We start from the raw sequence: 60,378 nt of genomic DNA, 5'->3' as shown, positions 1-60,378 counted from the left end.
AAAAGGCTATAAATTTAGCAGCTAGCAACCCAGCTATTGTATCAAAACATGGGTGTAAAGGAATATTATACTACTGCCCAATAAAAGAGAACACATACCTTATGTTAAAAGAAAATTCTTATTTTGTTCCAAGAAAATTTATAATTTAAATCATTTTTGTGGCAACTTGTAAATATTATTTATAAATACATAAAAATAACTGAATTTCTTATTAATCTGAGATGGCCTCTGTATGACAGTCTTTTACCTTCTTCACAAACAATAACAGGGCTCACAGAAGAATCGTTTCCATGAAGCTTATGTGGCCTCTCCTCATTGTATTTGGCTACATGGTGAATGGATTCCAAGCAGTGAACCATTTTAGTCACAATGGAGGAGTTCTATAATTAGTGAACATGTATCACAGGAAATCAGGTTGACTTCTTCCACTTCATCCTTGGAAACACTGTATTTTCCACCACATCGGCAACTCAGAGAAAAAGAACAATCATCTGCAAAGAAAACAAAGCTTCAAATGCTTATAAAAAAAAAACTACTTTGCTGATATCTTTAAAAAGTGCCATTTAATCTGTAGAAACTGCGAAAGGAAAGAAGCTCAGAAAAGATAAAATATATTTAAAGGAGAACTGGAAAAACTTTCTTACACGGGGAAGGCAGTATTTCTAGAAAATTATTCACTAAAGAAACTTATTTGTAGAGGAGATGGATTGAAGCTAGGGTAGAAGGGATATTCAGAAGGAACCTATGAAATTTATTTCAAGATTCCTATTAAAATTATAAAAATTCTATTAAAATTCACATAAATTGTATATTCTCAACAATATATTTTTGAAAAATATTACAGTGAAAGGAAAAGAAAAACAGCTCTGTCTGTCTGTCTGTGTCTCTCTCTCTTAGTTTTTTTTTTTTTTTTGAAGTACTGGGGATGGAACCCAGGGGGCATTCTACCACCAAGCTACACCCCCCAGCCCTATTTTTTATTCTTTCTTTTGAAACAGGATCTGAGTTGCAAAGGGCCTCACTAAGTAGTTGAGGCTGTCGGTTGAACCGCGATCCTCCTGTCTCAGCCTCCTGAATGCTGGTATTACAAGTGTGCACCACCACGCCCGGCTTCTTGTCTCACTTTTTATAGAGCATGATATTTTGTTTGTAATCTATCTTTTTAGAGAAAAATGATAATTACTTTATCAGCTAAACATCAGGATGCTTCCTTTCTGTTATCAAATGATTTAAAAAATCCTGACTCCAATATATAATCACAACGTCATAGCATCAGTTTGGGTTTTTTGCTGCTGCCTGCTCCCTAGGGTATGTATTGTATTTGTATCTGTTTGCTTGGTGTCTACAAATGATGTAAAAACCAACAGGAAAATCACCGAGGTGAGACACCCAAAGGAGTCTAATTGTGAAATTTTGTCTGTCATCATCCTAGGAAGTTTAAAATCTGGAGTCCTTTGACATAACAATATCTGATCTCTCTGGTCTTTCCTTTTACTATTTCTGGAAAGTAACTGTCAAAGAAAAGTAACTTATTGATTATAATAGCTGTTTTACCACTATCACAGGTTTTATTTATTAGTGATAACAAAGTAAACCTCAAAGGACTCATAATTTCCCTGCAATCAAATATCTTCACTTCTAAAACTTGATGATCTCATCATATACAGTATAAGAGATTTTTTTATCAATAAGAAAAACATAAATCCATTCACTCAATCCTGGTTTTTAATTTTTCACAATGTTTTTTCTCCATAAGTAATAACTTATTATTGAATTCAGAAACAAATCTTCCCTAAGTCAACATATGTACTCTAGAGCATGTTTTCAAAGTGAATTATTGTTACTAAACTGTCTGAAAATATACACTTTTAACTTGATTTTAAGCGAAATCTCCCTCTCTTGTTTGTGTTTTTTTTTTAACCACCTCACTGAGCACAAAGAGACAATTTGATATGACATGTGGTTGGTAAATGATACAGAAGACACCAGGGGCTACTGTGGTGTTTTGGCATAGATAATTCCAAGTGTTAATGCTTACTAAAAATTCACATTTTATTGAACTTTCTTATTATCAGGTTCTTAAGGTGCTTTTTTAAACAAAGTATCACTTTAAATATAATGAATGAAGATCAACAATATGAACAGGTTTTGTAACAGGTTAACTGGAAGAGGTTTTGTCTCATCTTTCAGTCCTGGATATGCCCTTGAAAGGTAGTGAAATGCACCCTTAGATCCCGCCCCTGGTCAAACAGCTGACATGCTGGTAACATCTTTTATGTACAGTTTCTTCAACTTTCCTCCTTTCTCGGATCTTCACTTGGCAAGGCCATTGAAAATGACCCTGAAGGAGTCTAAACTATTTTATTACCACCCAGTTAATCACACTTTATTTAGCCTTAATGCTGACTACTCTTCCCAGCTGGAAATTTAGTTCTAAACTTACGGTTAAGTTTTTAAATAATCCTTGCAAGAGTAATGACTTCATGTAACTTGCTCAGTATTTTCTCTCAGGAGGATAAGGATCATGTTCATCTTTACAATTGAAAAAAAAAAAAAACCCTAATTTAATTAGTAATAAAAGATGTTCTATACTTTTAAGATTAAGTATCTGTTTATTACTGATTCAGTGACTGTAGATGGTATTCTTCCATATCTTATTTATGAGGTGTACTTTAGAGAGGCTTATGGACAGTAACACATTTCTTATAACCCTTGATTTCATGCGTTGGTGTTTTCACTTATATCAGAAAGTTGACTAAAATATGCTTGAACCACTAATATGTAGTTTTAATTTTAAATATTAGTTAAAACTACAAAGGTAAAGGGAAATTTACCAAATTTTCACTTTTTACATTATTAGAGATAATTAATAAGTCAAGTGTATTAGCCTTATCTACAGTAAGAGTTACTAAGAGTTTAGCTTATGAACTTAATAAGAGTTTAAACATGCAAACACCCATACATATATACTGATTGCTAAGGAAGCAAACTTTATTTTTAAGAATATATTTAATTAGGTCTCTGTAATAAATGACATGTTAATTTGTCCCTCCACAACTACAGATGATAAGCCTGTTACTGTTGTACGGTTGTCTCAATAGTATGTCTTCCTGTTTATTCTGAAGAGATGATCTCCAACACTGGGAGCCCTAGTTACAAAAACCTAAAGCTTTCCAATTATTCACTAAGAATAAGCATTTCGACTCTAGGATTTCATTAGAGTGGTTGAGGGCAGATTAGTCAGTCAAATAGGCAAAAACATGGTTCCCCTTCTAAGTCAATATGGCTTTTGACCCACTTCTTTGAAGTACTAACTTAAGAGTTTGCTATTTTAAAAGTAAATTTGGTTTCAAGAAGAATGACTTCATCTTCTACCATCCATGCTCACTAAAAATATTATAAGCCTTTAGGGAATTTGTACCCCAAACTGGAATTAGGGGCTAAGTGTATACAAAAGTTCTGCGAAATAGTAAGATTTTCTTTATTTGTCCAGAGAAACATGGAAGTATGATACTAATTACTTCCATTTAGAAAGAAATATTTTCCTAATTTAATGGTGTCTAACCAGAGCAATTCAAGGAACTTTAGAAAAATGTGTATATTAAATTGGATTAAATAAAGATTTTAAATTTTAGCCAGGAATGTTGGTGCACGCTTGTAATCCCCACGCTTGGAAGGCAGAGACAGGAGGATCGCTGTGCTGGCTTAAGAGACCCTGTTTCCAAATAAAAATATAAAATAGGTCTGGGGCTGGGCGTGGAGGCGCACGCTTGTAATCCCAGCATTCAGGAGGCTGAGACCTGGAGGATTGCAGTTCGCGGACAGCCTCAGCTACTTAGTGAGGCCCTCTGCAACTCCATGAGACCCGGTTTCAAAATAAAGAATAAAAAGTAGGGCAGGGGTTGGAGCTCAGAGGTCAAATGCCCCTGGGTTCCATCTCCAGACCCCCAAAAAAAAAAAAAAATAGGTCTGGGAGTATAGCCCGGAGGTAGAAGGGCTTCCAGGAACTCCAGTACCACCACCACCACCACCACCACCACCACCACCACCACCACCACCACCAAAAAAAAAAAAAAAGATTTTAAATTTTTTTAGTAGAAGAAAAAAGGAAATGACTTCATGGTAGGTCAAATGAAGTGATTTTTCTTTTCCTTCTAAGTAAAAGAGCATAACATTACAGCCCTGTCCTGACAGTTTATGATTCCCATATATAAAGTAAAAATTCAAATAGGAATTCATCTTAATTGTCAACATAAAAAGGAATAGAAAAAAATTAAATTTACCATTTTACAGAAAGCAATACAAAAACCAAAGTAGTAAAAATGGATAAAAAAGAAACCCTTATGGACCCATTATCCCTGCTTTGTTGCATATACCTTTAATTCCATTATTTGGGAGGCTAAAACAGGAGGATCACAAGTTTGAGGTCAGCATCAGCAACTTAGTGAGATCCTGTTTCCAAATAAAATAAAATATGCCTGGGGTGTAGCTTGGAGGTAGAATGACTCTGGATTCAATCCTCAGTGTATCACACACACACACACACACACACACACACACACACACACACACACGGTCAAGCAAAAGCACATGTATGGAAAACAAATTCATTATTTCTTTTTAAGATTTCCAAATACTTTATGAGGTTTTGCTCCCTGCAAAAATTAATATTTTTACTCACTTTAGATGAAATTGAAAGAAAAAAATTCTAACCTTCATTCCAAGACATTTCTTCAAGATATACTCGAGCATCTACTGGTCCCATATTTCTCAACTCATCTTCTGTAAAATATAAAATAAGACACTTATTCTGATACTTTAACTAGGAAGGATGATGAAAGGCAACTAGCATGACCACTATAATTTTAAATTTTAACCTACTACTTTTGATAAAATGTTAAGGCTGACTTCCCTAAAAATATCCAGAGCATAGCATTTCCTATAAATTTCAGTAGTAAAAATCTATCCTTTTTTTCACAAATATGCAACATGCAAAAGCATGAAATCTATTTGATGATTCTTTGTAATCAACTAGTATGCTCTATTTTGTGAGAGACTATGTAAGATAAATTGGCTAAGAGGGAACTATGAGTTGGGTAAAAATAACTCTGTGAACCTTTGTTGTAGTATTTTACTAACTTTTTCACCTTAGGTGTAAACAGTTTTGTTTTATCCCTAAGACAAGTATCTCTTCCTTGTTTATTTACTTCAGTAGGATTGCTACTGGACTTAATTGTGTCTCCCACTCCAAATTCATGTGCTGAAGCCCTTACCCTAGTGTGACTGTAGTTGGATATACAGTTTTGGTGGGGTTTTTTGGGGGGAGGTTTGTGTGTGTGTATGTAAGTAAATGAGGCTAAAGAAAGCCCTAGGGTGGGGTCCTAATCCAATAGGATTAGTAGCTTTATAAGAAGAGGAAGAGAGTTGGGCGTGGTGGCGCAGGCTTGTAATCCCAGCATTCAGGGGGCAGAGACCTGAGGATCACAGTTCATGGACAGCCTCAGCCACTCAGTGAGGCCTGTTGCAACTTAAGTGAGAGCCAGTTTCAAAAATCAAAAAGACTAAAAAATAGGGCTGGGGCACAATGCCCCTAGTCCCCAGTCCTCAAAAAATAAAAATAAAAAGAAGAAGAGTAAGAGAGAGTTGTCTCTCTGCATATGCCCTCATATGGAGGAAGAGCCATATGAGGACACAGCAAGCAGCTTTTGGCAAGACAGGAAGAGGGCCTTCATCAGAAACCAAACTGGCCAACATTTTGAATTTGAATTCCCAGCTTCCAAAACTGAGAAATAAATTTTGTTTAAATTACCCAGTCCGTGGTTTTCTGTTATGAGAGCTCATGCTGACTAATGGGTGTTCTAATAATCGAATAAGATCAGGCTAAAAATGCTTTAAAAAAATAGAGCTCTACCCAAATGTAATGGTAGTCCTCTCAGTCCAACAAAATAAAAAACTTACAGAGACAATTATTTTAATATTTCTATAACCCCATAGCACAACTGTTTTTTTGTTGATGTTCTACTGCTGTTTCTGAGAAATATTCCTGTACAGATGAAAGGTCGAAGGGAGCCTAGAATCCACCTAAATATAGTAAGAGTACGATCTTTGCTTTTAAAGGCATGTTATATTTCCAGTATGCTTGTACTCTTCTTCTAGAAGTCAATGTTTTTTTTTTTAACTACTAACATCCACCCCCCACGCCAATGAAATTTTCTTTAGCTGTCTCACTAGTCTCCTGTTCAGTTGCTGAGAATGCTTCCCATTGTTCTGTTGTGTGAATGCCTGCAACTTAATTATATTTAATAACTGCCTGTTCAAAATTTATTGGTGAGTTACACAATTTTAAAATAGATGAGAAGATTATACAATATTTTGAACTCACCATAGTTTTCTATTAAGGTATGTCAAATATTATACCACTTCATATTTACTGGGTACCAAGAGTCTATTAAACTGTCCCTAAATCCAAACGCACAGACTTTGTCTACTGGTACAGAGAGTTCCTCTGTATCTCTATGCCTTCTGAGGACCATATGCAGAATACATCAGCATGATGAGTAATTTCTGAACAAAACAAAACAATTTAATTTCTACATTCTACATGTGTTATTCTATTTTTTCTACTTAAAAATTTTTCAGTCTAGGGTGATTTTGTTTGAAATACCCCCCCATGCCACTCCTGAATGGCATGGGGCCATAACGGTCTTCTTTTTAATAAACTTCTTTAAACCCTCAAAAAATTTCAATCTAAAAGCCTAAATTATGGGGAAAATGTCCATTTTTAAAAATTTTCAACCCAAAAAAGTCTCATTAATGGGGAAAAAAATCTTATGTTTTAATTTCTTACTCAAAAGGACCAAAGTAAGTTGCTAGAATTAGGAAAATTAGATGCTCTTTAAAATTTGAGGAATAGCAGTAATTGAAGCTTAAAAGATCCCATTAGGGGAAAAATAGGTGTCATTAATTTATAACCACACTGCCTATATTCCGGAGCATCTTATAGATATCTAAAGCATCTGAGGTGGAGAGGTGCTTGAGAATAAATTCAGAGGCATTCTACCTCTTAGCTACACCTAGTCCTTTTGTATTTTTATTATGAAACAGGATTTTACTAAATTTCGAGGCTGACCTCAAACCTGTGGTCTTCCTGTCTCAACCTCCCAAGTACTAGGATTATAGACATGTGACACCATACCCACCAAGGACACTCTTTTTTTCTTTCCCCAACCCTCCCTCTTAAGCAAATTTGAAGTCAACTAAAGCAAAGACAAGACAGGGATAATGACAAGATGAATCAGCTTTCTCAATCTAACAATTCTTGGACATCTGTAATATAACAAAAGGGAAATAATTTGCAAATATAACTGCTAAGCGAGTCACTTTCCTATAGGTTTTCTACTAGGAAGCAAGTGTTATTCTCACCTAGTTACTATTTCATGTGCAATCCTTTCTATTATTCCACCACCTAAAATAGTGACTTTTACATTCTATTGCCTTTTCTTCTATGTAAAGGAATTTTAGCTACAGATTTCTTGGTTTAAAGATGAGCACAGACCATATCTTAGGAAAAACAAAAAAAAAATCTTTAGTACCTTACCAAAGGTCAGAGTTCAAGGAAACATTAGAATATTCTCATTCTGTGGCTGTCTAAACTAGATATTGACCTGGTTATTCAATACCAGGTGCACATAGTCCCAAGTTTCTATGGAGATTCTAGTTTTAGAAATAATTACTTGACATAAGCCGGGCGTGGTGGTGCACACTTGTAACCCCAACATTCGGGAGGCCGAGACCGGAGGATTGCGGTTCGCGGACAGCCTCAGCTACTTAGTGAGGCCCTCTGCAACTCAGTGAGACCCGGTTTCAAAGTAAAGAATTAAAAATAGGGCAGGGGCTGTAGCTTGGAGGTAGAATGCCCCTGGGTTCCATCCCCCGACCTGCCCCCCCCAAAAAAAAAAGAAAGAAATACTTGACATAAAAGAGAACATTTCCTATGTTTCTTCCTAATGTGAACTATGACAGGCAAAACTTCCCTATGGTATTAGGGACAAGAGAGTAAGTCACAAGGGGCCTTCTAGTTAAATGGGTGTGCTTGCTGTGAAAGTCTATCAAGCTATATCCACTTAGATTTCTGTACTCCTTTGTGTGTATGTTACACTTCAACAAAAAGTTTTAAAGGTAGTATGTTGAAACTCTAGTGGTTATATTTTTTTAAAAGAAATAAGAAAAGTTAAAGAAGAGTCTTATAAGAAATAGTATATTCTTTGAAAGGAGGGTAATCTAACAACTTCTAAAAAAGGCTGGGGATGATTAACTCAAGGGAAAACTGAATCCTGGGAGCACTGTATAATGAGCACACATACAAGTAAAAGGTGAATCTAAATGTGGGCGGTGGGGGGTGACCAAGATCCTTTGTTGAGAGGCAGGTGTCTGAGGATGGGGCAACAGCAAATCCTGCCCCCCCTTCAACCCCCATTACAATTAAAAGGAAGGAGCACAAACAAATCAGTGTGGCTTTTTTTTTTCCTTTTTAAACAATGATCACTGCTTGTCCACCATTGTAGTTATAATTAAAAAAACTTAATTCTTCTCTATCCACTAAAGTAAATCACAAGAAGCCTGTAATTAGCTTTGATAATTGTTTACTAATCAGGCACCAGCACCTTCAAAACAGATAAGTTAGTTTTCTTTTGTAGTATTTTATATTACAAATGTTTTGCTCATTGCGGTGAAATATTTTAATAGCTATCTATAAAGGCAAATCCTATCTCAAAATTCTCCCATTAATATGATAGTATTTAAATGTTGAGAAAATAAACTGATTTAGTGATTAACTAAAGAACCAGATGCAAGATTTTGAGACTGGACTTTTTGCTACAGAATGGTAATAACTATTAAGAAAGAGGGAGGGCACAACCCTTTAGAAAGAAATAGCATTGCTTGGCATTTGGTGTAGTCTCTCTTGAAGTCCAATGACACTATACATAATTTGATTCTTTAGAAATAGATGGGTTTAACTTTTCCTGAGCTAGTCTGTTCATCCCCTGTGCTGTGTTCACAAGCTCAGCCAAATAAGGAGACAAGAAAGACTTCCAAATTTACTTTCTATGTAGAAAGCGGTGCGTCATAGAGAGAGGTTCCTAAGGAATATAATGATAAAATCAAATAATTTATGTGGTTACTTGAAAAAGAATCTCAGCCTTTAGAAGCATGGGCCCTCCTGACCTTGTGTTCTATTGGATTTGTCTGACAACAAGAGGTGAAAGAATTCGGTGGCTCCATTGTCTCAACAGTGGGATCTAAGAAAACACTGGCAGGACTCATCAGAGAGGTTTATGAGCCTACAATTCAAAGAGATTAAAAGAAAAATCTAGGGAGATTCTTTCACACTGAAGAATAACATTAAATAACTATTAGCAGCTTGGTTCAGTAAAGCTTACTAGAGCTCTCGCTGGGTCATTCACAACTTTCTAAAAGAGGAAAGGGTTTTTTCAGCTCCATTTGGGAATCAAATATTTCTTACTTCTTACAAGACAATGGAATTCAAGTCTTTTAAAACTTCCTCCTAATGATAGTAAGATTTTAAAACAATTCTTTGTTTAATGTTAAATAATTATATTTCCAATCTCAGGATACTTTCCAACTGTAGCTACAATTAAAAAATAATCAAAAATTATTAACAGAAGCAAAAAGTTATAGGGGAGAGCAGCTTCAATTTGCTTATTCTGGCTGAGTTATTTAAAAGTGTCATTCAATCCATACTGGCTAAAAGACCAAGTTCATCTGCAGCTCTCTACACATTATTCAGATGTGGCAATGTCATCTAATTCTGGTGGTTATGTCTCCAAAATGCACTGATTTAACAATGAGTCCACTGTTTTTAGTTTTATGCCATTTCAAATGCTTAAAAGTTTATTCCAAAATTAAAGATGTGTGTAAGTTAAATGAAAACAGTAGTGTCTTCTTTTAGGTCTAACTCAGTCTCTTGCTGTCTCAAAACCAAGTAATTTAAACTCAAACAGTAACTTAATTCTTAAAAATAATTTCACTAAACACAAGCAAATTTTTCATTTAGGAAGTAACGTAAAAGTCCACTTCCTTGTCTTTATCATGTGTCTGCTATTTGAAAAATCTCTGGTAAGAGACAGAGAATCAGGCAACATTTAACTTGAGAATTATTTATTAAATCATAAAGCCCTATATGCCTTTTCCCAGATGAAATTAAAGTCACAATTTAAAGCTTTCCACACTGAAGAAAAATGACAAACTGGAGATTGTGAACCTCAAGATGTAGAACTTTTGTAAGCTAGATGAAAATCCAGTGCTCAACAAAGGTCCTAAATGAGACCCAAGAGCTGAGTTCTTTCTGTTTCACTACAGAACAGCTGGAACAGCAGCAGGTATAGACTTAGCCTCTTGTTCTAATCCTCAAAAAATGTGTCAGCCCCAACTATTTAGAACTAAAATAGTAGACTGTGTACATGACCCATACAAAACTTGGAAGCCTAGTACACTGATTAGAAGTCAGAGAAAATGGTTTTGAATAAATTACTAGCTCTGTGACCTTAGTCAAATTACTTAATCTCTCTGAGCTTTTAACTCTTTCTCTGGGAAATAGATATTAATACCTTCCTCACAAAGATACTTAAACAATGTTTAAAAGATAATTACCAAACTACTAGTGCTCAATAAATACTTAAAATAACAGCTATTTGAAGTATTGTTATCTCATAATTTTTGCATTGAACTGCCTATATAGACCATAAGAAATGCTAAAAGCCAAACCATTACTAGCCACAGGGAGAAAAGCTTCAGGTTTCACAGTACTGGAAGGCACCAACTCTTGACCTTGTCTGGATCTGTAACAGTGTTATGAGGGTTGATGTCCTTCGTTATTCTCAGCTGCCTTAAAACTGACCCCTTGTTATCAAAGCCATAGTCTATATAACTTTTTAGTACCTACAAAGTATCAAACACAGATCCAAAAGCCAGGAACCTGGGGAAATATTTTTCAAAATCATTTTGTGGGTTAAATTCAGGGAGTAGAAATCATGATGGATTAGAATATCAGGAAAAGCTCTGGAGGGAGGAAGGGGTAGGGTGGTGATGGGAAGGCTTAAGGTGTACCTTGAAGAAAACATAATGTGAAAAATAAGAATAGAAAGGTATCCAAGTGATGAAAATAGTATAAGCAGACCTTGGAGTTCCTGAATGGACCAGATATGATTCACCTTAGTTTTGCAACGGATGATGGAGTTGGGGAAAATAACAGGGACACACTTAAAGGTCCAGGTAAAGGGGCAAATGTGTTGCAAAGGAGGAGAGTTTTAAGGTTGTTCAATAGAGCAGTGAGACAAAAGAAAGTGAGCTCAACCAAACCATGAAGGTCTGGGAGAAGGCGGCAGCAGAGAATGAAAGGGCATCAGCAGCTGAGAAAGTCATCAGGGCACGTGTTAGGATCTGCGGATGGACTACTGTGGCAGCTGTGAGAGTAAATGGTTAAGGAAAAGCAGTAATGCCACTGACTTCTCCGATTCATTGGTTGTAAACAAAGCAAATCAGAGGTAACCAGATTGTGGTAGAACCCAAGGTTTCAAGTCGGTGGGAAAAACAAAGAGAAAGATGACCTAGTATTGGTTTTTGATCCACTGATTTCAAATGGGTCAATTAGTCAAGCCAAAATCGGGAGAGAAGTTAAAGTTGGAAGCAAAGACTTCCTTGAAATTCTGTATTTCTTAACTATTAAGCCAGATCCCCAAACTGTGTTCAGGTACACATTTTCAATTATAATCTTGCCTAGAGATTTCTACGGCAGTATTTGGAACTAGCCAAATTTTTATTCAAAATTGATAAAAATGATCGTAAGCTATACTTTTGTTGCAAAAACAGTTATTTGCATTCAAGTAAAAGTAAAATAATGTGAGTAGTCACCTTCCTTTGACAAATAAGATGAGGCAGGGGATCCATACAGAAAGTTTTATCTATACTCTCTTCTCCTACTCAAGATAATGCTAGTCCCCAACTGTCTAGATGAATTTTCTGCATCATTTCACATACTTACTTTTCCTAGAAACACTCACCAAAAAGCACACCCCCTGATGCTTATCTTCAAGTTTTTACCTGGAGCAAATTTTTACAGCCAATTTTAAAATTCCTAAAATCAAATGGAATACTAATATGACCATAAATGGAAACCCTATTCTGACTAATTCAAGTATTTTGTGAGGGTCAGCTTTAGGACATAATTTACATGATTATTTACTGGCCTTAAGACATTATTCCTAACAGTTAACCCAAATCCATTTTATCTACATTTAAAAGTATGTTATTTCTTCTATGCAGTTTATCTAACAGTAACATCCTTTCCAAGAGGAATTCTAATTTCGAGCTTAAGAAATTTAAGTGTTGATTTAGTTATAAATGTTAGTGGAGTTTTAATATATATTCCTAATTTGATCCAAAATTTCCTAATCTTCCATTTTAAACTTTTATCCTAATGAGGGGATGAGGTAAACTGTTAATATAACAACAGAAATGACCTACCTTATCTAGCTAAGGAGAGGGACTGATAATATTTGAGCAAAGGCACACTCACTTTAAAATAGCTAAATCCCTCTGAATCAGAGTGTTTTTTGGGTATCTAAGTAATTGGCCAATTGGTAGAGTGCAGGTAACACGTTGACAAAATAATTCTCTAATAGAGCGCGAGATCAGCCAATGATCCCCAAAACAATCCATTTATTTTTAAGCATTATTTAAGCTAATTAACTGCACTTACAGATTTTTCATGCTATACAGCCACTGAGACATCAGAGGTCTGTATGACTATCATTACAAAGCTATTGAATCATGATCCATATTATTTTCCCAGGACATACTTCTGGTTTTTTAATATGCTTAAAATATGAGAAAACTCCCCATAAGATTTATAAAGGCACCAAAATCTATTCCACAGATATTATTCATGTGAACATTTTATAAATCCTGAAAGGGTTTTCCAAATTATCTGGTTGAAATGCAAAATCCCATCTTGAATAACTACATGCTTTTCAGAGGAATGCTGGAAGCATCTTTAGAAACAATAACGTAAATATGCCAACTGGAACTAATTGATTAAATTCACTAGTTAAAATTGCTTTCAAAATGTATAATCTCTGGGAACTAAATGTTACTCATCTTTCCTTAGATTTGATTTTCTTTGGCTTGGCAAACACTGCCCTAAAATGTCAACTAAGAATATAGAAGAAGTGAGGGAGGAAAAAAACAACAACATATATTTCATCTGCCCTAGACTATTACTTTTTCGTCACTAGAAATAATCCATTTGTAATTTCTTTTGAGAAGCATAGAAACATAGATGTCCAGAATGCCTTTAAAGTATCTTTAGGTAATCATGATAATGAGCAATATTGATAAAGCTTGCCTTAGAACAGAGCACCAACTCAGAGCTGTGAAATATGAAAAAGCATTCAACATCAGCCAATAAAGCATCTCCTCTCTCCTTTCTATTACAGAGCTTGAATGTATTTTATATTACAAGTTAATGGCAGGCAGGAAACAAACATATTTAAAGCATACCCTATGAAAAGAAAGTTTTACAATGAACTATAACCACATGTCAAAGGAGTTCTGTATAACAAAGCTTTTTCCATGTCCCCAGGGGGTGACCCAGAAAAAAGAGTGCTTTGACCTGGTTATAACAATTCTCTCTCTCAGTAACCTATCCTGGTCTTTAACAAATTATCACTCTCAAAGGTTTCCCTTCTATCAAATTAAAATCCAAACTCATAGACTTTTCAAGTTCATTTCCTTTTTTTTTTTTTTTTTGAGGAGCTGTTTATTGAAGATGGGTCATAGTAAGAGTTTTTTTTTTTCTTTCTTAGAAGCCCTAGTATGAAAGGCTTAAAAGTGGCACATTATATATTTTTTTATATTTACTTTTATTTATTTTATTTTATTTTATTTTTTGCAGTACTGGGGATTGATTCCAGGGCATTTTTCCTTCAAGCTCCACCCCCAGCCCTAATTTTTTATTCTTTATTTTTTTGAAATAGGGTCTTGCAAACGGCCTCACTAAGTACCTGATGCTGGCAGCGAACCTGGATCCTCCTAGCTCAGCCTCCCAGGTACTGGGATAACAGGTGTGAGCACCACGCTCGACTACAAGTTATATATGTTTAAATATGAGACACCTGTCATAACAGTAAACCAATCTTCATTTAAAATTGAAATGAAGCAATCAATATTTAAAGCCTCTAGTAAAGGATATATTTAATACTTATATCTGAGGTATTAAAATTCACAAAAAGTTGTATTTCTACTGTCCTTCTAGAATAGTTCAATTAAACAATCATCTACCTGAAAAACTTGCAAAGCAAAGTGGTATTATATAAATTCCAGAATATTTGTCTGAATTGTAAATCAGGCTCACCTCTTACTTTCAGTGGTTTGTCTAAACGTCACTGTGATCTCACCAATGACCTCCAAGAGTGCTCTGTGATACAGTAGGACATGGGTGCTTCCATTAAAATTTTAACTCAAAACTGAAAAGAAATCCACAATACTAAGACCACTTTGAATGTGTTATTTGTACTCTAACACCTCTGAAACTTTCCTTTATGCAATTCTAATTCGCTAATTCTTTCCACTGCAAGTCCCCACTCTATACCCCAGCAAGAAAGGCTATTTCATGATTCCTGATCTCTCTCTCTCTACCCTTTCTCCTTGGACAGCAGACTCCTGGTCAAATTCACTGATAGGTTCTTTGTAGTACACAGGCTGTGAAGCAGCAAAAAAAGTAGAGTGGCATTGAAAATACATACTCTAAACTCTTCAGGCCACAGTTTTGTATGAATTATCATGATCCTAAGTAAATTGGCACAACACATTGTAAAGACTAGTAAAGATGTACAAAGACACCGTGAGGGAACCATCATCTCCAGTGAGCTCAGTGGCTCTCCAAAATAGATCACTCCTCAGATACAGCACACACATGTGTATTAGATTCAATACTTTCATGGAATTTATATCACCTGAACTCAGATTAAAAGGATATATCTAAACTGGGTGCTGAAACAGAAGGATTGCAGGTTCGACACCGGCCTCAGCAACTTCACGGGGTCCTTAGCAATTAGTTCAAAGTAAAAAAAAAAAAAAAAAGAAAAAAGAACTGGGGTATAAATGAAAGGCCAAACACCCCTGGGTTCAATCACCAATACAAAAACAAACAAACAAACAAAAAACAAAAAATAACTATGGACAGAACACATTCTCAAATGAAGCCAATCTACATTCTTTTGCAAAAAGTACAAACATATTCACTAAAGAGATATATAAACCAAACAGAAGATCCATTATTCAAGCCATAATTGAAAATCAATGCCAATTCTTTAAAAGGTACAATCATCCTGTTTTTAATTTTTTTTAAAAAGTCTCCAAGTCTTTCAAAAAGTAGAAGAACCTTAGTGCTATGAATAAATCATTATTAAAACAAATACTCTTTTTTTTTCAGTGTATGTTTTTTACCCTTTTGTCAAAAATCAATTGGCCATAAGTGTACAGATTAGTTTCTGGGTCTTCTATTCTGCTTCACTGGCCTATGTGTCTGTTTTTGTGCCAATACCATGCTGTTTTTATTACTACGGCTTTGTAGTATAGTTTGAAGTCAGGTATTGTAATGGCTCCTGCATGATTCTTGTTGCTGAGAACTACTTTGGCTATTCTGTTTTTTTTGTTGTTCCAAATGAATTTAAGGACTGATTTTTCTACGTCTGTGAGGAATGACCTTGGTAATTTAATAAGTATTGCACTAAATCTATAGATCACTTTTGGAAGAATAGCCATTCTGATGATATTTAGTCTGCCATTCCAAGAGCATGGAAGATCAACAAATGATGTTGGGAAAATTGGTTAACCATATGCAGAAAAATGAAAATAAACCCCACTTTCTCACCCTGCATAAGAGTCAATTCACAATGGATCAAAGACTTGGAAATCTGACCACAGACCTTACAGCTCCTTGAAGAGGGCATAGGCCTATAAAACATAGGCACTGGTAAAAACTTTCTCAACAAGACCCCAAGGGCACAAGAAATTAAATGGAGGATCAATACATGGGATTGCATTTAAACTGAAGCACTCTGTACAGCAAAGGAAACTATCAAGAACTTCAACAGAGAGCCAACAGAATGGGAGATTTCTGCCAACTCCTCCTCCAATAGAGGACTAATATCTAGAATATACAGAAAACTCAAGAAACTCAAAACTATGAAAACAACCCAATCAAAAGTGGGCAAGTGAACTAAATAAGTATTTCACAAAAGAAGAAATTCAAATGGCCAACAAATGTATAAAAAAAGTTCAATATCATTAGCAATCAGAGAGATGCAAATAAAAACTACCCTGAGAGTTCATCTTACTTCAATGAGACTGGCAATCATTCAAAACATAAAAAACAGCCGGTGTGTTGGCACATGCTTGTAATTCCAGTACTTGGGAGGCTAGGACAAGAGGATTGCAAGTTCACAGCCAGCCTCAGCTACTTAGACCCTCTGTAACTTAGTGAGACCCTGTTTCAGAATAAAGAATGAAAAATAGGGCTGGGGGTGTAGCTCAGAGATAGAATGCCTCTGAGTTCAATCCCTAGTACTACCAGTACCCCCCCCCCACACACACACACACACTAACTACAAATGGAGGATATGAAGAAGTAGGAACTCTAAAACATTGATGGTGGGATTGCAAATTAGTGCAACCACTTTGGAAAACGGTATGGAAGCTCCTCAGAAGAATGAGAACAAACCTACCATAGGATCCAGCAATACCAGTTCTGGGTATCTACCCAAAAGAATGGAAACAAAACTACCAAACTAATGCATCTATGTATCTATGTTCAGAGCCCCACAATTCACAATTGCCAAACTATGCAACCAACCAAGATGTCCATCAACAGATAAATGGATTACAAAACTACGGAATATGTACACAATGGAATTTTACTAAGCCATAAAGAAGAATAAAATTATTTCATTGGCAGGGTAATGGATGGAACTGGAGAACGTTATGCTAAGTGAGATTAGTCAGTCACAAAAAGTAAAAAATTGGATGTTCTCTCTAATATGCGGAAGCTAGGGAGAAAATGGGTCATAGGAGAAACTCTAAACTAAGAAGGAAAATCCACAGATGAGCAAATAAGGCAATCTATCTGAGGGTGATGAGAGGGGGTAAGAGAGAAACTCCCTAATGCACATGACATACATTCATAAACATATCAAAGTCAATCACTAAGCCAAACATGAGAAGGAGGGAGGGGGAGAGAATGGGGTGGGGGAACTGGGGAAGGGCTAAATGAGTAATGTGTGCATGTATGTCCCTACCATCTTGTACCCCACTAACATGTATGATTACAATGCAACAATAAAAAAAAAGAAACAAACAGCTTACCAAGTTTTTTCACATAAAGGTATTATACACTAAAAGAAACAATTTTATTGGTACACCTTCCTCTGAAAATAAATATAGGATACAAATACCTTATAATGCTATATTTAGACATAAGGCCTTGATTCTCAAATCAAATTTTCATAATCTTAGTAGCAGTAGCCTTAAAGTTGTTTTGAGATTTGATGGTGTGCCAACATAGGGAATGGGAGGGATTCAATAACCAACTGCAGAGATGGTGAGCTTTTATCAACACATCCAGCCAATACTGAGCCTCATGTGCTATTAGACAGAGCAATCGAGTGTTTTCCCCACAGGCTGTAACTGATTATTGACTCCCTCCCCACATTCGCATGTAGGGTCTATACTGAAGGTCCACACAGAAGGCTGAGGGACTCCTGTCCCAAGGCTAGTGCTGAAAGATAGCCTGTCACTTCCTGTAAATGCAGACCATGTGTGACAAACCCGACCTACATTTCTCTCTTTCTTTCTCACAAGAGCCGGTCACTGTTTTAAGAAGCTATTTTCAAAAAGCAAAAAAGAAATGTCTTTTAAAATTACATACGCAAAATACACTCCTAAAGTATCGTTTATAACCCTCTCACAAGGAATAGTTTATCCTGGAGGTAATCCTGAAACGTAGCCTAAAGTTGTCTCAAAGACAGCAGAATGCTTTATGATGTTATCCTACACAGCATCTTTTTGTATATACAGTATATGGTCTGTATAAAAGTACTATAATTAATATTATAACCTATAACATAATTAAATACATATAAAACATTAACTAGGAATGTGCAGTTAAACATTTTTTTACTTATAAATACCAGCTTTCATCGCTTTACAAGAAGCCACATTCTAGTAGTTTCATTAACTTCTCAGTGGACACACAATAATCGCTACCAAGAATAGGGCATAATTAAAACAATGATGGAGTAGAGTAGTAAAGGTGGCAATAAGTTGGTGCAAATGCTGGAAAATGCTCCCCAGGAAAGGCTACAGACTGTGCTTCAGAGAGCTGCCCACGGCTGTGGCTCCTCACCACAAGTACCTACCATGGCGCTGCAGGTCATACTCTTTTTTGGTCTCTTCATTCCCTAGAATTTTCCATGCCTGATCAATTTCGATGAACTTCTGTCTACATTCCTCCACTGTTCCTGCTGGCACATCTGTACTTTGTTTATCTGGATGATACTGCCAATCAAACATAAGGTGTGGGGGTGAGTAGAGAGAGTTGACTGGGGACAGGTTAAAAAAATTATAAATCTGGGCTTGAGTTAAGAAGGGCAATGAGAAGACGAAAACTGACATGCAAGGCAATGAGACGACAGTGTTGGGCACAGGAGACAACTGCCAGGTTAATTAGACCATTGGAGTAGCTATAAACCCACCAGTGACATGATCTGTCACAACGCGCAAAGACAGCATTTTCTGGATAATTTGCTCATGGAATCATTGGTCTCATGGACAATTTACCTAGAAAGGATGAGTAACACAACAGAAATAGGTACGTGCAGATGAACAGGTTGTGAAAAAAGGAAAGCACAAACTCTGCAGTGTAAAACTTCCCTTATATAATAAGCTTGGCTGTAGGTACTACTACAAAATGGACTACTACATTTTTCTTATGAATCTAGATTATACAATCATGATTTAAAATAAAAAGAGTAAAACACCTTTCATACTCCTCAGTCCTGAAGATTTTCAAGCTACAAATTTTAAAATTTTTATTTAAAAAAAAACCCTAACTTGTGGCCAGACGTGGTAGCACATGCTTGTAATCCCAGCATTCAGGAGGTGGAGACTGGAGGATTGCAGTTCGTGGACAGCCTCAGCTACGAGGCCCTTCACAACTCAGTGAGACCCTGTCCCCCCCCCAAAAAAAAAAGACTAAAAAATAGGACTAGGAGTATATATCTCGGAGGTAGAATGCCCCTGGGTTCCAACCCTAGTACCCCCCCACACACACACACACACACAAGTAACTAATTTGTTATCCTGGACCAGATTTGTAAAACAGAACTTTTAAAAATTCAAAAAAACTTTGTCTGTGTGTGTGTTAGGGGGGCACTAGGGTTTGAATCCAGAGGCATTTTACCTCTAAGCTAAACCTCCTGCTTGATCTTATTTCTTATTTGGAAACAGGACTCACTAGGTTGCAGAGGGCCTTGCTAAGTTGTCGAGGCTGACTTCAAACCTGCAATCCTCCTGTCTCAGCCTCCCAAGTACCGGGATTACAAGCATGTGCCACCACACCCAGCAATAGAACATTTTAATATAAGTTAATTCAATAAAGAATATTTCTCATTGAGTTTTCTAACTCTAAGAATTTCTTAACAATGTTTTCAATATGCAGTAATTTCTTCATACTTATTTGGTCAAAATCAGAAAGTTATGTACCAACCCATTGACTCTCAAATGCTACTATGTGGTTTACTGAGTAACTCACTCATACTATTCCCTCCCTTCCTTTTCTTTTCCTACTATTCTCCCTTCTTTTTTTTTTTATCTAACAGCACTTCTAAATCGATATGCTATTTGCTTTTCAGCAGTCTCTAACTGAGCAAATGTAGGAAAAATTATCTAAATTTAGAAGCAATTCACTTAAAATAATCTGAGGGTAATAATAGCACATAGATATACAATTTTTCACTCTCAAGAAAATAAGGAACCACTTGATATATTACTGATAGAGTATTTATCCAGAATTTTGAACCAATAATTACTCTAAAGGTTCTATCAAGTATATTATACAACTTATTTTAAATTCAAAAGTAAACTTAGGAATTTCCTTTTATAGAACAGTTTTTCACTCTATTTCTTTTTTTCCCTTTTTTACAGGTAAACAGACAAATACTCACACACTTCATGACATGTCAATGTGGTTGGCTCAAACACTCCACAATCAGTAGTACAGTCAGACAATTCTCTCACTGACTGCTTTGCAGACATCAAAAGAGCACAAAAATTTATAAGTACCATGTTGTTTTTTATCCAAGTTGCTAAGGCCAGAGTCACTTAGTAAGTTGTGGTAAGAGGAATCTAAATGACTTTATTCTCAATCCTGGATTCAGAAGGTATTTAAGTTTTCATTTTATAACGTGGACTATTGCCTTTAACAATGAATTTATTTTTAAGGTGAACATCACACTGATGATGATTCTCACTAACATAGCAAAAACTATTCTGATATATGGTCACACAGAAGAACTAGTTAGCAGGCTGGGAGGAAGATTAGAAGGTGAACAAGAATTAGGCTCTGGCAAATTTCCTTTCTCCCTATGCCAAATACAGTAATCAACATTTACGGTTTTTTTTTTTTGTTGTTGTTGTTGTTTTTTGTTTTTTGTTTTTTTTGGTGGTGGTGGCAATGGGTTTCCTGGAAACCCTTCTACCTCTGGGTTACACTCCCAGACCTATTTTTATATATTTTTTAAAATTTGGAAACAGGGTCTCTTAAGCCAGCAAGGCTGGCTTCCAACCAGCGCGATCCTCCTGTCTCCGCCTCCCAAGTGCAGCGATTACAAGGTGCACCACCACGCCCGGCAACATTTAGGTTTTTAAACTAATAAATATAATCACTAAAGAAAAGGAAACTAAGGTTGTATTGTTTCATCTTTGTTGGCTATGACTTATCAAATGATCCTCATAATAGTTATTTGCATATTAAAGTTCTGGCAATCTCAAAAGTTGGAATATTCAAGCAATACCCCAAAGCCAAAACAGAGTTGGCTGTATTAAAGTTTTCTAGCTGACCTATTCCTGTAAAACTATGCAAAAATGATTTTTATAACAAGCTTCTTATGATTCAATATTATCATATGAAACACATTCAAATATGCCACAAATATATACATTTTATACATTTACATATTAAAACTTTTAATATATCATAATTATTAAGTAAGGCCCTAGAGAAATCATTCTACACTTCTAGTTCTACAGGAGTACAGCTTTAAAAATACATAACTTCTAATAGGCCACTGTAGAAAATCTAATTGATTGTCTTGATCAGATACCAATCTAACCAAGAAAGCTCTGCAAAACTAGGAATAAGTTCTTGACTGCCCCAAACTAAAATCCATCAATCACTAAATTTTACTATGAGTTGCATATCAGTTCTATCACAGTCAAAAGACAATTTAATCACTTTCTCTAATTTGGTATTTTCCTGATTACTATTAAATAGGTCACGCTCTGAGGCTTTTAAGTCTCTTCTGTTATGTTACTACAATTCATTATCATTCTATAACATCCATATAATAGGTACATTCCAATTAAAAATGCCAATTATAGCATGAAAATAAGTATGTCATTTGGCATGCTAAAGCCTCAGTCCAATCTGTCTTGACAGCAAGTTGCAGAAAAAAATGACGGTCTAAAAAGGAATAATAAAGTCTTTGGTAGGTTGATAATGCCCCCCCCTAAGAATCAAATGTAGAACCCTTGGTTCCTGCAAACTTTTCTTTATTTAGAACAAAAAGGAACCGTAATGGGGTGGGATGAGGAGGAGCATACACCAAGAGCTGTGTACATTTATGTCTGTATCCCACTGAACCTCACTATGATGTTTAGCTGCAATGCACTAATAAAAGTATTTAAAAAAGAAAAAAGGAACCTGCACATATAATTATGTTAAAGATGCAATCAGAATGTTCTTATAAGGAAGAGGCAGAGGAGAAGGTTGCGTGAAGATGGCGCTGGCCTTAAAGAGCGCCAAAGGTTGAAGAGACCAAGAGGTGGCTTCTCCTCCAGAGCCTCTAGAGGGAGTGCAGGCCTGATAATACCTTCATTTAGGTCCAATTACATTGACTTTACACTCTGGCTCTACAGAACAGTAAAATAATAAATTTCTGTTGTCTTAAGCCACCAAGTTTTAAAATCTGAAACAAAGCCAAGCATGGTGGCACACACTTAAAATACCTACTGGGAAGGCTGAGACGGGAGGATGGCAGGTTAAAGACCAGCCTTAAGCAATTTAGTGAAGCCTTCCACAACTTAGAGAGGCCTGTTTTTGTTGTTGTTGTTGTTGTTTTATTTTTGTTTTTTTCTTTGCAGGTCAGGGGATGCCCGGGTTGAGAGGTCTGTTTTAAAATAAAAAATAAGAGCCAGGAGTGATGATACATGCTTATAATCCCAGCACTTGGGAGGCTGAGACAGGAGGATCACGCAGGTTCAAAGCCAGCCTCAGCTACTTAGTGAGGCTCTCAGCAACTTAGTGAGACCCTGTTTCCAAATAAAATAGAAAATAGGTCTGGGAGTATAGCCCGGAGGTAGAAAGCCCCTGAGTTCCACTCCAGTACCACCAAAAATAAATAAATAAATAAATAAAATAAAATAGGGCTTGGGGTGCACAATCATTGGTAGAATGCCCCTGGGTTCAATCTCTAGTACCAAAAACTTGTAAATGTTCTTTAAAAAATTTTTTTTAATCTGAAATAATTTTCTATTGGCAATGGGAAAATAAGCCTCTAATCCTCGGTTTTGAGACTTTTCAATCCCAGAATGAATGTTTATCTTTCCCTGCTATTTTTAAGTCTGAGATGTATTTTCATTTATTATCACATCACCATAAAACAGCGACAGTCATTTCCCTCCCATTGTCAGTTCACTTTATTCTTATACCTTCTTTCTTATAATTCCCACTGGCCAAACCTTTCTACTCCTGAGATCCCAAAGCTAACCCCGGCGCAACTTCACTCATCTTTTATCAAATGGAAGACAGAAGTAATGTAAAGCATTTTGTACTCTAGGAGATTACTATTTAATTGAAAATTCAGAAACAGAAATAGAAATAGCATGGACTTCTTTCTACTATCAGAAAACACTAGCTAAATCTTAAAAACAACAAAGAATTTCGTGGAGATAAACAAGTAGAGAAAATATTGATATCACCTTAATTTATAAAGTAGACATTCTAAAAGTTAGTCTTGCGAAGTTTATTTAACTGACTTTCATTTTATTTTAGTACTAGTTGAAATACATTTAGATGATGGAAGAACTTAGTCTGTTGGAAGAAATGATGTCAAAACTAAGAAATCAGCAAATCTCAAACAAAAGAGAAACCTAAATAAGAAAGAAAGCAGGGTAGGGAAGGGTAAAAGGAAGATCTGAGGAAACGAAATGACCAATTTATGCTATGTGCATATACAAATATATCACAAGGAATCCCATTATTAGATATAATTACAAAGCACCAATAAAGATTAAAAAAAGAAATTGGCAAATCTTGCAATAAAGAGAAAATAAAATTTTAAAAATGTACCATTAACAATAGCATAAAAAGAAACAATTTTTAAAAAGTCACTCATGGGCCAGGCATGGTGGCGCACACTTGTAATCCCAGCATTCGGGAGGCTGAGACTGGAGGATCATGGTTCATGGACAACCTCAGCAACTTAGCGAGGCCCTCTGCAACACAGCGAGGCCCTGTTTCAAAATAAAGAATAAAAATTAGGGCTGGGGGTGTAGCTCGGAGGTACGATGCCCCTGGGTTCCATCCCCAGTAACACACACACACACACACACACACACACACACACACACACACACACACAAAATCCATTCACATCAGAAAAAACCAAATGGAGGATGAGTAAGGCTTCTACACTGAAAACTATGTAACACCACTAATAGAGATTTAAAAATATCTCACCAAATGGGAAAGAATAACATGTTCATGGGCAGCAAGAATCATGTCAATTTTCCATAAATTGATAAATTAATCCAATCCCTATAAAAATTACAGCAGGCAGCCAGGTATGGTAGTAAACCCTGTAATCCCAAATCTTGGAGGCTAAAATAAAGAGATCAACAGGTTGCAGCCAGCCCCTGCAATTTATTAGCAAGGCCCTCCACAACTTACTGAGACCCTGTTTCAAAATAAAAAATTAAATAGGACTGGGGGTGCAGCTCAAAAGTAGAACACCTCTGGGTTCAATCCTCAGTACCAAAAAAAAAATTTTTCCAGTAAGCTTCTTTAAAGAAAGAGGTAAGCCAGGCGTGGTGGCGCACACTTATAATCCCTGCGCTTGGGAGGCTGAGACTGGAGGATCACACAGGTTCGAAGCCAGCCTCAGCTACTTAGTGAGGCTCTCAGCAACTTAGTGAGACCCTGTTTCCAAATAAAGTATAAAATAGGTCTTGGAGTATATCTCAGAGGTAGAAAGCCTCTGGGTTCCACCCCCAGTACCACCAAAGGAAAAAAAAAAAGAAAAAGAAAGAAAGAGGTAAGATCATTATAATACTTATATTTCAAAAAATACTATAAAACTATAGCAATCAAATCTGCAATATTGGTATAAAAATATACGACTAGATCAGTGGAACAGAATAAGGAGTCTAGAGATTGACTATACATATATGGCCCACTGACTCAATAAAGATGCCAGAGCAATTCAACAAAGGAAGAAAAGTGTTTGTGTTAGACAGCTTTCCACTGCAGTAACAAGTACCTGAGATAAACTTCTAAGGAAGAAAGGTTTATTTGGGCTCACAATTCTGGAGATCTCAGCCTGTGATCAAGTGGCCCTATTGCTTTGGTCATGTGGTGGCAGGATCTCATATGGCAGAAGCACACGGCAAAGATCACCTTGTGGTGGCCAGAAAGCAAAGAAAGGAAGAGGAAGGGCCAGCATCTCAATAATCTCAATCAAGGGCTTCCACTAGGCCCCATCCCTATCCAATAGGAGCACTAGGCCTCATCCCTATCCAATAGGACCACTAGGCCCCATCCCTATCCAATAGGACCACCTGCTCAGGACCAAATTTGCAGCACATAGGCCTCTAAGGGACATTCAAGATCCAAACTGTAGCAGTATTTATATAACAAATGGTTTTGCAACAGCTGGATATCCATGTGGGAAAAAAATAACATTACACACTATCTCATTCCATATACAGAAATGAATTCAGGATTAATCAGAAACATAATCACACAACATAGAATCATAACGTTTCTATAAGGAAACAAATGAGAGTATCTTTGCTCCTTAGGATCATCATAGATGGACAGAAAACAAAAAGCACAAACTATATGACACAAAACTTATAAACTAAACTCAAAATTTAAAACTTTCCACTCATCAAAGACACCATTAAAAAAATGAATAGGAGCCGGGCGTGGTGGTGCACGCTAGTAATCCCAGCATTTGGGAGGCTGAGACCAGAGGATCGCGGTTTGCGGACAGCCTCAACTACTTAGGCCCTCTGCAACTTAGTGACACCCTGTTTCAAAATGAACAATAAAAAATAGGGCAGGGGCTGTAGCTCGGAGGTCGAATGCCCCTGTGTTCCATCCCCAGACGCGCGCGCAAAAAAAAAAAAAAAAAAAAAAAAAAAAAAAAAAAGAAGAAAAGAAAATGAATAGGTAAGCGATAAACTGGGGAAAAAAAATAGTTACAGATGTATCAGTACCTGTGTCTAGGAAAGGAAGGGAGAGAGGGAAGGAGGGAGGAGAAAGGGAAGGAGGGAAAAGACCTTTGTCCATGATAAAAAGACAAACTAAACCAGGAGCAATGTGCACATGCCTCTAACCCCAGTTACGCAGGAGACTGAAGAAAGATCTCAGGTTCAGGAACAACCTCAGCAACTTAGTGAGACCTTTCTTCAAGAAAAATAAAAATAAAATTAAAATTAAAAAGGGCTAGGGGTGCAGCTCAATCCCTACTGACCCCCTCCCAGTAAAAAGGAAGAAAAATAAATAAAAAGGTGAACTAATTAAAAACCAGGGGGAAAAAACTAAGGGTATTTTTCTAACCAAAATTGACTGATAGAAAATCTGCATATAAAATTGTGCCCAAACTTTTTCACAAATCATTAGAAAAATATAAATTAAGATTAGAATGAGATGCTAAACACACCAAATAGAATGGCAGGAACGGAAAAGATTAATAGCATCTAATGTTGGTAACATGGAAATGTTCAACATGGGAATGCTGAAAATCTCACATACTGGTAGCAGAAAATGATGGGGCAGTTTCTTACAAAGTTAGATATATGTCTACTCTATGATTAAGAAATTTCCCTAGAGATTTACCTAGAGAAACAAAATATAAAACATGGAGAGGGCACTAAGCACACTCTGAATGTATGCCATTTTCAATATGATCCACATAAAACTTAAAAATCTATCAATAGGAAGACTCATAAAAGAATTGCTTAAGTCTTATTCATAATAGTCCCAAACTGGAACCACAAAATGTCTATCGAAATGAATATGAATTAACAAATTTTATTAAATCCATGTAAAGGCATACTAGTCAACAATAAAAAAACATGATACATGATATAGTCAGTAATATAAAATGAATGCCCAAAACATTCTCTGTTGAGAAAAAGAAAAGAATGCATACTACGTGATTACATTAACATGAAGTCTAAATTCCAGTAAATCTCTTCCACGGCTACAGAAATCAAAGTCGATTTACAGATAGGAAAAGGGAGTGGGAATTAAGAAAATTGGGGAATGAAGGAATTTTTTTGAAGGGATGGAAATGTTTTATATTTTTACTGGGATAGTGGTTACATCATATGAAAACTCATCAAACTCATTTTTCATTGCATGTTGACCATATCTCAATAGAAAAAAAATCTTCATAAATGTCGAAATTTCATTATTTTTTATTTTTTGCGGTACTGGGAATTGAACTCAGGGGCTATAAGAGGACATAAAGAAAATTATGTACTATTTCAACAGTGTAGGTTCTGTTTCCTAATTATATAACTGTTAATGCTTTTATCAAGAAATCTTCATTCATATTAGCTGATATTTTTATGGCAATGTGTCCAATATGGAACATTTGTTTTCATCTAAGATTCTCTCTGCATATTAAGTCCAAATGCTTTCTAAATGACTAATTCTGTAGTGGCTGTCACAATGTGTCACCTCAGTGCTACACAAAATGTGCCTCTTCTATGTGCAGCACTGGTGTAATCCGAGAGATTGCTTGAACAGCATTTTGGGAACCCCATAGAACTCCAAAACCTGTGTCTCACCAAACTCTCCAGGCAATTATTATCATGTAGGCTAAAGTCTGAGATGAATATTATTAGTTTCTATTGCTTAAAATACGGAAGTTAAAGGAAAATTTAATCCCCCTACACGCACACGCCCTGCCTTCTGCCATGGGATGGCACAGCAAAAGGCTCTCACCAGATGCCAGCCTCGAGATCTTGGACTTACCATCCTCCAGAACTGTACGCCAATAAATTTCTGTTCATTATAAATTACCTAGTCTAAGGTATTCTATTATAGAAGCACAAAACAGACTAAGGTAGTAGCTGTGAGATTTAAATGTGGGAAAGGCTAATTTTGTTAAAAAGAAAATTTGAATGTTCCTTTCTCTACCTTCTTTCTAGTCTTCCTGAAATAAAGTGTTTGTTTCACATAATAATTTTATACTACCAAAAAGGGAGTGTCATAAAACAGATTTTTATAAGTGTTTTAGCAAAAAGAGAGTTGGATGGTATTTTGTTTTTTGTTTTTTCTTTTTGCCAATGATTCTTGGGACAGAATCCCATTCATGTATCATCTTGCCAAGCCCCAATACAACCACTGTTGAATTTCCATGATATCACAGTGGATACACATTCTAAACAGATTATAATGCAGAGTACCACCAAGGAATTTCAAAATGCAGAACACACATAAACATGGAATAAGGGCTTATTATGGTTTATTTTTTCAGAGTCTTATGCTTTTCTGGGTCTAGTCATCACAATATTTTGAGGAACTCATTACTAAAGATAAAACTCATTTCTTTGGATATCTGTTGAGACATTAAATGGTAAAGGTCATGTTCAGAGAATTTTATGAGTAATAAGGCATTAGTAAATCTGACCACAATATCTGACAACTGGAACTGCATCCTGCAACACTTGTTTCTCATGAAAATCTGCTTTTGATTTTCCAGAGCATAAAAAGGTTTATTAAAATATTTCATAAAATCAGTAGATTCTTATTCTCATGATTTTAGAAAAAGAGAAAAACAGAAACCTTCTCCCCCTGCCAAATGCTTACCATATTCCTAATCTCTCTCCTCCCAAAGCAAGATGAAGAAAGAACCAAGTTTCACCACTACCTGTGAATTCTAAACCACTCCATTTCTTTGCTGTTATCCTTCAAGCACTCTGACAGCCACATGCAGAGCTTACCAACACTTCCTAACTCCTCCCTTTTCATCTGCTTTTCTCACAACCCTCTTGCCCCTTCTCTTTTTATTTTTTTGGTGGTACTGGGGATGGAACCCAGGGCTTTCTACCTCTGGGCTATACTCCCAGACCTTATTTTATACTTTATTTGGAAACAGGGTCTCACTAAGTTGCTGAGAGCCTCACTCAGTAGCTGAGGCTGGCTTCGAACCTGTGTGATCCTCCTGTCTCAGCCTCACAAGTGCAGGGATTACAAGCGTGCGCCACCACGCCCGGCTTTGCCCCTTCTCTTTCATCTCCCCTCAAAACATCTCCTAAATTGCTCCATCAATGGTACTTCCATGATGAACTTCAGTCTTCCTCCTCCTCTTCCCTTAGACCTCCTCCCTGGCTCCACTTTGGTTTCTCCTGCATCATCTGAAGTCCCTCTTGTATATCAACTACTCCCTAGCTTGAGCATATTAAAGAAAACATATGACCCTTCACTTTCTGTGACTGGCTAACCTCACCTAACATAATGTTCTCCAGGACCTTTCATTTTCTATAAAAGACAGAATTTTGTTCTTCTTTCTTGCTGAGTAGAATTCCACTGTGTGTATATACCATAATTTTGTAATCCATTCATCTGTTGATGGATACCTAGGTTGGTTCCATAGTTTGGCTATTGTGAACTGTGCTGCTCTGAACATGGGTAGGCATATATTATTGTAGTTCTCTGGTTTCAACCTCTTTGGAAAAATACCCAGGAGTGGCATAGCCACATCATATGGATGAATCTCCACAATAATCTCCATTGTGAATGAACTAGTTTGCAATCCCACCAATAGTGTAGAAGAGTTCCAATTTCCCCACATCCTTGACAACACTAATTATTACTTGACTTCTTTATTCTTTAGGCTTACAATTCTAATTGGGGTTAGACGAAATCTCACTGTAGTTTTCATTTGTATCTCCTTGATTACTAATGATATTGAACATTTTTTCATCTATCTATTGGCCATTGGTATCTCTTTTGTGAAGTGTTTATTCAATTCAGTTTTCCATTTCTTGATTTCGTGGTTTCTTCGGGTATTTATAGAGTGGTACAATCATCTCAACTATCTAACTGCAGAACATTTTCATCACTCCTAAAAAACAAATCCTGTGCCTACCAGTTATCATTTTTATTCCTGTTCTTCCTCCCCCAACAACTACTAATCAATTGTTTACCTCTGGGATTTGCCCATTTTGGACAAAATTATACACATACAAACATACCTATGCAAGTTAATGAAATGAAAAGAAAACTTGTGATTTTTTTTTTTTCAGCACTGGGGATTGAACCCGGGCAAGTTACCTTTGAGCTACACCTCCAGCCCTATTTTTCATTTGGAACAGGTTGATGAGAGTCTCACTACTTGCTGAAGTTTTCCCTAAACCTGCAATCCTCCTGACTCAGCCTCCCAAGTACTTAAAAATCTTGTGATTTTAAGTCTTTAATAACAACTTGTCTTTCTCAGTTTCTGCGTGAATATCAATGAATATCAAAGAATTTGCAAGCTAATATACAAATAAAAGCAATATGCTCCCATACAGCTCTGGCTACATAACATGTCAGCAGTCCTTTTAAGTTATCATTGTGAATAGTCTTTTGAATTTAATTATAATAAAATCCTACATATAATTTAGTCTTATGCTCTTCAGAGAGAGTCTTTAGGTTAGGATTCAGTATAATTACTTAGCTAAACTGGCAGAGTCATATGAATAAGTATACATGTTTTAGGCCTACCAGAATTTCTGATTGCCTCCACCCTCTAAAAGAGCTATTTGAACATCATTAATATTTTTAAGATGCCACCTGACTTTTGAACATATTTTTAAATTTTTCTGCTAAGTGTCAGTACAACAGTGCCTTTGAGATCAAAATTAAGAAGCTCATTTGGAGAATACTGGGTAGCTCTAAGGAAGAAGCGAAACAGAAAAGGAAAAAAGAAAGAAGTGTGTGTTTACATAGGGGGCAATACAGGTGAAATAGGTAAAAGAAGAGGAGAGAGAGAAAGGGAGGCCTAGAGGAAGAGGGAACTGGAGAGCAGATGAGGGTAAAGGAATAAAAAAGAAGTAAAAGACAGCAAGAGGCTGAAGAAAAAAAGGTGTGCAATATTTATAAGTATTGATGTTTTTCAAATAAAGAATTGAGACAGATTTGAAAAAGGAAGAAATGTAAAAAGCAGAATAATAAGGGGTTGATTGTGGTAAATGCTTTTCAAAATGAAAACTGACATCTGTAACAAACTTTGAATTGTAGATTTAGTAACTCTAAAATATAATCTTAAACCAATTCCTCTGGCTAATAACATACCTTTTTTTCTCTTCTATGTGCAGGTGTATGCTAGCTCCTATTTCTTGGTGGTTGTACACAATTTTAAGCCTTGTGCAGTGGCTTACACAGTAACTGATCTAAGTATAAAGCCAGATACCCCCTCTTAAAATCATATCAAGTAAGTCTTCAGTGACATACTCAATATGAGCTATGGAGAGAATTCCAAGATAAACACTCTGCTTCCAATTTCCCCAAATAATAATTAACAGTAGGGCATTGGCCAACTTCACCTGTTCTCTGGATTTAGAGAAGACATGGTTTTTGTATAATGAAGGACTTAAGAAACCAATGCCAAATTCAAGTCATCTTGCTAAATAAGAGTGGTGATGTACGTAGAGAGACCGTATAGAGCTGCTCTCCTACAGCAACCTTGAGCTCCGCTCTGTGGCCACCAAGGCCGTCAGGTACTAATTAGGTGGTGTGTTCTGTCAACGCTCTCATGTTCTCCTTTTATTAATTGATCTTCCACATAAATGATACTAGTACACTGGCTTTGAATTCCCTCAAGTGCTTTATCCTTGAGATAGGAAAGTAAAGAAAATATGAGAAAGGAAACACGACAGAGTAACTCTACCTATATCTATTTGAATCAACTCTAAAATAGTTTCCTATAAAAGTTATCTATTTTTACGCCGGGCGTGGTGGCGCACGCTTGTAATCCCCGCGCTTGGGAGGCGGAGACAGGAGGATCGCGCTGGTTCAGAGCCAGCCTCGCTGGCTTAAGAGACTCTGTTTCCACATAAAAATGTTAAAAAATAGGTCTGGGAGTGTAGCCCGTGGGAGTGTAGCCCGGAGGTAGAAGGGCTTCCAGGAACCCCAGTACCACCAAAAAAAAAAAAAAAAGTTATCTATTTTTTTGTAGGAATGCTCCTGTGGACCCAAAATGTACAAAGTTTAAAATATGATTTCATTGATCTAATTTTATAAGCTATAAGAAACCACAAGCGGAATGAAACATACACTAAAGTATTGGTGTTTTAACACATTAGTGTTAAAAAATAATGACGAAACTGAATGCATGTGGCTGGAAAGATGATAACAATCCTTAATTCTTAATGCTTAGTAATGAGAGAAAATAATCTAAAATGAAACTCAATAAATAAGATAGATTATCTTAGTAGTGATAGAAACTGATGAGTTAAAAAAAGAAAAGGAAAGAAAAGAAGCAGTTAATAAATGTAATTAAATGCAATGAACTTAGTATACTATTTTTGAGATAAAGGGCTAAGTTAGCTTCTTAAGGTATCAAGAAAACACATATCCTCTGAGATAATTTTTGTTTTTTATTATTAAAAATCAATGTTATTATGAAGCATCCATTAAACAAGTTCTGTTAAGACTGCACAGTAGTAATTCTCTAATAAATCTGAATATAGTTTACTCAAGAGGGATACACATTGACATGGCTGTGTTTTGTTGTTTTGTTTATATAAGAGGCTACTTGTTAAAATAAAATTGTGTTACCAAAAGTTAGGCATAAAACTACTGCAAAGTATGTCCTTTACACTTTGATACCACATTAAGATTACAAAAGCTAAAAAAAAAAACAAAAACCCACTTCCAAAGGTAAAGTCAAGTACAACACACTACTGCCACCTAATGCTTAGTAAAATATTGCCTAAAAAATGCTGTAAACAATTCGTTTATTTTTATGTAAAAATTAACAAGTAAAACATGATTTTAAGTATTTTTAGTTTTTTAAGGATTTGTGATGTAGATGGAGAAAATACAGTACATGTAAATACTAGCAATCCAAAACATGCTTATCATCAAAAAACACATACCCCCTTACTAGAAGCTAGATACTGTGCCAGCCAACGAGGAAATAATGCCAACTAAAACAGGATCCTTGACTTCGCTGGACTGACAGTCTCGTGGGAAAGAATAGGCATGGAAGCAGTTAAGGTGGCAGTCAGGATGAGGTGCTAAGAGAAGGTGACGGTGTGAACACATTGTTCAGGGAAGGTTTTGTAATAAAGATGACATCTGATTGGATTTTGAGGGATGAATAGGAGTACTATGGGAGAGTGGGAGGAAAAGTGCCTTCTAGGTAGAGAAAACTAACAAATACAAGACATTACAGTTAGAAATAGAAATACAAAGCAGGGCGCGGTGGCACACGCTTGTAATCCCAGCATTTGGGAGGCTGAGACCTGGAGGATCATGGTTCATGGACAACCTCAGCTACTTAGTGAGGCCCTCTGCAACTCAGTGAGACCCGGTTTCAAAATAACAAATAAAAAATAGGGCAGGGGGTGTAACTCGGAGGTCGAATGCCCCTGAGTTCCATCCGCAAACCGCAAATAAATAAATAAATAAATAAATGAAAGAAATACAAGCCAGACTGAGAATTTAAAAAAAATGGTTGCATAGGAAAAAAATAAGAGATAGAGATGAATAGCTAAACTGGGTTCAGATCAAAACAAAATTTTATAGTATGCTAAGAAATGTGGACTTCCCTGACTTAAAACTCTATTTGTATGATAGGAACATAACCATATTTTGGTTTCAAAAGCCAAAAAACCTAATCTGATAGTAGGACAGAATAGGTAGGAAGATGGAGAGACTGGCAGTAAGGAAACTACTATCCTACATCCTTCCAAGAAATTATGCTAGGGATGGGGAAGATCAAAGGCAGGCGTCAAACAAAGCAAACAGGGGAACAGAGGGGACTTGAAGGACCTACACAGCACATGACGCTACAGGAATGTACAAGAGCAGTCCTTCTCTATTTTCTTTGTTAAGAACTTTTCTAAAAACCTTATAAAAAGCTAAAACTGAGGGAGACACACAGAATTTTGTGAGCAGTTGAGAGGCTAACTGATCCTTCTAAGTGCATTTGAGCTGCTACAACAAACTAATATGAACTGGGTGGCTTAAATACAATTTGAGGTTCTGAAAGCTAGGAAGTCCTATATTAAGACATCAGCAGATTCTAGGTTCATAGGTGGCCATCTTCTGTCCTCATATGGTGGGGGGAAGAGGGAGGGGATTTTTGGGGTCTCTTGACTAAGGGCACTAATTTCATTTGTGAGGGCCTCACTCTCCTGTAAATTACCCTTCCATGGTCCCCATCTCCTAATAGCATCAGACTGGGGTTTAGGACTTCAACATTTGAATTTTAGAGGGACACATTCAGCCCATAAAAGATTCTAAGAATTTTAAATTTGGTCCTAGCCTTCCAAAGTCAGTATAAAGGTATATATGTCAGCCGGATGTGGTGGCACATGCTTATAATCCCAGCATTTGACAGGAGGATCAGGATTCCTGACCAGCCTCAGCCACTTAGTGAGGCCCTTTGCAAGTCAGTAAGACCCTGTTTCAAAATAAAGAATAAAAAATAGAGCTGGGGGTATAGGTTGGAGGTAGAATGACCCTAGGTTCCATCTGAAGTAAAACAAAATAAAATAAAATAGGGATATTTGTCATGAAAGTATATTTTTAAGATAAAATATCAACATATTTTACTTAATATTATTTAAGCTTGATTTATGGCTTTTATTTTATTTATTTATTTATTTTTTTTGCGGTATCGGGGATGGAACCCAGGGGCAAATTACCTCTGATCTACACCCCCAGCCCTAATTTTTTAGTCTTTTTTATTTTTTGAAACAGGGTCTCACTGAATTGTGAAGAGTCTCGCTAAGTAGCTGAGGCTGTCTGCGAACCATGATCCTCTGGTCTCTGCCTCCCGACTGCTGGGATTATAAGCATGAACCACCATGCCTGGCGGCTTTTAAATATTTAGCCACCTTTTGTGTAGACTCCAATTTGTATTCTCTCTCTGTTCCTAAAAATATTAGCAGTAGGCATTATTAATATTATACTATGATATCATTATTGCCTTTTCAAAATCTTATTAAAAGAAGACCCAAAGAAAAAACAGTAAAGACATTTTTCATTTGTTTAGTAAACTTTGTTTTAGTTTAATTTGAAAAACGAATAACTATTTCAATGACAAATTTATTTATGAAGTCACCCTACTTGGCTCCATATGGTAAAACAAGTTATTAAACTTTACATTTTTATTATATTTAGAAGACTCAACAAACACAATAAAAAACCTTATAAAGCTAATCAACAAGCGGGCGTGTTGGTTCACGCTTGTAATCTCCACACTCCGGAGGCTGAGACAGGAAGATCTCACAGGTTCCAAGCCAGCCTCAGCTACTTAGTGAGGCTTTCAGTAACTTAGTGAGACCCTGTTTCCAAATAAAATATAAACTAGGTCTGGGAGTATAGCCTGGAGGAAGAAAGCCTCTGGGTTCAACCCCCCAGTACCACCAAAAAAAAAAAAAAACAAACAAACAAACAAAAAACCTAATCAACAAATTCAACAAAGTGTTTGGATATAAAATTAATCTTTAAAAAATCAGTTTTTCTGTATGCTAACCATAAATCAACAGAAAAATCAACAAAACACTTCCACTCATGATATCTCACACACAAAAAATCCTTAGGAATGAACCTAACCAAAGAGGCAACAGACCTCTACAAAAGAAAAACAAAATCAACAAAGACCTTAGGAGATGGAAAGATCTTCCATTCCCGTGGACAAGCAGAATAACATCAAAATGGCCATTTCCAAAGGTGAAGTACAGATTCAATGCAATACACACTAAATTACCAAGGTCATTCCTCACAGACATAAAAAAATCAGTCCTTAAATTCATCTGGAACACCCCCCCCAAAAAAAAAACAGAATAGCCAAAGTAGTTCTCAGCAACAAGAACCATGAAGGAGGCATCACAATACCTAACTTCAAACTGTATTACAAAGCCATAGTAATAAAAGCAGCATGGTACTGGCACAAAAACAGACATATAGACCAATGGAGCAGAATAGAAGACTCAGAAAAAAATCCTAATACTACAGCCAATCGATTTTTGACAAAGAGGCCAAAACAAACACTGGAAAAAAATATATCCTCTTCAACAAATGGTGTTGGCAATACTGGTTAACCATATGCAGAAAAAATGGAAATAAACCCCACTTTCTCACCCTGCATCAGAGTCCATTCAAGATTAATCAAAGACCTGAAAATTAGGCCAGAGACCCTGCAGCTCCTTCAAAAGGGCATAGGTCCAACATTCAACACATAGGCACAGGTAAAACTTTCTCAACAAGACCCCAAAGGTCTTGTTGAAACTAAAAGGGATTGCATTAAACCAAAGAGCTTTTCTAGAGCAAAGGAAACTAAACTATTAAGAACCTCATTAGAGAGACAATAGAATAGGAGAAAATTTTTGAAAACTAACTTCTGAGAAGAGGACTAATATCTAGAATATGCAGAGAACTCAAGAAACTCAGCACTAAGAAAACAGATAGCCCAATCAAAAATGGGCAAGTGAACTAAATAGAAATGTCTATTTAAATGTCTATATAGCCACAAAAGAAGAAATTCAAATGGCCAATAAATGTATGAAAAAATGTTCAACACCATTAGGAATCAAAGAGATGTAATCAAAACTACCCAGAGATTTTACCTAACTCCAATGAGAATGGCAATCATTAAAAACACAAACAGCAGGGCATAGTAGCACATGCTTCTAATCCCTATACTTGGAAGACTGAGACAGGAGGATCCTAGGTTCGCTGCCAGCCTCAGTTACTTGGTGAGGCCCCCTGCAACTTAATGAGACCCTGTTTCAAAATAAAGAATAAAAAGTAGGGCTGGGGGTGGAGCTCAGAGGTAGAATGCCTCTGGTTTCAATTCCTAGTAACACACACACACACACACACACACACACACACACACACAGGTGCACACACACAAAACAAAGCAACAACAAATACTGGCAAAGAGATGAAGAAGTAGGAACTCAAATACATTGTTGGTGGGATTGCAAATTAGTGCAACCACTTTGGAAAACAGTATGGAAGATCCTCAGAAGAATTGGAACAACCTACCATATAATGCAGCAATATCACTTCTGGGTATCTATCCAAAAGAATGGAAACCAAACTACCAAACTAATACATGCATATCTATGTTCTCAGACCACAATTCACAATTGCCAAACTATGAAATCAGCTAAGATGTCCATCAGTGGATGAATAGATTACAAAACTATGGGATATGTACACAATGGAATTTTACTCAGCCACAAAGAAGAATAAAATTATGTCCTTTGCAGGGAAATAGATGGAAGTGGAGAACATTATGTTAAGTGAGATTAGTCAGTCACAAAAAGTAAAAAAAAAAAATGTATGCTCTCCCTAATATGAGGAAGCTAGGGAGAAAAGGGTCATAGAAGGAATTCTAGACTAAGAAGGAGAAACCATAGATGAGCAAATAAGGCAACCTAGCTGAGGCAAATGTGAGGGGGGGAAGTCGGAGATTCCTTAATGTACATAATATACATTCACAAACATATCAAAGTCAATCACTAAGCCAAACATGAGAAGGAAAGAGGAGGGAGGGAATGGGTGGGAATTGGGGAAGAGCTAAATGAGTGAAGTGTGCATGTATGCCTCTACTATTTTATACCTCATTAAGATGTATGACTACCAATAAAAATAAATAGATAGATAAACAAACTTTACATTTTTAACATGGTCTTACATTTTCACACAAAATAACCCAACTAGTATCTTCTGAAATATGACTTATTTCATGTTTTGTGGTACATTCCTCTAGTACACGCATAATATGGCATTCATGGCACCGTAAGGAATATCCAGATAGTCACCAGAGTTTGAGGAGTTTGAGAAACAAAATGGCCACTAACAGAGTAGATAATAAAACTGGTTCTCTATCTGCAGAAAAATGGAACTAAATCTCAACCTCTCACCCTGCACAAGAGTCAACTCAACATAGATCAAAGACCTGAAAATTAGACCAGAGACTTTGAAAGTACTAGAGGAAGAAATTTACAAGTCCTCGAAGTACTAGACCTAGAAATCAGACCAGAGTTCTTTGACAGTACTAGAGAAGGGCATAGGTACAACACTCCAACACATGGGTAACAGCTAGAAACCTCCTCAATAAGACCCCTAAAGTTCAGCAAATTAAAACAAGAATTAATAAACAGGATGGCATTGTTTCTGTTCAGCAAAGAAAACAGTCTAAAGAGGAAGTCCACAAAATGGAAAAAGATTTTTGCCAGCTATTTGACAGAGGACTAATACTTAAAATATACAATGTACTTAAAGACTTAACACTAAAAAATAATCCAATCAAGAAATGGGCAATTAAGGCAGGCATGGTGGCTTGTACTCCCAGTATTTGGGAGGCTGAGACAGGAGGATCTGGGTTGGCAAGCAGCCTCACTTCCCTACTTAGTAAGGCCCTTTGCAACTCAGTGAGACCCTATTTTAAAAATAAAGAATAACCGGGTGTGGTAGCACACACTTGTAATCCCCGCACTTGGGAAGCGGAGACAGGAGGATTGCGCAGGTTCTAAGCCAGCCTCGCTGGCTTAAGAGACCCTGTTTCCAAATAAAAATAAAAAATAGGTCTGGGAGTGTAACCTGGAGCTAGAAGTGTTTCCAGGAACCCCAGTACCACCAATAAAATAAAATACAAGTAAAGAAAAAAAAAAAAAAAGGAGCTAGGGATGTGGTTTGCAGGTAGAATGCCCCTGGGTTACATCCCCAGTATCGGAAAAAAAAAAAAAAAAGAAAGAAATGGACAATTAAACTAAATGCATATGCATACTTCACAAAGGAAGAGATACAAATGGTCAATTAATACATGAAAAACATTCAACATTATAAGCAATTAGGGAGATGAAAATCAAAACTGCACTGAGCTTCCATCTAACCTCAATTAAAAGACCAATCATCAAGAATACAAATAACAATACATGGGGACTTCCAGGAAGATGGCGATGGAGAAAAGCGGGGCTTACGAGCCCCGCTAACAACCAATCTCTATCAGCACAATCACAAAATCAGCGCCTTTCATAGCCAGAAAACACCATCAGCAGAGAAACAAAAAATGTAATTACAAGGGACAGAGAAAAAGAGGGCTGGAAAAACGAGACACCAGAAAAAAACCAGACCGCAGTGCTGCAGCCGGAGCCGCAGCGTGGAGCGGAGTGGTGCACCATCTTCCCTTGCAGCATCAGGCCCCAGAGAGGAGGGGGACTCAGAATGGAGCTCAGAGCCACAGAGGAGATACGCCGGCCTCATGCCCGAGGATGCGGCAGCAGCGCCTTACTGCCGGCAGCAGCAGCAAATTTACCGGACGGCACCAGACCAACGCACTCAACAGCCCACCAGGCTCCAGAGAGAAGCAGCGGACAGCGAGCCGAGGTGAGCCACTGCTGAACAACCGGGCAGAATTTGGCAGATTTTTCAGCGCAGGGAGTGTCTAAACCTCCCAGGGGCTGGGCTCAGCACACCCTGCAGGGACTCAGAGTGGAACTCAAAACCAGAGAAGAAATATGCCAGCCTCACAGGCGAGGGCATGGCAGCAGCGCCATATTGCCACAGGCGGCAGCAGCAGCGAATTCACCGAGTCCACTACAGTTCCATCAGCGCACACACCAACAGTGAGTCAAATTGTGGCCCAAGAGGAGAAATCCCAGTACTGTACTCCCAGGGACTTGATGCAGTGAGGGAGTGGTGGTGGCAGAGATATCACACCATAGGAGAACGCCCAACCTGGAACCCCCCCACCCCATGGTCTAAAGCAGCCTCAATTGACTCCCTGGGTCTGAAACTCTGCGATACAACCCAGTGAAGGAGTAGTGGGGACCGAGATACCACAGACTCGAGATCCAGAGCACCTTAAGTGAAGTCGTAGTGACCCAAGGGAAGAACCCAGAGAAGGCACAAACTTCTGAAATCATGGGAAAGAGGAATAACAACGGAGCAATGAATGCCCACAACCCCACAACATCAGAACCTAATAAAACAGAAATTCAGAGATTTCTAGAAGATCAAATCAGGAAAATAACTGTAGAAAAAATAGAGGTGTTTTGAAAAGAATGCAGAGACAGCCAAAAAGATGCAATTAATGAAATAAAGGCCTCAATTCAAAGTACAAACAACTGATTAGACCACATGGAGAATAGAATCTCGCTCTTAGAAGATGATCATTCCAAAAATGAACGCATAGTTTCTAATCTAGAAAAAAAAATCCGACAGCAGGAATCTGACATTGAAGAAATATGGGCCCATTTTAAGAGAGCTAACCTAAGAATAATTGGAATAGAGGAGGGAAAAAAAGGTGAAACCAAAGGGATCAACAATCTCTTCAAGGAAGTAATAGCAGAAAATTTTCCAAACATAGAGCAAGAGGTCGATACACAGGTCCAGGAAACTTATAGAACTCCCTTTAGACAGGATTGAAGAGGACCCCCACATCACATAATAGTCAAAATGACCAATGTGGAAGCCAGGCAGAGAATCTTAAAGGCAACAAAAACAAAGGGCCAAGTGACATTCAGAGGCAAACCAATTAGAATCACTCCAGACTTCCCAAACCAAGTCATGAGAGCCAGAAGGGCTTGGAGTAACATATTCCAAACTCTGAAAGAAAACAACTTCCAGCCAAAAATTTCCTACCCAGCAAAACTTTCTATCAAATTAGATAGGGAAATAAGAAGCTTCCATGACAAACAGAAACTGAAGGAATTTATGTCTTCAAAACCAGCGCTACAGAAAATACTCAAAGAGATTAATTACAAAGAAGAAATAGGTAACACACACCAGAACCAGAGAAACAAGATTTTCCATCCAACAGACAACTAAGATTGGTTATCTGTGGACATTCATTATTTATGTTAGTCTTTTACCTATCTCTAAATTGTATTATTTGCTTTTATTGTTGCTAATTTTTAGGATTTCTAGTTGGAATATTAATATACCTTCAGATATAGCATTTGGAAATATTTTATCCCATTCTATCAGTAACTTTTAACTCTGTTTACATTGTCTTTGGATATACAATTTTTTTTTATTCTTTAGGGAGTTTGTTTACCCTTTTGTTGCCTGTGCCATTGAAATCATATCCAAGAAATCACTGCCAATTTCAATGTTGTGAGGTTTTATGACCCAGATTTTCTTCTAAAAGTTTATAGTCTTAAGATTTATATTTAGGTCTTTTATCTATTTTGAGTTAATATTTGTATATGGTGTTAGGTAAGGGTCCAATTTTATTCTTTTTCATGTAATTATTATTTTTCAACAATACTTAGTTAAAAGATTAGTATTTCCTTCACCAAATGTTCTTAGAAACCCTGTCAAAAATAACTTGAAAATATATGGAAGAATTTATCTCTAGGCTTTTATTTAACTCCAATGGTTTATATATCTGCCTTTAGAACAGTACTACACTGTTTCAATTATTGTAGCTTTTTATGGTTTGAAATCGGAAAATATACATCTTCTAGCATTGTTCTTTTTCGAGATCGTTTTGGGTATCTAGAGTCCATATTCCATATTAGGATAGATTTTTTTTCTGAAAAATAAATAAATAAATGTATGATAGTTTCACCTAAAAAAAAAAAGAAAGAAAAAATATCCTCTGGTAAGAAAGAAAGCAAAAAGAAATATTGAAATGTTATCTTTAAGTCATCAAAAGCTTGGTATCAGACAAATGAAACTGTTATGTGAGATTATAATTGTTAATTTTGGATAAATTGCTATAATACTAGATGTCAACCACTAAGTCAAGCATGGGAAGGAGGGATGGGGAGGGAATGGGGTGGGGACTGGATAGGGGCTAACTGGGCCATATGTCTACAAAAGTTTTTTTTTTTAATCCCATTATGATGTATGAATACAGTGCACTAATAAAAAATTATTTAAAAATAAAATAAATAAAATTTAAAAAACACAAATAACAATACATGCTGGTGAGGATGTGGGGAAATAGGAACTCTTATACACTGTTGGTGGGATTGCAAATTAGAGCAGCCACTATGGAGATTATTGTGGGATTCCTTAGAAAACTGGGAATGGATCTACCATATAATACAGGTATACCAGTCCTGGGTATCTTTCCAAATGGACTGAAATCAGAATATTATTGTGATACAGGCATATCCATGTTTACAGCAACAAAATTCACAATAGCCAAATTATGGAACCAAACTAGATGTCCATTAAACAAATGAAGAGATTACAAAATTATGGTATACACACACACAATGGAATTCCAATCAGCAATGAAGAAGAACAAAATTATGTCATTTGCAGGAAAATGGACAGACTTGGAGAACATTATGCTAAGTGAGACTAGCCAGTCACAGAAAGTGAAGGTCCATATGTTTTGTCTCATATAAGGAAGCTAGGGAGTAACTGGTTTACAAAAGGGACTTGGGATAATGGTGAGAAACCCCAATGGAGCAAGGGGGATGGTCTGGGGGGGGTGAATTAGTAAAGGAAACATTTCCACTGACATTATATACATTTGTGAGAATAACAACACCAATCTCAAAATCATGTACGGTGAACAGGAGGGAGTGGGGTGGGAGCCAGGAGGAAATTCACCAAATGCTGCGTGCAAGTATGTTACTATCACTCTGAACTACACCATGATGTGAGAATACAAAGCACCAATAAATGTATATTTAAAAACATAAAAAATCTAGTGTATCTGAGACGATCATGGCTCAAACAAAACATGGTAATGGTAATCTGTTTTTCCTACCTTTTTCATTACACAGTAATAACCTATTCTAGTTGAGTACTTTACCAAGTGAAGTTCATTTTAACATTTGCTTTCTTTTTTTTTAAATTCGTTACTTTGAAACAGGGTCTCACTGAGTTGCAAAGGGCCTCACTAAGTAGCTGAGGCTGTCTGCAAACCGCGATCCTCCTGTATCAGCGTCCCAAATGCTGGGATTACAAGTGTGTGCCACCACGCCCAGCTTAACATTTGCTTTCTTAAAGAAAATATCAAGATTGTATAATAACTTGTGACATTTTTAAAAATAACTTTCAAACCTGTAAAATATTATGCAAAAGTCACTGTGATTATGAAGCCATTATGTCTCAACTAAAAGAAACATTAAAATGGGTGCTATGGTTTGGATGTAGCATATCTCCAGAAAAGCTCACATGGTGGCAAGTGTTCAGAGACAAAATAATTAAATGAGGGTTCCAAACTCATCAGTGTATTAATAATCTGAATGGACGGACTTACTGTGTGTTAACTGTAGGTGCGTGGGGAATAGTTGCAGGAGGTGGCTTGCTGGGGACTTGGCCTTGAGACCACCTCTGTCCTCTCTCTCAGCTTCCTGGCTGCCATGATTGAGTAGCTGTCCTCAACCAGGCCCCACTGCCACATTTCTACCTTGGAGCAAGCCAGCCACAGACTCTTATCCTATCCTCTGAAACCATGAGCCAAATAAACCTTTCCTCCTCTAGGTTGTTTTTGTCTGGTATACTGATCACCATGACAAAAAAAAAAAAAAATGACCAAAGCAATGGGTAACTGAGGCTTTTTCAAAAAACATACTTTTATTGGTGCATTGTAATAACATTATAATGAAGTGCAGAGTGATGGGAACATACATTCACACAGAATCTGGTGAGCTTCCCCTAGATCCCACCCTACTCCCTCTCTAAAGTTTTTAAGACTATTAATTCCTTTTGCCTAAGAAAACATATTCTTTAACTTAATAAGGTGAACATTATATGCTTACATTCCCTATTTTTTCAGATTTTCCTTTAACTCTTGAAAGCATTTAATCTTCCTGATCCCAATATTCTCTTCTATAATACTACTTAAAGCTCTCAAAGAAATATCTTCAGATTAGCTATTGAAAGCCTCAAGCAAAAAATGTTCCACACTCTTGAAGTATTAAAAATAAAATTTAACAGCTGAATAGCCTCTGAGGAACTTCTATCCCCAGAGATTTAGGATGCTGTACTCTTCTGGTATTTGAAATCTTTCCAGATCTCACTCTAAGAATCTCTTCATCTGGCAGTTAATTTGTATCCTTTAAAATATCCTTAGCTGGGAGTGGTGGTGTCAGAAGGCTGAGACAGGAGGATTGTGGGTCCCAGACAGCCTCAGCTACTTAGTGAGGCCCTTTGCAACTCAGTGAGACCCTGTTTCAAAATAAAGAATCAAAAATAGGGCTGAAGGTGTAGCTTGGAGGTAGAATGCCCCTGGGTTCCATCCCCAGGACAGAAAGAAAAAAAAAATCCCATTTATAATAAATTAGTAAATGTAAAGTTTCCATGAGTTCTATGGGCCAATCTAGAAAATTAACTTAACTTGAGGAAGTGGTCATGAGAATCCCAATTTACAGCCAGTTGACTAGAAGCACAGGTACAATCTAAGATTTACAACTGATACCTGGAATGGTGGGCAATCCTGTGGGACTGAACTCTTATCCTATGGGATCTGACACTAATTTAAGATAGACAGTGTCAGAATTAAATTATAAGACACTCAGCTAGTGGTCCACTAGAGAGCTGCTTAGCATGTGGGGAGAAATCTTTGCATATCTGATGCATGTAATCAGGCTGAGACAGGAGGATCCCAGGTTCAAAGCCAAACACAGTAACTTTGCGAGGCCTTCAGCAAGTCAGTGGGACGCTGTTTCATAATGACAGATAAAATAAGGATAGGAGTAGAGATATAGCTCAGAGGTAAAAATGGCCCAGGGCTCAATCCCAAGTAACACACACACACACACACACACACACACACACACACGTGCGCGCTACTTTACCGAACAGTCTGAACAGTGCATGAGTAGAAAAAAAAACTTTGTTTTTTTCTATATTAATAATACAACCCTATGCAGAAATATGCATATGTAAATATGTAACATATACAGTAATGAACAAATAACAAAAAGCACATATTCGAAATATAATCTTGCCATTTGTAACCTTTTTGGCTGAGTGAAATACTTAAATTTGTATGATGACATTAAATTATGAAGTCATTATATTATATAGTTCTACATAAAATCCTCTAGTTCTCCCTACCCTTCCCTCTGTATTGAACCTAGGGCCCAGCATATGTTAGACAAATGGGCTACCACTGAGCTAGAGAGCTACATCTCCAGCCCTTTTTATTTCATTTTGGTATGGCATCTAGTTAAGTTGTCCAGGCTGGCCTTTGAATTTGTGATCTTCCTGCCTCGGCTAAGGTAAGAGGTGTGTGTCACTACTCCTGGCTTTAACTGCATTTTACACAACATTTCTAATGATGATAATTTATGATAAGGCACCATAGGCAAAAATCTGGCTAATACTCTACATTCATTATTTCATTTAATCTTCAGGAACAAAGGCTGAAAGAAGGTAAGTCACTTGTCCTTGGTTACACAGATAAAAATGGTACATGTAACATTCAGAGCCAGGGCAAAGTGGTCCAAAGCTAGGACTCTTAATCACTGTGCAATTCAGCCTCCATATAAAACCACATTTTAGAATCTGTATACTACATATATAACATTTATTATACAACATAACTAGTATTTAAACATCTGTATCTTTCTCCTAACAATAAACTCTACTATCCATGGTATCTAGAATAGTGCCTAGAAATATAATGTTGACTGAATAAATGAATGAATCACTAAAAGAAATCTCAAATTGTTTAAATTCTCATAAATAGGCCTGAATCTATAGATTTAACTAATTTGTTAAGTAAAATTCTCATTTTCAGGGATTTTAAGAATTACACTATATTTTTAAATATTTTGAGATAGCCAAAAAACTTTAAACAAGTTCAGAAGAAAAGATATGTCTTTTGTAGACACTTGTTCTATACATTATAACAAGAACAATGCTCAATTTACAGTCAATTACAAGATCTTAACAGAATGAGAAGTTTTAAATTTCCTTACCGAGCTTAAGAATCTTTCTGATCTTTAATTAGTGGGTAATATGGGCACAATGGCCATTAATTGCATTTGTGACACAGAAAACAATTCAAGCATACACATACAAATTATTTTTGTTCTAGTAATAAGTGAAGTGGAAAATAAAGGAAAAATCAGTCAAAATACAAATAACCTTAACAAGTAAAAGAGGATTAATGAGCTAAAATCCATGATTTACTTGAAGGTGAATTTTAAAGGTGTTCAATTTCTCAGATAATATGGTTTTATGTATATCTTACAAGTGATAATTACTATTTTTAACCACAAAAAACATGAAACTCATTTTTGACACACACACACCCTAACTAACCAGACTTTTTATACAACACTGTTTTTGAGAGAATATTTTGCAATATGTTCTAACAAGATTTTTTTCTGTAGGAGTGAGTGAAGAAATTAATTAATCTCTCTTTTAAAAACATAACTAGCTGGGCACGGTGGCCCATACTTGTAATCCCAGTATTTAGTAATCCCAGTACTTAGGAGGCTGAGACAGGATTACAGGTTCAGGGCCAGTCTCAGCTACTAAGTATGGCCTTCTGCAACTTAGTGAGACCCTGTTTCGCAATAAAGAATAAAAATTAGGGTTGGAGGTGTAGCTCAGAGGTAGCATGCCCCTTGGTTCAAGCCTCAGTACTGTAAAACACAAAGAAACAAACAAACAAACAAATTACAACAAAAAATCCTAAACTAATTAGGACTATTAGAAGCCAAATAAAACACTGACAGTTTTTAAAACCTACAGTGACAGAAAGCAAACCCATGGTTGCCTAGGGAAGAAGGAGAAGCGAAAAAAAAAAAATCTAGTTGTTTTATATAGATGAAAGAAAAAGCAGAAGAGCAATGAGCTTCTAGAATTTCAACAACTTTAATATAGTAGAGGGCTGTGGTATTGTAGAGGTCCTGCCTAGCATCTGTGAGGCCCTGAGTTTAATCCCAAATGTTATTAAAAAAAAAAAAAGTTAGGATAGTAATTGCTTTGTGTTACGGTGAAATATGTTATGGTGGGAATGTTATGGTTTGGGGGAAACTGTTCCCAGGGACCCCTGTTAGGGTCCTGGACACAATTTCCCTCAAACCATAACAAAACCAAACAACCAAAAACAGAAAAACAGAAAAACCACGGGTTCTTGTCCTGAGCTAAAGATAAGTATACATAGCTCGGACACTTGCTGGAGATTTAAAGAAGTTTATTAAAAAGATAGAAATACAGAAGATAGTTACAGCCCCATGCCAGAATGGCATTTGGGGGGGGGAGTTCAAATGAATATCCCACCCAAGATACAGCACGTGGGCCAGACTTTTTATACCCATGACCTCCATCTTGTTTATGTAATTCTGATGTAGTAACCATCCCTATAAGGTTCCTCCCCCAGCAAGGTGTGGCAAGGTGTCTCCTTTCAGGAAGGTCGACCCCTCCTCCCATCCTAGCTAGCTTATCTAATCCTGTAGATTTGTCTTTAGACAGAGAAAGGCCTAGTTCCCCTCTCCTATTGACTTGCTAATTACTTTTAGCTAAGTCAATCTAAGTTTCAATAGCTGTTTGCTTCCTGACCAAAGCCAAGCCTTTTGCTCTCCAGGTCTGCCTTTGACACAATTATTTCTGAAATATATCTATTAATAATCAGAGCTTTCTCAAATCTTTCTAAGCCATTCCCAGTACTGGTACACTTTGAAACTGAAAATGTTATACAATATTATAAGAAAATTATAAATGTAAATGTATTTTAAAACAAAACATTTGCTTTTCTCATTTCCATATTTGCTTTGCTTAACATTACTGTGTTACACAAGTCTAAAAATTATTGTTAATCTAGGACATCACTATATATTTTTTTATTTTTATTTTTTGGCAGTACTGGGATGAAACCCAGGGGGCACTATACGTCTGAGCTACATAGTGTTTTATTTATTTATTTATTGAAATAGGGTCTGACTCAGTTGCAAAGGCAAAGGGCCTCATTAAGTAGCTGAGGCTGTCTGCAAACCTTGATCCTCCAGTCTCTGCCTCCGGAATACTGGAGTTACAAGCATGCACCACCAAGCCTGGTTAGATTTTGAATTTTTTTTGTTTGTTTTTGTTTTGTTTTGTTTTGTTTTGTGGAATTGGGTATGGTACCTAGGGGCACTGTACCTCCGAGCTACACCCCAGCCCTATTTTTTAGTCTTTATTTAGAAACAGGGTCTCACTGAGTTGCAAAGAACCTCACTAAGTAGCTGAGGCAGTCTGAGTCTCAGCCACCCAAATGCTGGAATTATAAGAATGTGCCACCACACCTTTCAATATTCAATGTCCATCTTTGTTTCATCTTTCTGTGCTCAATACTATATACCAATCTGTCTCCTACAGTAAGTTTCTTTAGGTTCTGACATTCTATAATTCTTTAAACTAGATTCTTTTAGAGTCTCCAAAATTCTGATTCTTTGAAACCAGACCATGTGATAAATATAACAATGCCCTAAAACAACAAAGTTATTTTGAAATTTCTTTCCTTCACTTTCTGTAAAAGAAAACTGGGTAATATTTATACCCAGCTCAAACTTAAAAGAATCACCAGTGATGAAGCTTCAAACAAGTCTGTTAAGGGGTATTTTTATCTTAAAAATATAGCAACTAGGCGTGGTGGCGCAAGCTTGTAATTCCATACTTGGGAAGCTGAGACAGGAGGACTGCAGGTTCCTGGACAGCCTCGGCTACTTAGTGAGGTCCTCTGCAACTCAGTGAGACCCGGTTTCAAAATAAAGAATAAAAAATAGGGCAGGGGGTATAGCTCGGAGGTCAAATGCCTCTAGGTTCCATCCCTAGACCCGCAAAAAAATAAATAAATAATAATTAAAAAATAAAGAATAAAAAATAGGGCTGGGGGTGTAGCTCAGAGGTAGCCTTAGGGATTATATAAAGAGTTCCTCATTCCCATCCCCCTCTCTCCCCCTCCCTCCCTCTCACTCTCTCCCCCTCCCTCCTTTCCTTCCCTCCCTCCCTCCCTCTCTCCCTCACATAAACAGCACAGCCCATATGCTCTCTCTCTGCCTTCCACCGACATGCCCTAAGATTCCTAGTCCCCAGCTTCACATGGACTACTGAAACCATCTTTTCTATTAGATTATATAGTCAGATCTTTAGATTATGGCTCCAAGAATGCTGATGGATACATACACATAGAATGAGAATGTGTGTGCATTGCTACTCAGGATTGAACCCAGGGCTTTGTGCATGACAGGCAAGTGCTTTACCACTGAGCTACAATCCCAGCCCTGTAAGTGTATCTTTGGCCTAAGATATTTCCAATTTAGTATGAGATTATTGGGATGTAACCCTGTTAGAAACCAGAAGCACCAACAGTGTTTGCTATGAATAATTCACATCTATTTTGCAGATAAGAAGACAGGCAAGAAAGCAATGGGTCTTGCTCAGTCAGAAATAATGTGACAAAGAAAGAATCCAAATCCAAGAAGCTGGTTCCAAAGTCCACATGTTTAATTCTTCATTCTGTACTTATAATGCAAACACTACTTTTCTATATAAATAGACTCTATTATTACTGCAAATACAGAAAATTTTTTTTAAATACTGGAAATATGCCTGGCATAATAACACATGCCTATAAACCCAGTACATGGGAGGCTGAGACAGGATGATTTCAAGTTCAAGGCCAAACCTGGGCAATTTACCAAGATCTTGTCTCAAAATAAGAAATAAATCAGGTGGGGGTATAGCACAGTGATAAAGTACTATTGGGTTCAACCCCATAACACACACACACACACACACACGAAAGGTAAACTGCCTGGTTGCTTTTATTTACCCAGTTCTCAAAGTATATGTAGCATGCTTCATAATTTCTTGTTATTATTTAGTGTGTTATTGAATCTTTGAGCCTCAGTTTTTTAATTTATATTAAGGATAATAGTGACATCATACCTCATGGAGTGAAATGAGTGAATACATAAAAAGTGAGTAGAAGAGTATCTAATACATAGTGCTATGTATTAGCTAAAACTATCATTTAATATACCTTATCCCTACCACTTTTATCACAAAAAGGAGTATTTTATAGTAGAGTCTCCAAAAAATTCATTGTTAAATATCTTGCATCCTACGGGACACATAGATGACAGCTAAATGCTACATTAACAAAAATTATAATGTTCACAAGATGTACCCTTCTGATTTTTACTTAACAACACTCCCAGATTTTTTCACAAAATTTCTCTTAATGCCTAAGTACCTTTCCTGTAATCACGATGACTTTGTTTTGTAATATAGTCAAAAGACCCGTATAAAGAATTGTTCTTAGCTCCCTTCTTTTCCCATGTGGTAATTTTCCTTTGACTACAGTACAAGTAATTTTTCTATCTTCTTTTTCAAGACATTAAAATGTATTATATAATAAGCTTAATGCTAATCTCTACATAACCAGTTAAAGTAAAAAAAATACTCTGAATGCCAACATGAGTTTTAAGTGGTGTTTTATACTCTTCCAACATTAAGAGCACACTGCATACTCCTGTCTCAAATTACATAGGTTGTCTGTAAGATTATTGGACATACTATACCTGCAATATATAATTTTATAACAGATATAATTCTTTTCCAATTGAAAGATATCCTATTTATCAACATCAATGGAAAAAGAATCCCTACTTTCAATTTGATAAACTATCTTTGGTAAACATCAACTTTCACATGCATAACTGCAAAATATAGGAGAATAATACTCATAGCATTTCATTTCATTTCATAGCAATGAATTACTATTCAAATTGTTATTAACGGAAATTAAAAAAATAAAAATCGCTTTGGTAGAAGAAAATAAAGCAATGCACATTTATTAATAAGTCCCTACCCTATTAATAAAATATTCCTAGGAAATATTGATTCAATTATTATTAATATTGTTACTGCAGTACTAGGGACTGACCCCAGCTGTGTTCTACCTCTGAGCTATATCACCAGTCCTTTTTAATTTAGACGGGGTCTCGTTAAGTTGATAAAGGTGGCTTCAAATTGGGATCCTCCTGCCTCAGCCTTCTAAGTAGTTGATATTCCAGGCATGAGCCAGCATGCCCATTCTAATTGTTTCCATTTTTAATACAGTAAATTATTTGGCAATAGATTTGATGTGATATAAACATCTTGAAGGCCAATATGGCACTTTATATTTGTATGTATCTCTAAAGTACTTTTAAACATCTCAATTAGTTGTATATAATTTTTTCAGAATCAGGACCTTAACTAAACACTACATTTATAAAAATTGAAATAAGAAAACTATTTATTAAATCAACATGTATTGTAAATTCAGCAGCCTACGATTTAGCAATATTTTATCCTAACAACTAATTATGTAGGAGGTGTTAAATTCAAAGTCTTCTGAACTTGTAAAGTATATATAACAAATGTGCCTTTTTATAAAATTGGATACTGAACAGTATTAGTCAAGTGTAATTTTATTCTCCAACTGTTTTTGGTATTATTGAAGAATCCAAACTGAGAAAATACATTAATTCAAATTGGGAAGCAAAACTAAGAATGTAGAAGCTTGCTTTTATAAAAAAAAAAAAAAAACAAAAGCAAAAACTGATAAACATGACATATAAGTTTCCTCTCTATTTGAAATAAAAAATAAAGAGCTGGGAGTGTAGCTCAGAGGTAGAAGTAGTGAACCCTGGATTCAATCCACAGTACCACAAATAATATGGCTTTCTCTTTTAATTTTCTCCTCTTAAATCTATTAGGAACTCTAAACTTGTCATACAAAAAGAGCAAGGGAAATAAATTTTATTCCATAAGCTATAGATAATCTATATCCCTTCAAAATTAAAACACAAGCCAGCCATGGTGGCACATGTCTATTATCCTAGTACTTAGGAGACTAAGACAGGAAGATCATAGGTTCTCAACCAGCCGCAGCAACTTAATGAGGCCCTGGTTCAAAATAAAAAATAAAGTAGGGTTGGGGGTGGGGGGATACAGCTCAGAGGTAGAATGTCTCTGGGTTCAATTCTCAGCACTACAATAAAAAAAATAATTAATTTTTTAAATTGTGTAATTAATTGTGTAATTGTGTAATTTTTTAATTGTGTAATTTTTTAATTGTGTAATAATTAATTGTGTCTGGCTTTCCATAATACTTCACTAACTGTACATGAATAAGGTGTTGTAAAAATGTAGAAAAATATAACTTATGCCTTTAAAAAACAATAAACCCTTTGGATGGCCATGAGGAAAAGGGTACTATAATTTAGGGAAAAATTCTAGAGTTAAAAGATTGAGCCTAGATCTTTTTTTAAACGTCAACTAACAGTAGTTAGGTATAAATACACCTTTTCTCAAGTACACGAATGGGCATAATATTATCTAACTTACAGTAACTGCTACGAGGATAAAATATGAAACCAGATAAGATATAAAAGTATCTGTAATCTACAAATACTTATACTACTAATTATACTTACTACTATATACTTGTCTTCCTAAACAGAGTACCCTGTACATAATTTAATTCATGGCCATAGTTAATATTGTGCTAAGCTGTAATATAGGCACAAAGGATATAGCAACCCAGGCTAAAGGAGGCCCAAATGCGAAGAGATGGAAGGTTCGGTTGTCTCCTTCAGTTCTGGGTGCCGGTTGTCCAGCTGTTGTCTGAGATGTCTTATTGTCATCAGTGTATGTATGTATCAGCCTGAAAGATGCTAGCTGAAATTCTGTCCTTTACTTTGCTGCTTCACTTTCTCTCATCCTTTTCTCAACATAGAGATTTGTTTTCTATTTCACAGAAAGAAAAGGAAGCCACCAAATGAGAGCTAATTGGTTTCCTGCCACCAAACCAGCAAGTTAACTAGCTATTACATCCATCCTTTCTTCTTTTCTTCCTAAACGATGCAGGTCTCTTCCTTCTCTTATCTAATGCGAATCCTTTAGCCTATACTTGACACTACACCCCCTCTGCCCCCTGTCAATTACTCTCTCTCCTATAACTTCGATCCCAAGTCTCCTCTTGGCTTCTTCCAATGAATGTACAAGTCTCTCCCACCTTTGAAAAGCAGTGACAAATACTTCAACCTTCCATCACTCTCCAGTTATCATCCTCACCGTCCTTACCTTATAGCTCTACCTCCTCTGTCCTGGAGAAATGTCACTAAATGAGTACTACTGGAGGGGGAGGGAACCTCCAAGAGTTAATTTAAGTATTACAACTAATATCATTTTGATACTGTGAGTGAGAGTTCAGTAGGTGAGGTAAAAAAATTGGTCACAAAGGCAAACAGCTAAAGACAGGTATATGCCCCCATGAGCAAATGAAAATAGTTCAGAGCATCTATAGATGGTAAATTAATACAGATATTTCCCCCTGTTCCCTCCCCAAATTCCACAATAATAAAAATGAAAGAATAGTATTTTTAAAAAAGGTAAAAGGCACAGAAGGATAAGAACAAAGAAAAAAACAGGTGAGAGACATCAAAATATGAGATGGCAAACTGATCAATAAATGGTACCTGCTACAGTTTGGATATGGAATATTCCCCAAAGGCACATGTGTTACAAGACTCGGAAGCCAGCTTGACTCTAGTGGAAGGTGGTGGTGCCTTTAAGAGGTAGGGCCTGACAGAAGATCCTTAGTCTCTGGGGAGTGCCTCCTAGAGGACTGTAGGACCTTGCTCTCCTTTTTGTTTCCTAGGTAGGAGGTAAGCAGTTTTGCTCTACCACAGTAAACTTCCTCATCCAGACCTAAAAGCAATCAGGTCAACTGATGGTGGATTAGAGCCTCTGAACTGTGAGTAAAAATAATTTTCTTTTTGAAAATCATTATTTTGATTGCCTCAGATACTTAGAGTAATGGAAAGCTGACTAACCATGATAGCCAATTCAATCTGAAAAAACTGAAATGCAAGCCCAAAGTCAGAGAATAGAAGTAGTAAGATCATTCACAGGGGCAAGAAAAACTGAGGCACCGAAGGCATTAGCATCACTGAACGTAAGGTTAGGGGCAATATGAAACAAGAGGCAATCTGGTTGAGGCTTTAAATTTTCCTCGTTATTATTTTTTAAATCCTTCCCAATATAAAATCAGGCATCCATTCTTTTTAACCAGAGCAAAAAAAAATTAGAGGTTTACTATGTGGAGAAAAAGACCGGAGATACTCTGGATTAAAAATATGAGGCATAATTCTGAGGGCTGGGACACAAATGCATGCTGACAGCAAAAAGAAAGGAGACTGTGGACACACTCACAGAGTGGTAAGAGTCCAAGTTCCCATCTCCCCAGGCAGGAGACTTGAGAATTCCTTTCTGGGAAGTAAATTCAGATGCAATCAACGAGGTTATCCAACCAGATGAGTAACCCGACCTGATGAAAGCCACCATAGTAAGTGCAGGTGGCTCCTCACTGCCCAACTAAAGGCCAATGTGGCCTAGAAGGACATGCATGACTTGCCCAGCCTACTGCTCCAATCTTATCTACCAATTAACTGAAGTAAAATTGGGATTTAATACTGGAAAAGTTTTCAATAAAAGCTACTTTATCTTCTGACAAAAATCTTAAAACTTCTGAGAGAAGGCGCCTTAAGGTCATTTAGTCCAATTTCTTACCTAAGGCAGAATGTTGGTCCTTTATGGATGGTGAGATAGTTATCATTCACAACGATCACTATGAGTTTGGGTGAATATCAGAGATGTACTTGGTATAAACTAGTGAATCAACAACTAATACCCCCAAAATAATGGCTTTTTACTCTTTTCTTTTTCCCAGTACTGGGGATGGAACCCAGGGGCATTCTACCTCCCAGCTACACCTTCAGCCCTACTTTTTAATTCTTAATTTTGAAACAGGGTCTCACTGAGTTGCAAAGGGCCTCACAAAGTAGTTGAGGCTGTCTATGAACCACAACCCTTCTGTCTCAGCCTCCTAAATGCTGGGATTACAAACGTGCTCCACCATACCCAGCTATACTCTCTTTTAAACTAAGTTAACTGAAGACCATTAGAGGGTTACTGACACTGGCTTAAGAATATCACAGTATAAGTTGAAAAATATGAATATGACAGCTCAGAAAGATACTATATACTTATAAATATCACAACTCATTTGTTAAAGACTGAATTCAGCTAAGTTTGAATAAAAAATGTTCTGAATCAGCACTACCAAAAAGAAATATATTAGCCGGGAGTGGAGGCACACACTTGTAATCCCAGCATTTGGGAGGCGGAGACCAGAGGATCGTGGTACACAGAGAGCCTCAGCTACATAGTGATGCCCTTTGTAACTCAGTGAGCCCCTGTTTAAAAAAAAAAAAAAAAAAAAAAAAAAAAGACTAAAAAATAGGGCTGGGGGTATATCTTGGAGTTACAATGCCCCTGGGTTCCATCTCTGGTACTGAAAAAAATAAAAAGAAAAGAAATGTAATCTGAGCCATAAATGTAGGTCAAATATGGAATATTAAAAAAGGTAAAAAGAAGCAGCAGGGCATGGTGGTGCACACTTATTACCCAGCATTTGGGAGGCTGAGACAGGAGGATTGAATTTCACAAACAGCCTCAGCTACTTAGTGCCCTTTGCAACTTAATGAGACCCTGTTTCAAAATAAAGAGTAAAAATTAGGGCTGAGGGTGTAACTCGAAGTTAGAATGCCCCTGGGTTCCATACCCAGTACTGAAAAAAAAAAAAGGTAAAAAGGAGTAGGTAAAATAAAATTTGATATTACATGCAAAATATGCAATATATTACATATACCATGTAAAACAGCCAATATGTACAAAATATTATATTTCAGCATGTAATCCACATAAATTTTTTTTTAGATTTTGACAATCAGTTTTTGTACTAAGTTTTTCAAATCCAATAAGTATTTTATATTATAGTATATCTGGATTTGGACTAGCTACATTTTTTTTTTCTTTTTTTTTTTTTTTTTGGTGGGCCTGGGGATGAAATCCAGGGGCATTTGACCTCCGAGCTACACCCGTGCCCTGGTTTTTATTCTTTATTTTGAAACAGGGCCTCACTAAGTAGCTGAGGCTGTCAGCAAACCGCGATCCTCAGGTCTCAGCCTCCCAATGCTGGGATTACAAGCATGTCCACCACGCCCGGGATTGGACTAGCCACATTTCAAGTGGTCAAAAGCAACATGTGGTTACTGACTACAGGAAGTCAACAACATATATAACTACTTCTAAGCATTTTACATGGATCATTTCCTTTAATCCTCTCTGAAGCACTTATAGAAGTTGTTCTAATTCTCAGAGAATGACAAAGTCATGGGATTATAACTCAGTCAGCTTGACTCAGATTTCCTGCTCCTAACCACTATGCAACCAACATCAAATCAATGTTATTTTTGCTCTACTACTCAAACTTTCAATTGAATCACACTGATTTCTCATTTCCTCTTGATATATTTCTTAGAAATCTAAATGGCCATGTTTAAGACTGATTTTAGCCAGGTTTGGTGGCACATGCCCGTAATCCCAGTACTTTGGGAGGCTAAGACAGGAAGATCACAGGTTTTCAGCCAGCTTCAGCAACTCAGCAAGATTCTGTTTCCAAATAAAACATAAAAATCGAGCTGGGAATATGTCCATCAACACATGAATAGATTACAAAGCTATGAGATATGTACACAATGGAAATTTACTCAGCCATAAAGAACACAATTGTCTCATTTACAGGGAAATGGATGGAACTGGAGGACATTATGTTAAGCGAGATTAGTCAGTCACCAAAAGTAAGAAATCAGATACTCTCCCTAAGAATGTGGAAGCTAGGGTGAAAGTGGGTCATAAAAGGAACTCTAGACTAAAAAGGAGAAACTAGAGATAAGCAAAAAAGGCAACCTGAGGGCGATGGAAGGAGGGAAGACGGAGATTCTCTAATGTACACGACAAATTCAAGTCAATGAGTAAGCCAAACATGAGAAGGAGGGAAGTGGGTGGGAATTGAGGAAGAGCTAAATGATTGATTCGTGCATGTATGCCTGTATTATCTTGTACCCCAATAAGATGTATGACTACAATGCACCAATTTAAAAAAATTAAAAAAAAAATTGGGCTGGGGATGAGCTCAGAGGTAGAATGTCCCTGGGTTGAATCCCCAACAATACACACACACACACACACACACACACACACACACACACACACACGATTTTATTCCTTCTGTGATTTAAAATCTGAAAGAAAAGACTTACCATTAATATGAGTTTTTGGTACTTTTGTTTTAGGTCTGAAGCAGTTTCAGATGGATCCGCCCCCAGAATACTATACCAATCCTTTTTTGGTATTTGCTCCAATGCCATTATCTGTTAAACAAGAAATGGGCCTTTTCAGAACAATTCACTGTAGTTTGCATGTATTTAAAAAAATTCATATACTGTCTAAGTTCTTTAACATTTGGTTGGATAAATTATGATTATGATGTAAACTTGAAATAGTAGGTATTTTCACTGAAAATGGCCCGAGAATCCTATGTATAATACGAATATTGAAAACCCGTTAGATATTTCACGATATACACCTACCCCTTAAATAATAAATATACAATAGCATAAAAGAATGTTGACAATAAGTCTGGAAGACCGGGTGAACCTCTAAAATGGTATTTCTGCTGATCTATGGTTAACCCACCACAGAAGAGCACATCAGAGGCGCTTAATAAGCATTTACTAAATGAACTAATTAAAAAATTTTAAAAAGCAAAGCAGAATACCGAAGAACTAAAATGAATTTGGGGAAAATCTGAGTTTTCACGGTTCACTTCTTTTATATTTGAAAAGCGTGCGAAATATCCGTGGCTCGGGCAGGGCGAGTGCAAGAGTCCCCCTCTCTGGGGAAAGATCTTAAAAAGAAAGTGCTCCCCAAACTGTCCACTGGAGGATGTCCCGGTCCTCCCAGCTTCAGTAAACACCATACCAGGAGCCCCAGAAACCAAGCAACCCCGTCTCATAGCTGGGCACTTAACGGGGCAGCCGCGGCCTCCGCAAGATTGGAACTTGGGGTCCCTGTGTTACTGGCGGGTACCCTCCGCGGCTTCCCCTGTGTCACTTACCAACTTCCCAGAACCACCTGCAGCGGCTCACGGCCCACAGCCGGCCAACACTCGGAGCCGGCTTCTCTTTCCGCCGGAAGTCGCTGCTCTGACGTGACCACGTTTCTAGCCGAGCCTTAGTAACCAGGGCACCGGTCGGAAGCGCCGCCCCTCCCGTAGCGACGCGGTGGCTATGGTAACCAGTCACAACTTCCAGGGAGTTTACAAGCTGTAAGTGCCCCAGCTGTGGAGAAAAGGGACCCCCGCGTCGCTCTACCTCTCTCTTGCCCTCGCTCCCGGACCATCGCTTTTCTCCTCCTCCTCAGCGAGCAGCCCACCCCCCATCCTGGGCTATTCCCGCCTTCTCCAAAGCGTCCTCGCCTCACCCTACCCAGCGCTTCTCACAGTCCTTTAGGTTTGTATTTGACAGGAAGGGGGAAATTTAGGAGGATGAGGAGATCTGATAAAACATATTCAAACTAATTATTTCTTTTAGTTCTTAGTAACCTACGTTAAAAAAAAAAAGATGAAAAATCGTGACAAAATGTTTTCTAATTTGCTGTCTTGCTTTGCTTTCACATCTACCCAGTGAGACAAGAAAGGCGTTACTATTCCCGTTTTATAGATGGGGGAAAGAAACCGAAGATCAGGATCGAATAGCTAATTGGATAGCAGCAGAACCAGGACATTTAGCCCGTGGACATATTCCCAGGCAGCTATGCTCTATTAAACTTACAGGAAAAACAGAATGAATTGGTCCCCTTTAAATCAGGGGGCAACTCCAAATGGGCACTGTCGAGGTTTGTTGTTTTTAGGTTTTCTCTCCTCCTCAACTTTTTCTTCTCATCCTTTGTTACTTTTTATTACCTCTTCTCTGCCTATTTTACATTGATTTTTTCCCCCTTTCATTGTGCTTGAAGGTGAAACCTCATCTTAGTTTTTGGCAGCTTACGTTTCACTTAGAGACATTTAAGTGGCTTGCTGCTACTGTTTAGATTTCCTTTCCTTCTTTTTTTTTTTTTAAATCACTCTTATACCGAATCCCAGTTTAAAGGCAGTCAAGAAGCCACATGGTGGTGAACCCCTGTAATACCCAGTAGTTGGGAGGCTAAGATAGAAAATATCTCAAATTTAGAGGCCAACCTCAGCAATTTAGCAAGGCCCTTAGCAACTCAGTGAGGCCCTTAGCAACTCTGAGAGACCTTGTTTAAAGATAAAAAATAAAAGGGCTACGGGTGTTGCTCAGAGGTAGAACTCTTCTGGGCTTAATTCTTGTTAACACACACACACACACACACACACACACACGTAAGATAAACTTAGGCAGAATAATTAAAACTTTTTTTTTGTGTGTGGTACTGGAGGTGGAACCCAGAGGCTTTCTACCTCCGGGCTATACTCCCAGACCCATTTTATATTTTATTTGGAAACAGGGTCTCACTAAGTTGCTGAGAGCCTCACTAAGTAGCTGATGCTGGCTTCGAACCTCTGTGATCCTCCTGTCTCAGCCTCCCAAGCGCAGGGATTACAAGCGTCCGCCACCACATCCAGCTAATTAAAACATTTTTAATAGGTCAATTATTTAATGATGGTATGGACTATAAAGATTAAATGACAGTACTTGAGAGACTGGGGCAGAAGGATCTCAGGCTCAAGGCCAGCCTCAGCAACTTAGGGAGTCCCTGTTTCAAAATATGAAAGGCTGGAGTGTATGTAGCTCAGAAGTAGAATGCCCTTGGGTTCGAAACCAGTAATCTCCCCCAAAAAAGAGTAAATGATACAGGCAACTGAAAAAATCTAAAGATAAAGTGTAGTTTGTGTTATCAACAAGATTTTGTGATGTTGAAGGCAGGCACAGAAGGCATTATACTAATAACCAGAGGCTATTGTTTTAGTTCTGGCTCCTACATCATTTGGCCCTACCAAAACACCTAACAGCTTTAAGTGTTTCTGTGAATACCTTACTATACAGTATTATCAGAATAATGCCCCTTAAATTTTTTTATTACTCAAACAATCCACTTCCCACAGTGTGGTTCTTCTCTGTGTAGATAGCTATGCTTAAGGACTCCCATATTTACACAAAAGTTTTATTTTGATTTACTATTCCATTAGGCTATCATGTTATCTCTTTTATTCTATTTATTCATTTATTTGGGTTTGAAATATAAAAAAGTACTTCTTTCCCAGAAAATCCAAAATATCTTGTCATTTCATCCCTACAAACTTCCATTTTCATCTCTGAAGCATACTAGTTTATTCTTTTACATCCATAATGTCACTGGCCAACCAAAATTAATATCTCATTGAGTCATCGAGTTTCTGGACCTTATTAACATTTTCCTCCTTGTTTAAAAATGTTTTTATGGTTAATGCCCTTGAATCAGAATCCAAACAAAGTTCACCAGTTGTATTTGATTGTTCTGTCTCTTAAATATCTTTTAAGTTATTTTTAAGTTATAGCAGTCCCACTTTTTAAAAATACATCCTTGGTTTTCCTCTTTTCCTGTGATTAGTTTATTGAAAACCCAGATCATTTGGCTTATAACAGCTTTGCATAAGTCCCTGCTCATTAATCTTTGTGTTTCATTTTCTAGAG

General features: G+C 36.9%; 1 protein-coding gene across 1 annotated transcript; it reads right to left on the bottom strand.

Annotated features, from left to right (window-relative positions):
• Window positions 1-360: 360 nt before the first annotated feature.
• Window positions 361-57,051, bottom strand: DNAJC24 (DnaJ heat shock protein family (Hsp40) member C24; the record flags this gene model as incomplete). The annotated part of the gene is made up of 4 exons (XM_080690550.1): window positions 361-491; window positions 4,714-4,782; window positions 18,495-18,633; window positions 56,944-57,051. 4 exons carry the CDS (start codon window positions 57,049-57,051, stop codon window positions 361-363), a joined length of 447 nt encoding a protein of 148 aa, XP_080546676.1.
• Between the last annotated feature and the right edge of the window lie 3,327 nt (window positions 57,052-60,378).

The sequence above is a fragment of the Muscardinus avellanarius genome, assembly GCF_963383645.1.
Source record: "Muscardinus avellanarius genome assembly, chromosome: 1".
Classification (NCBI taxonomy): domain Eukaryota; kingdom Metazoa; phylum Chordata; class Mammalia; order Rodentia; family Gliridae; genus Muscardinus; species Muscardinus avellanarius.
This window is presented reverse-complemented; position numbering and strand designations above follow the sequence as displayed.